This window comes from Dermacentor andersoni, chromosome 2 (assembly GCF_023375885.2).
Source record: "Dermacentor andersoni chromosome 2, qqDerAnde1_hic_scaffold, whole genome shotgun sequence".
Taxonomy (NCBI): domain Eukaryota; kingdom Metazoa; phylum Arthropoda; class Arachnida; order Ixodida; family Ixodidae; genus Dermacentor; species Dermacentor andersoni.
In genome coordinates, this window is record NC_092815.1 from 131,258,526 (window position 1) to 131,329,747 (window position 71,222).

A 71,222-nucleotide genomic window follows, 5' to 3' on the forward strand; every position below is an offset into this window, starting at 1 on the left:
TATTATTTATATGGTTTAGAGGGTATGTGAGCCCTCATTTAACAAAAGAAATAAACAAATAAAAAATTTAACGAAGAAAAGATGACTCGTCGCTTATTGTCAATTTTTGTGCTGATGGAAGGTATAAAAAAACCTCCTGAATATAGAAAAATGGCGGCATCAGAGCGCCTGAAGTAATTTGCTGTTGTATGTGCCACATCATCGTATTACACTGGCTAACTTCGTTCTTACAATTGCTGCAGCTGATACACGAGAGCGTAGTCGGAAGAAATGCATGCAGCACTATTTTGCTTATTGTTTATGAACAACATAATCGTAGTTAGATTTACTGCCATGCAAAGTCCGAAAATGTTGCTCTTTGTCATGATGTGACTGCCGATGATACCAGGTCCAGCATTTAAAGACCAACCTTTAGGATTGCTGCCTGGCCAGTTTTCCACTGGCGCAGCCAGTTTTTCTCAGTGTCTGCTGCTGGTTCAGCCTCCACACCAACATGTCATTTGCCAGTTTTTCCATTTTTTTCTTCTAAACGCTCTCTTGGACATTCATACATGCCAGAAAATTGCAATTGAATGCAATTGCAATTGAATGTTGCAAGGTAACCTTCAGTCCTCTTGCTTTATTTCTTCTGAGGTTTCTCCCATAAGTCCAAGCGCATCCTCTGCTGTTGGCGCTTATAGCATCAGCTGGCATCATCAGTTTGGGCCGCATAAGTGAAACGAACGCAAACTGTTCCTTCTCATGCCCCCACACAAGCCGGTTCTACATGATCGACGAGTTTACCAAATTTTATATAAAGCTTTCCAATAAATTTCAATCCTGCAAGCTTTGTACTCCACAGTTTTCTATTTGCATTTTTGTGTAATTTTCTTGCTGCTCAGAAGAAACACATTCCCCCTACTCCTTTGGTTCCTTTATTTTTTCACGCTGCAAAGTTCACAAACTTACCAGCTTTATTATCAAATAAAAATTTATTATATTTCTGAACTTTCATACTTCCTAGGGTCATCCTTTTTATGTGCAGGATGCATGTGTAAGTTTTTACAATTTCAAAGACGTGTTATTCGACTGTTCTTTTATTTAACTCTCTAAAATCCTTGTTGCTACATTTGCTATGCACTTGTAAACACAATGGCCGTCGGACAGGCTTTGTTATGTCATGGCTACAGTGCCTATCGCCGAACAAAGAACATACATTAGGCAGAAACAGAAACAGGAAACCACGAAAGCCTTCGAAACAGTAGGGTGAAGTGTGCCATATGCTCTCCTTGACTTGTCACCCTGAACGGCCCAGGAATGCCTGGGGAACTGTATACAATGCTCATTATTGGGACGACAGATGGAAGAGGTGGACCTTTAATTGGTGATAAGGTGGCGATACTACCTGCATGGTGGTGAAACTACTGCCACCCCACCAACATTGCAGTTATCGACCACTGCGAGCACAACAGAAAGCACAGACAGATGGAGAGTCGCGTCACCAATGACCAAACCATATGTGGACAAACATTTTTCTGCGCATTGAGTAGTATATGGGCCTGCCTGGGCAGAGCTAGCATCGAGGTACAGACTTTCGAGCGCAGTAGAAATGGCTAAAACGAAAGAAAGGTAGTGAGGCACGGCAGGGGCAGCACTTTCTGAAGATTCTCCTTATTCGGTCGGAGAAGCACGATAACCACAACGAGACGGCATACGCAGTGGCGCGAGCGCTAACCAACTGCGCCGCTGCAACCGACCGTCCAACGTGGTGTAGTGCCAAGGACCGCATGACGACGTTCAACGAGCTTACACAGTTCCACCGCCTGGCTCGAAGGACTTTCCCACCCCCGCACCCGGGGCTGAGCAGAGCGGAGGCAGTGCTGTTCAGACAATTGCAAACTGGTTGCTTAACCACCCCAGTGTTAATGACTCATCTATACCCGCAATTATATGTGAGTGATGTGTGCCGCGTGTGCCAGCGGGAGAGGGCCACCCTGATGCACATCCTATGGGATTGCACCAAGTTCCCCGACGAAGCTTCAACAAGTACAACGATTCCGCCGCGACTCGCGGCTGCGGCGGAATGCTACGACCACGAAAGCCAAACCTGGGCCATCCAGCAGGTCTCGGTGGCTCTTGAAAGACAAAGGCCGAGTGAAACCGACGGAACGTTGCCCCTCAGGCCAACCGACCGCGGGAGTAACACGTGCTGGAGTTGAGTAGAGACCACCCGCTGAGAAGACGTCAGGGCCCGCGTCACGGCACCATTTAGTCATGGTGTCGTTCTGCAGGCGACTACATGAAGTTGTTTCTCTCTCTCTCTCCCTTATTCGGTGCACTCAAAAAGATTCTGCGTGAGGCTACGTACCACAGTATTCATGAAAGGTGTCTGACTTCACCAGCATGCATGATAGCTGTTCCAAATTCCTTGTATTTCATAGTCAACAGAGAGTTCTACATCCTTTCAAAATCGTTCTACAAGTTGGGCAAGAGAGTGAGTGAGAAGGAGAAAGGCAAGGTAAATAGACCTTGTCCAGTTTGTTACCCTGCATAGGAGAGGATAGGGGAGTGAAAGAGATAGAAACGTGAAGCAAATCTGTGCACTCTCTAGTAGCCTTTAGCCAGGTTAATACCGCCCATGCTAGAGAGAGAAATTTGCGGTTGCATAAAGGAAAGAGGCACTATTTCTGCTTTCCTGCAGGAAGTATGGCTTGGTGCCTTTAAGGAAGAGGGAAAGGGGAGAGAATAGAAGGAATGACAATTGGCAACACCGTCTGCAAGCAGTACAGTAGCAAGGCAGGCTCCTAGTTGTAGCTAGACAGCCTGGTTGCCTTGAGAAACTCTAGGAGAGCCCTGAAGAGTAGGCTGCGATTCCAGCACTTGCAGGTGGCACGGCAGTTCAACATGGTAGGGACAGAGCTGATGGAGGAGTCAAGGAAGCATACACATATTGAGAAGCAGCCGGGTCATTAGTGTTGCTCAACAGAATCTTTGGCCTTTGGAAAGAGACTCAAAGGTGTCTCAGGGAATGCGAGACTGCATATAATGCCAGTTACATTATATGGGATGAAATTAAGGAGACCATGCACGAGCACTGTAGTTTGTGCTAAGCTACTTATTTGCAATTAACAAGCACTGTAAAAAGCTAACAGCATATAATAAAGGTTGAAGTTTGTAACGGAACCAATGCTGTAAATGTCCATGTGATTTTGTCATGTTTTCTGACATCTCTGTAATGTGCAAGAGTAGATACCCGGCAGTCAGTCAAATTCTGGGCACGCAACCACTTCGGAATGAAAGAAGCTTGCATAGGAGGTGACGCTGCTACCTAAAACATATGTTGCATTCATTCACGATGAGAGGGCATGCCTGATGGCATATCACTTTAGTTGCACAATGCATTTTTTTAGAATAGTAAAATTACAAGGAAACAGTCTTAATTTACAAAGCTTTTGAGTTGTAAGGGCTAGTTACTGTTGGGCGGCAGCCTTTGCTAGTAATCTATGTTCGATATCATGACTGTCTAGCATCTGCATTCCGGTAGGAACACTCGCTTCGATAAATAACACCAGACTCTCCAGTGTGCCTTGAATAGACTGAACAATCTGCCATTTGCAGAAGCAAATCTCTTAATTGGGAGCCTGGCCTTGCAGCTCATCAGCCGAGAAAGCCACTTGAGCTCTTCTACAATACCTGAAGGTGACAGACTGGAGTGTACGATGCAACAGAACTGCTTGTTGGCCTAGTTGCTAAAATACATGTTTTTTGTCGCAAGTTAAAACACGCACAAAAAGAAGGCGCATAAGGACAACACGGGCGGCCCGTGTTGTATTTATATGTCTTCCTTTTGCGTGTATTTTAACTTGTGGCAAAAAACGTGTTATGGAGTATACGACTTTAGATACACTGCGTCTGGCTTAGTGCATGTGAAAGTGTGAGCAAGACTTGTCTAATTCTCTCCTTTATTTCTCTCCCCACGTGTATGGTAGCAAACTGGAAAAAATTCTAGTTAGCCTCCCTGCATTCCCTTCCTCCCATCTATCTCTCTTGGCTAAACTGTATCTGAAAGAACAGCACTCCTATTCAGCCACATTAACCAGGAATTTGAAGTCTTTTTCAACAGTGAATCAAAATAAACTCCGAAAACAAAAGCAGCTCACATTTGCTTTTCTCACAGCTTTTTCACCCAGTTCTTTCATTTCTTGGCCTTCAGAAAATGCTGCAGGCTTATATATTATCTTCACCGATATTCCATGACTTCTACATTGTGGCACAATCGGCATTCGGTTATCGTTCACCAGTAGATCGTTTGTGGTCATTCCGAAAAGCGCTGAAAGCTGCAGACGCCACATAAGCTAGGAACCGATCATCGCTCTGCGGCTTCGAAAAAAATGAGCGTGGGGCCGACAGCGTATCTGGAAGGTGCGAATGGCCTGTGCCAATGAAAAAAAAATCACCGCCCAAGCACTCCGTACAAATGGTTAACCAGCGAAGCTAAAGCGTGCAGCCCCGTTGTTTATCACTGGGTTAATGCCGGCGGTTCATTAAACAACGGCTTGGTGCATGGGCTGCCTGATCCGTGGTACGCAATTGCTACTTGCGCTCGGCTGCACGAGCCTCTTGAGCCCGGGCTGCAGCATCGGCACGGCGTAGACAAGCTCGTTCCCGGTTCTGCTCGCGGCGTTGCTGATCGAAAGCTGCCTGTACGTATGACGCGTGGCAGCTACCCATTTTGAAGCCGGAGCGAACCGCTGCGCGCGCGCCCGGTACGTTGCGACGGAGTTAAACCACAGAACACCTATGGCGGCATGTCATGCATCGGAGTTGACAAGCCTTGTGCTATCTAGGTGGTGTTGACTAATCGCGCATCCCTCTCTCTCGCTTTCTCTTTTCGCGCATGCGCATGGGGTTGCGCCGGAGTATTTTTCGGCAATTTTCAGCGCACAGGCCGAGGCAACGTTTGCCGACCTGGCCGACCTCATAGAAAAGGCCGGCCTAACCCTTCTCAACGAGCCGGCCTCACACACCAGAGTGGGTGCGGGCCCCCATAGGGACACCACACCAGACCTAACGCTATGCAGGAGAGCCGGGAGAATCACCTGGGAGAACACCTTCGAGGACCTGGGGAGCGATCACAGGATACTCAGCATAGCCCTAGGAGAGGCCCGCGTCACGAAGGGAATAAAACATAAGTTCCGGCTAGTAGACTGGGAGAAATTCCGCAAAATCAGAGACGAAAAAGAACAGGGACCCATAAGAAACATAGAGGAATGGAACGGAGAGCTGCTACGAGACGTAGAAAAGGCCACGACCGAGATGGAGTGGGACGACTGGGAGGCTCGACGCGAACATGAAGACGACGACAACGATGGTGGTCACTCTCCGCAGATGGACAGCAGGCTCGCGCACCTCGTACAAGCCAAAAAATCCATCCAGAAACGGCTGCAAGGGCAAAAACACAATAGAAATCTAAGGCGCAAAATCGCGGAACTAAACAAGACCATCGAAGCACACTGCGCCCAGTTATGCAATCATGATTGGGACGAGGTATGCGACGCCATGGACGGCAACATCAACACGGGCAAGGCGTGGAAGATCCTCAAGCACCTGCTCGACCCGTCGGGAACGAAGACAGCGGCGAAAGCGGAAATGACCAAGCTCAGACACAAGTACAAAGGAAACATCCGTGAAATGGGTGATGAAATCGTCAAGCTCTACCTTGAGACACCTCCAGCCGTTGAACACCGGAACTACTCGGGCTCTCCCAACGAAGACCTCGATAGAGATTTCTCCCAGCAAGAAATCAAGGCGGTCCTGCAGACCATGAAGACCAAAGTCGGCTCCGGGCCCCGACAAAATGACCAACAAGATGCTCCGGAATCTGGACGACCAGGCAACGAGCCGCGGCGCTTGACAGACTACATCAACGAGTGCTGGCGGAACGGCGGGATACCCGACGAATGGAAGAGGTCCGACGTGATCCTCATCCCGAAGCCGGGTAAACCCTTAGAAATACAGAACATGCGGCCGATCTCTCTCACTTCCTGCGTTGGTAAAGTGATGGAGCACGCTTGCCTGAGTAGAGTTAACGGCTACCTGGAGTCAAACGACCTGTACCACAGCAACACGATTGGCTTCAGAAGAGGGCTCTCTACACAAGACGCCATGATACAACTAAAGGAGCAAGTCAAAGATACCACGGGGCGGGGCTTGAGGGCAATACTTGGACTTGATCTAAAGAAGGCCTTCGACAGGGTCAAGCACACGGCCATACTCGACAGAATCGTGCAACTCGGCCTGGGCGAACGAACCTATAATTTTATCCGAAATTTCCTTACGGCAAGAACAGCCAGAATCAGACTGGACGAGGAGGAGAGTATCCAGGTGGACATTGGCAGCGCTGGCACGCCGCAAGGGTCCGTCGTGTCACCGATGCTCTTCAACCTCGTCATGATCGGACTATCGGAAAAACTGGACCGAATAGAAGGCGTTAATCACACCGTTTATGCAGACGACATTACGATTTGGACCACGAAAGACGCAAGCGAGGGCGATATGGAGAACAGGCTTCAAGGGGCGGTGGAGGCAATCGAAAATCATCTAGAGGGCACCGGACTTGAATGCTCGCCGGAAAAATCGGAATTGCTGCTCTACCGCCCCAGGAGGTTCGGCAAACCGTCCAGAGACGTAGCGGAACTACACAAAAGGGGAATCAGATTAACCACGAGGAAAGGCACGGAGATACCCATGGTCCAAAAGATTAGAGTCCTGGGTCTCTGGATCGAAGCCAGGGGAACAAACACGGAAACTATAACACGCCTGGAAAAGAAAGTCACGGCGGCCATTCGGCTAATACAGAGAGTCTCCAACAACAGGAGGGGCATTAAAGAAAGAAACGTCGTACGGCTCGTTCAGGCCTTCGCGATCAGCCACGTCACGTACGTGGCGGCATTCGTCCACTGGAACAAGGCCGAGAAAGACAGGATCGACGCGCTCATTAGAAAAGCGTACAGAACAGCACTGGGTCTCCCCCAATACACAAGAAACGAAATGTTACTACAACTCGGGGTGCATAACACGCTGGAGGAGATCGCAGAAGCACAGAGAATAGCGCAACTCGAAAGACTCTCCGGAACCAAGGCGGGCAGAGAAATCATGGAAAAGATCGGCATAAACTACCACGGAATGAACGTCCCCAAGATGCAGATTCACCCAGACGTCCGAGCCGCAATTAACACGGAAAATATCCCGAAGAACATGCACCCCGTGCACAATGTCGAGAGAAGGAAATGCCGCACGAAAACAATTCTCAAAAACCACGGCGCGCGGGAGGGGGTGCTCTTCGTAGACGCCGCGCGGTACCCCCGAAACAGGGACGACAATGGTGGTGTCGGCGCTGACAAAGGTAACTCCCTCTTCGCAATGGCGGTCGTATGCACGAAAGGAAAGACCGTGACTGCGGGCTCCGTAAGGACTAGATCGTCGGAGGCAGCGGAAGAAACGGCAATCGCATTGGCTATAATCAGCGGTCGGCAACAATACAGAACAATAATCAGCGACTCCAAGACGGCTATTAGGAATTTCACAAAGGGCTGGGTCTCCACCGAGGCGGCCAAAATCCTGAACCACAGAGCAGAAGACTTTAGGAACGGCACAATTACACCCAAATACCTCAAATGGATCTCGGCACATATGGGAGAAGTTACCATGAGTGCCCCTCCCAACCTCAACGAGAAGGCCCACCGAGTCGCGCGAAAACTAACCCACCGCGGCACGGCCAGTGACCGCCCAACACCCCGCAACCCCCGGGGAAGGGGGAAGGACTGCGGCGGAGGCGATGGAGAAGACGGAAGAGGCGATGGAGAAGACGGAGGAGGCGACGACGACGAAGAAGCGATAAAAGACGACAGGGACAGACTGGTCACGTACCACGACATAGTGACACACTACACGAAACAAAGAGAAGCATACCCACAACCCCACAAACAACTCGACAGGTCTCAAGAAACAGATTGGAGAAGATTGCAAACCAGAACGTTCCGAAACCCAGTACACTTAAACAGAATAAATTCAACACAATATCCAGACGCAAGCTGCAAGCTCTGCAAACACGAACACGCAGACATGGCACACATCTTGTGGAAGTGCACACAGATCAGTTCAGTATACGTAGAGGACAACATAGAACCGGACCTTCTCGAGGAGCGATGGCTAAGCGCTCTGACTAGCTCAGAACTACACGACCAATTATGGGCTATCCAGCGGGCCCGGGCAGCGGTGGAAAGGCTATGCCTCACCGCACACAATGCCCGGGTGGCCTGAGCCCGGGCTGGCAACCTCGCAGGTCCTTTTTCCATTAAAGTTTTTTCCGTCCGTCCGACTACGAAAAATAACGCCTTCAAACTTCCCGCTCGCGTAAGGGCGCCCGATTCATGTCCGATTCACCCAGCCTTGGCTAGGCTTGGCCAGGAGGCAATGGCTTGACCAGCGGTTTGGGTCTTTGTGTCATGTGACACAACAACACCGAAACGGCCGAAGCATCTTGTATGTAGTGGGTGTGTTAAAGAGCCGCTGCTTTACAGAGTTTTGATTGGATCTGCACATTGAGACTACGTACGGTTAGAATATTGGGGACATTGCCCGCTTAACTCGCCCCTGTATTGAAAGCATGGAAGCTCCGCTGGCTAAGTGCTTGGAAGAGGTGTAAGTTGTATGTCGTGTTTACTATTATCGCGTACGACGACGAGGTCCAAAATTAAGATATGTTATTGTGAACCATACCCGAGTCCTCATTCAATGCCGCGAGTCCTGCAATCTGCATTTAACATAGTTTAATTTCTGTTCTCGTACTCACAGATAAGATTGCAGGATTGGTTTCGTTTTATTATTATTATCATTCTTTTCAGCGTGGACAGTGGAGCAGTTGGTGTAATTTGCGCTGATAGACATGGCTTGGCTCTGCACAGTAAGTGTTAACTCTGCAATTGTTCCGTGTCAGTCGGTGTACATGTATAGATAAGTGTATTACTTTCCACTTCACACCTTATAGCATGATAGGGCGTATGGTCACCGTTGAGAGCACCTTTTACCATTGTTTAAAATTTTGAATTCTGTGGCACTTTCAGGTTCGGGTCCAGTGCAGCTTAAATCTGCCGGAGTGATTGCAACGTTAGCTAGTTTGGCCAAGGAAATCGACCCATCGTGTGATACGACTCCCACCATACACCTCGAATCTGATTCACTGTAAGTGCCATCCGAGTGCATCTTGCCAAGCTTATTTGCTGTCGAGATTTGCACAAGTGCAGCTGTTGTACCGAAAGGTAAACGTCTCGAACAGAGCAATTCGCGAGCACAGGGCAGACCACATGACACAGAAAGTGCGCAGACATGAACACTGTACTTTTGAGTGCACAACATTCTATCAGAATTTGCTTTCGTAGCTCAGCACTACAGTGACCCACACTGTACAGCTTGTAAGTGCCACCAGTGAGACACTGCAGCTGTGCTGACTACAACACAGCTATTATATGGTGTCCTCACTTGGGAAACATGTTTTCAAAAGAAACGAAGGGCCTTGCTATCACCTGTCCAATTTGCACGTTTTACACTTTCTTCTTACTTTTGGTTTACTTTTATTTTATGTTATTTTGCACTCAAGACAAGTATTACAGAGGGGAGTGGGTAAAAAACGTATACATAAGTAAATAACAAAGCAGCAAAAGGTGGTTAGTTACTACAGCAAAATTGGTTAGTTAATTGTATCCTGGAGTGATTATGTCTGATAAGGTCGAACAAAACTTTGAGTTGTCCTTGATTGCGACAACTGCGCTGGGAAAGTGGTTCCATTCTTGAGAGGTCCTAGGAATAAATGGTTCATGACAGGTTCTGGTGTGGCATTGAATTATTGGAACGTTATGGCTATGATCAAGGCAAGAGGAAATGTAAGTAGGAGATGATAGAAGGTTATCACGCAGGTAGGAATTGTGGAAATATAGTTTATGAAATAAAGCAACGTGAAAACACTTATGTCGGGCTGAGAGAGGAGCAGCAAGTGGCAAAGAGTTTTTCGTGGAAGTTACGCTTGATGTGCGGCTATAATTGCTATAAATGAAACACGTGACATTGTTTTGGATTAGTTCAAGTGATTGAATAAGGGTTTCAAGGTGCGGGTCCCAGCTGGATGAGGCGTACTCCATTTTACTCTGAATAAGCGTTTTGTATAAGATTAATTTTAATGCTGTAGGAGCAGAAGAAGAAATTCGGTGAAGATAACCTAGCATGCGGTTAGTATTGTTAATTACCTTGTCAATGTGCCACGACCAGGAAAGTGACGGGGTTATGTGGACGCCTAGATATTCATACAAGGTTATGACTTCTAGGGCAGTATCATTAAGGTGATAGTTTGGCGAGGAAATATTGCTGCGAGTTACACGCATACATTTACATTTAGTTATGTTAAGTTGCATTAACCATACATCACACCAGTTAGAGATAGAGTTTATATCGTCTTGTAAGAATTTGTTATCAGATTTGTCTGAGATTTCACAGAGGATAAGTCATCTGCGAGAAGGTACATATTAGAAAAAAACATCATTAGGTAAATCGTTAATGTAAATTAAGAAAAGAACAGGGCCTATAACTGATCCCAGTGGCACACCAGAGTCTACAGGATTAAATGAGGACATATGATTGTTTGGCACAACATACTGTGACTGATTAAGGAGCAAATGTTCAAGCTATGCAAACAGGTTAGGATCAAGATTAAGTTTACTAAGTTTAAATAGAAGCAATTTATGACATACTTTGTCAAAGGCCTTGGCGAAATCAAAGAAAATAGAATTTGCGAATGAACCTCTGTCGAGAATAAGATGAAGGCTGTGAATAAAAGAAAGAAGTTGAGTTTCACAAGAGAAGTTTTTTGGAAACGATGTTGTGCTTTTGATAAAAATGAATTATTGTCTAGGTGCTTTCCTAAATGTGAGTACAAAATATGTTCAATAACTTTGCGAGGAATGTTGGTGAGGGAAATGGGGCAGTAGTTGAGGGGCGAATTTTTGCTACCGGATTTGTGAAGTGGGACCACCTTTTCAACCTTCCAATCAGCAGGCAGCTGATGGGTATCTAAATATTGCTGAAAAATTTTTGAAAGCAGAACAGATGAATTAACAACAGTATTTCTCAGAAACTTCGTGTTAACCAAATCATACTCAGCACGTCAATCAATCGTTTGCTTTAACCAATCATTTGCTCAGCACTTCAGCCAGTGAGGTAGGCACTGTCCCGTATAATGTTACCTGACAAATATTTTTCAAGCACAAACGAGACACGGAACAAAAGGAAGGTCATACACAGGACAGGCGCTACTTTCAACTGTTTATTCGTCAACGCCAGCATGCAATATATATGAAACAGGCACATGTGCAGATGTGTTTATAGAAAAAATACAAGGACAATATATCAACAAGAAATCCCTAATTTATGTGCACGTCAAGGAATGCGAACTCTTTTGTGTACACAAATTCAGTAGAGAACAGAGGCGGGCACCAGCATGTGTGTATGGGTAATACAGGTGGGGCTACGTATGGGTCCCTTCGTTATACGAGTAATGTTGCATCAGCTATTTGGCAAGACAGCAGCAGCAATTATGGTCAGCAAAGCCCAGGAGGGTTTGCAAAGAAAGCTTCACTTAAAAAAAGCAAGGGGGATGGCTTTGTGGAAAGGTGGCTTGCAAAGCTGCGAGGTAATGCTCCCTCCTAGTTTCTTTCCTTGCTCTACGAGTAAAACACTGGCATAGAGGAGCATTCTGGTGCTGCTTATTTCAGTCACTGTTCCTGTTGCAATGCAGTTCTAGGCCTATTACTGACAAGGTTGAAGTGTTGCTGACACCATGGACAATTACAGGGAGTCATAACCTGAAAAAAATTTGCAATTTTTGACTTTGAGCAATGTAGTGACAGTAGCATCTTGTGCAGAATTATTGTGTGCGGTTTGGCTTGCAGTAAATACTTTCAGTGTGCACAAGTTTGGCTTTGTGTGTAGCTGGTCAATTCGTTGAAGGGACACAAAAGGAAAATATTTAGTCAAGCTAAAGCGATAGATTACTGCTTGAGAATGTCTAAGGCATCAATATCATCGCAAACAAAGTTTTAGTAATAGAGAAATTGAGGTAAATGCAGGAAATGATTTGAGACTCACCCGGGACATTCAAGTACTAGCCCGATGACGTAATTATAGTTCATTATAGTTCTGTCACTAGTGCTCAACCTCTCGTAATAAAAATATCATTGCAATATAAAATGGAAGACAATGCTAATTGTTCAGTTCTGTTCAATATTTAGAGAAAAACTCATTTGCGTTACCTTTGAGAACAATGCGGGTGGTTGAAAAGTTTTGTTTTCGTAGGACTCTGTGCTGCCCACGCATTCACGTTTCAGTATCGTTATCGCGTAATGCTGTGCTGTTTTTTCTGGCTCCTGAAACTCGCACAAACCGCAAGTAGCAGAGAATTCCACATCCATGGGACGTCATGGGATGCCTGAATGGTTCACGTCACTTCACCAAAAGCAGCTGTAGTGGCGAATCCTATGCACTATCTATGTTCAGTTTCTCCATGGCGACACACCGTGGTGGCTTAGTGGCTGTGGTGTTGCACTGCTAAGCACAAAGTCGTGGGATCAAATCCAGGCCATGGGGGCCGCTTTTCGATGGTGGCGAAATGCAAAAATGCCCGTGGGGGTCTCATGCATTGGTGTCACGTTAAAGAATCCCTAGTGGTCAAAATTTAAGGGTGTCTACCAAGTTGGCACTTAAAAATTCGCTGAGTTTGCCAGGGTTTCCCTGAGTGTCTGCGAAATTCCCCAAGTGACACAGAAAAAGAAAGAAAATAAACTTTAATGAAAAGTGACACAAAACTTTGTTTTATGTCAAGTTGGCCTAACACCATGTCGCCCGATGCTGTCACTCTCTAGTAAGCATGTTTAAATAAAAAAAAAAAAAAAACTTAATCCAGTTTGAATAGTAAGGAGTATTGCTTATTTTATTCAAAAAGCAAACAGAATGCAGGGGTTAGTAAAATGCACAGCGAAAAAAGTATATTTGTAAAAGATGGTACAACTCATTGTTGAACATTCCCAAATATGAATAAAAAGGAGATGCATGTAGGATGGATCAGGATCGCCAGTCAGCCTCTAGTGTTTGTGAAGGAGTACGTTTACCTAGGTCCATTAATCACAGGGAACCCTGATCATGAGCTCCTCACTGTCAGCTCCTCACTGTCATTGTCAGCTCCTCACTGGAAGCTTACCACTATCATTGACAAGGAAGGTGTACAATCAGTGCATTTTGCCAGTGCTGACATGTGGGAGAGAGACTTGCGGACCGACAAAGAAGCTTGAGAACAAGTTAAGGGCCGCGCAAAGAGCGGTGGAACAAAGATTGCTAGGCATAATGTTAAGAGACGGAAAGAGAGCGGTTTAGATCCGAGAGCAGACAGGTATAGACGATATTGTAATTGACATCAAGAGAAAAAAATGGAGCTGCTGGGCAGGTCATGTAATGCACCGGTTAGATAACCGTTGGACCATTAGGGTGACCATTAGGGTTAGAAAATGGGTACCAACAGAAGGGAAGCGCAGTCGAGGATGGCAGAAGACTAGTCAGAGCGATGAAGTGAGGAAATTCGCGGGCGCTAGTTGGAATCGGTTGGCGCAGGACAGGGGAGATCGCAGGGAGAGCACTTCATCTTGCAGTGGACATAAAACAGGCTCGTGATGATGATGATAGGAGCAAATATTTTCGAAGACGAGCTATTTCTATCAACTGATAGCAAGCTCATTGGTGTGAGGCCAGAACTTTGGCAGAAGTGAGATTCTCTCTCAACAGCTGGTAATCTCAACTGTCCTGACATACTCTCAGCCCGCGCACAACGCCTCAGTGTTACGTTTGACTGCTTTAAAGAGTTTATTTTGGTTTGTGTTAGAGACACCTGCATCTCGGCATCAGCCAACACTTTGTTTTTTTGAGCTCAAGTTCCTTGAAAGAAGCGATGGCACGCTTACTTTTCCGTTCATTCCTCAATGCATAGGGCCTTTCTCTTCTCGTCTGCCTTCCGCCTTGCGTTCGCCCAATGTACCATTTGAAGCATCATCTTGGTTAGCTCTACAGTCCTTAGATTTTAACGCGACAGCGTTTAGGGCCTTGTGTCATAGAAAATCCGGCGTCGGATGTCGCTTAGGCAAAAATAATATCGAACCAAATTCCGATACATGCAAACCCAATCACTCTTAATCCCACCAAAGTTGCTCATACCGTGTCTCATTGCTTACAAAGTCATTCTTTGGAATTTTGAGAACGGCAGCCCGCAAGCAAATGTAATGAAAAAGAAAAAAAAAAACACCGACAGCACATATATTTTGTTATCTCTTCTCATACTGAAATATTAAAAGTGCAAATCAATAACAGGAGGTTGACCCACGCAAGAGGCTGTGTTTCTACCAGAAAGCTTGCCTTCATGCATAGCATTCGCTGCCAATGTTTACCCGTAAACATTATGGTTACGTAAGTTGCAGTTACCGGAAAGTGTGAAAAGCAGTCAGGGGTCTTTGAATGCTATTACGTTCAACTCTTAAAGCTGAAGCTTAAGCGTCCTCCAAATTATTTCGGACTCCCTAGGGGCCGCAAAAACGTCCTAAAACTCAGGCATTCAAAAAATATGAACTCGCTGTAGGCACATCCGTAAAAGCTATGAAGACCTGCCAGTGCACTTATTAGGCATATCAGTGGTCGTACTGTGACAGGAGATGGCGGATGCACACGTGTATGATAACGGAATACATACCACGCTTGTTATGCTTCACCACTATTCGCAAATTTCACGGCCTATAGGGGGCGCCACCTTAAATCCAACATGGCTGTCTGAGAGATTGAGAACTAGAGCAGTCGGTGCAGTGCTGCAGTCATGTTGCTCAGCGACATGTTGTTTCGCGTCGTCATGTTTAAATGTCTCTTCAATTTACACGCCTGCTGTCGTTAGCCTGCATAATGGCTCACATTGGGCGAGCAGAACGCTGGATTCGAAGCCTGCTTGAAGGCGAGGAAGTCCTAAACGCTGGTCATCTTGTGTGCTGCGGCATAAAAGCGTGCATGTCAACGTCCGTGACTGTTGAAGGCCTTTGCATACAAACTTCACGGCTTCGGAGCAAACCACACGACGGTGTTATTAAGAGAAGTGACCGTGCTTTCTATTTGCTATTCTATTAATTTGACCTCTTTGAACGGGTACCATGAGCTTTTATACGGTGTGGTGCTCTCTGCAAGTTGTTACTTAGACCGCTTGAATAAGCCGCCGTGGCGAGAAAAAAAACCTTCCTGGTGTTGCGCGACCGAAGTCCTTTACATAGACGGTGTGAAAAGCAGCCCTAAAGCAGCATTTTGTGTGTGAAAATTTCTTGTCTAGTTATCCCTGCCTGTGTTCACAAAGCTGTATGTTGAATACGAGAAGTAAACAAAAAACCATATCTGACCGTTCTTGCGAGCTAATACGATAACCGTTCACCCTTGTAATTTAGTTATTGCGCTTTATGCGTGCTGTGCAAGCTACAGTCTTACGGTAGTTTTACAGCCTGCGTGAGTCCTACCGCGTCTTACCGGTCCGCGGCAATGCTCGCTTCATTCTTCCAGTTATCTTTATAAAATAATGTACACGCAGATCAGCTGAGGGTTCACTACGCGAACACTGCACAGTAGTTTAACGTTTGTTGGACCAGGATTTGTTACCTTACGAGTGCAGTCATGCGTGCCTATGCACACGGTGCAGCCACGCATCAAAATGGCAGACGAGGTACGAATTCCAGGTCCCTCTAAGCCTGCGTCACTTTGCTTCGATGCACAAATGAGAAACTCATCTCTCTGTTCGAAAATGGTGGAATGTCAAGGTGGCGTTGCAGAGCAGGATTGCATGAATGAGAACAAGAAATTTTGAAGCAGGTACAAGGCTGCACGGAGAATGATTGCACTCCAACGTAGTCGCAAAGGCAAGAGTGGCAAGAACGCAAGCATCAATCATCCCACAACACATTTGAGTTAAGATTGCACATTATTTCTTTCCCTGCACGTAATATAGTGCTATGCCTGCGTCTTTATGGAGGTGCGTCTATTCACAATTTTAAGTGCTCGGAATCGTCACTCATCTGTCGTACTCCAAAAAAAGTCCTCTGGCATGAAGTGCGCACTGCAAACCTTCATCGCTGTTGTGACAGCTTTGCCGATCCGCAGTTTATAATCAATTTCTTTCTTATGGACGCAGCCGGTGGGAATGAGTGAAGGATCACATCACATACCGCATAACTACCGCGCGGCACCCATTGTGGCACGCAGCAAATACGGTTACTTCTATGTTTGCTTATTCTGAGCATGTTAAGTGTCCTTCAGGATCCAGCGGGAGCTTTGAACGCGTTAAAACATCAACCAAAAGTGAAGGAAAAGCACAGACAACACCAATACATTACGCAAACAGGCAGCAGCCAGTGGCGAGCATAATCTTCCGACTGTTTCCGGCCGCCGCCGCACGACGGCCCCACCGTACGTGAAAGTTGCGAATACTTTTGTGCATGCTTCACCGCGTAACATTTCTGTACTGAGGCGAAGCTGACATTCGGGAACCGGCATTATGCAAAGCGTTGGCTTTCCGAGCTTCGAAGCCAATCGCGAGGACCACAAAGGCAAAGTCGGTGCCATTGCTGAAAGCGGCGAATTCTTTCAATGAAAAACATGGCACAGAACGGCCAGAAGCTTAATAGCGAACATTGAAGTAGCTTGGCCTAACGTTGCCGCGGTAGTGGCTACGGCTGCCAGCGGATCTGCGTGCGAGAGCGCCTGCTCGAGGCGGCAAGGTAATCAAAACGGCGGAAGTGGTGGCTTTGATTAATGCTGTTTCAGACCTCCGGTCGTGGCAAAAAGTCTGGAAGATCGTACGGCAAAGGATTCTTGCGTTTAAAATTTCAGGCATTGACTCTGTGGGTTACGTGACGGTGCCGCGAAGCCGTCCGGAAAGTCGGTCGTTGACTGTACACTGGCAACTCCTCTAGCCGACGATACAGCGTCAAAAGATGATTCGTTACGATCTCTCTCTGTTACTCGAGCCAGCGTCACCATGACTTTTGTTCCCTTTCAATGAAATTACAGCCAATTTTCACTGTTAGAAGCACAAATTTCCTGAGTATTTCCAGACTATTCAGAATCCCTGAGAATTCCCGGTTGGTAGATACCCTGAAATTTATCTGGAGTCCCCCACTATTGTGTTCCTCATAATCAGATGGTGGTTTTGGCATGTAAAACCTCAAAATTTAAACATTTTCTTCATGGTCGTGCATTTGCGTTTTGTGCGAGAAACCATAGTGCCATCTGTTGGGCGTCGTTTTACTCACTGACGGCAGTAAAGGGCGGTGATGGCATATGCAACGTCATCACTCCCCGCTCAGGGGCGGGAGGTTTGAATTTCATTAAAGGTATGTGGACGCTTCAAACCCAAGTTTCTCTTAAACTTAAGTCTTTTCGCACGAAACAAGTGCTGCAAGGTTTCTTGAATGGCATTGTAACAGTCCATGTTGACTTATTATTTGTCTTTAGTGCCCTTTTAAGATGGTACTGTTGTTTGGGTCACGAAACAGAAAAATCGAAATATCCTGTGGGTTCTTATAGTGATTTGAAGTTGCTGCTTGAGGGTGTTATTCCTGCTGGGTTTAGGCATTTGATTTTTGCATGTCATGTGAAATTAACATATTTTAGCAAGGCTTGGAAGGGGCTAGTGGGTAAACCATGAATAGAGTTGAAAAACAAGATTGACAAAGGGTACAGGAACCAGACACAGACAAGCGCTAACAGCAGTTAATCACTGCTGTTGTTGAGGTGCTGTACAGAAAATTCAAGAAGGAAATCAGTGGTGAAGCTGAAGGGCAGGAGGTTGTGGAAATTAGAAGAAAGAATGTTGCAGTTACAATCTACATACAAATTATCTCGCCACCTAAAAGACTTGGCAAAAAAGTGAGTGTGAATGTAGTGCTTTCTGCTCCCAGAAAACTGTTCGAGGATCTAGGCATTAACAAATCCGGTCAAAAAGGAGACAAAACAGTGCACAATGAAGCACCTACAGCAGTACGTGCCATGTGCAACCACTGTAGTTTTCTCCATTCCACTTTTGTGCTGGAAGTCAAGTTGTACTTAGGCCAGGCAGGTCAATGCCTAAATGTGCGCCTGTGTGAACATGCTAACACTAAAATAAAATAACGGCATCTGATGGCCACCTGAGTAGGCCACTGACACTCATGCAGGTGCAAACTCGACTTTCAAAAATGCTCGGTAATGTACAGGTCTCCAAGTGCACACACACGAGAAATCATGCGCAGAATAAATTCAAAGCGCACAGGGTTTATATGTGTCTCATCATTCCATTTGCCCCCCAAAAGAATCGACTTTCCCAAATACATGTGCTGTACAGCAGTGTTGAGTCATACACACTTCTCATTGTTTCTTCTTGCTTCTTATGTTTTTATTAGTTTGGTCATGGAACCAGTGTATATAAACATGTTCTCTGAATAAAATACAAAGCACTTGTCTGTGTCTGGTTCCGTGTGTCAATTTCATGCCACAACTCATGTCACTAATTTATTTTCTCTCCTCTGGCAAACTAAAGTATGTTTGTTGGAACGTAGTTTTACTTTTGCCAAACTTTTACTACGTTAGTTGAAGTGTTCCGATTTTGCCTAATTTTATTTTCGGAAACATGTCAGATTCCATTTTTCCTGCTATTTACCATTTGCCTGCATGTTATTGTTATCGCTACGGTTATTGTCATTGAGGTACAAGCAAAAAAAGGATTTGAAGAAATCCATTTTACTACCTGGTCTCACTAACACTTGTGTTTACTACTGGTGTCTCCGTTTTACTGGCACTTTCTTTATTTGAATTTAGTCACTTGCCACTGTCAAGTGTGCCCAAATTTCATTAGTAATGTTGAATTTGTGAACAAGAAGCAGTAAGCAAAAACAAATGTTTGTAACATGATGGGAGCATCGAACATGTAGAGCTTAAGGGGAAACAAGTGTTCGTTTAATTTATTTGTGCTTTGTTCTTGTGCAGGGACATCATGATACAACAGAAGGAGCTGGTCACAGTGGGTGTCTACTCTGCAGCGAAGAAATAGTGTGCTTTGTGAAATGTCAGTGAAGCTGTTTTTGTTAACTTCTTAACCTGTGTGGCCCATCATATTTAATGTGTGGAAATAAACTGTTTTTAGTGCTCTAGCTGTCACATTATTCATAGTTTTGACAGGTGTACAATGCTGATATTACTGTCAATATTACCTTCTCGCGATCCGAAGAGATGCCATGCATCGTGCTTCAATTAATACTTCGAAGGGTCAGTTTGTTCTACCAAGTGCCACAAAGACACTTTTGATCGTGATCTAAAGTGCAGTGTGACACCCGTATTAAGCAGGTTACAGTGACGCCAGGCTTGCTAGCGAAACAGAGGAGAAATTTTATTAACTTGTCGCTTTTAAAACACTTGTTTCAAGCACTCCTAACACCAGGAATAAGGCTGTAAACCTCCACCGTTCGCCTGGCTCGAGTATCGCGTTCCAGCTCTTGCGCTTTCTGAGAGGCTTACTCGGGCCCCCATTTTGTACTTCCAAAAGTTGAGCACGACATAGACGGTGACAAGGCCATTTCTGTTAAGAAGGCAGCGTTCGGCACGAGTCTATGTACTTGTTTTGCCGCCAGTTGTTTTCAGGTACTCGTCCCGAACCTGCCTGAAGTCGTGTATAAAATTATACTGCTTCACTGTCTGTATGGCGCGCGTGCCCCGCAGTTCCTGTACTTTGCGAACAGCGTGCTCGGGCGTCATGCTATCGTCCAAGTTGAGCAGAAGGCAGGCGGCGACGACGCCCGTGCGGCCAAGGCCCCCGAAGCAGTGAACGAGCGCTCGTTTTCCTTGCTGAATGGCTTCACCGATTTCGCGCAGAATGTCCAGCATTTGGCCGATGGCGGGCGCCATGCCATCCAGCACGGGGAAGTGGTGCACGGTCATTCCGTGGCTCTCGTACTCGGCGAGCAGAGTCGGGACCCTGTAAAGCGACAGTTCCCCGCGCGTGCACAGCACGAACACGTCGCTGACGTCCTCCAGCTTGAGGTACTCGACGTCGCGCACGACGTCCCTCCATGTCTCCTTGAATCTGCAGCCGGGAAGGGCGCTAAGGCCGAGCGAGTCGGGGTAGCCGAACGACGAAAGGTCTAGCCAGTCAATCTTGATGGGACTGACTACCGGCTGCAGGCAGTCGCCGGACACGTCCTCGTCAGAAGCCATTTAATTAGAAAGCGCAGTCGCTCGATCGAAGCGTCTTTTTTTTTTTATGCGCGCGTCTGAAAAGCGTTGAGCTCAACGAAGACAGCCCGCACAAGTGCCATCAAAACGAAGTTCGCCGCAGGAACGCCAGGCGATGCGCTTCTTCGAAGAGTGTGTTCTTGAATGCGCGCGCGCTCCGGCGTCCTTACGCGTCTTCGCGCCACATTGTGAGACTGCAGACCTTGCAAGCCAAATGCAGCCATATGCAGCAATATGTATTATGAAACAAAAAAACCACATTAAATAATTTTAGTGGCAATATTATTACATTAAATGTCTTTTAAATAATTGTATTTGACAATTAACTTTCATGCGCAGTTTGTATTAGATAGTTTAATAGTGATCTTACCCTACAATGGGCGGACAACAAAGGTAGGGAAGGGAGGGGGTCAGGACAGGGGAGAGAGCATGGGAGAGAGAAAGAAAAGAAATTGTTTACCATGGCGGACAGCGTGGACATGGTAGGTGCGGACTCAATTCGTAACATGAAGGTAAGTTTGTCCAAATTTCACTCTTCTTTCTATGCCTTTAATGTTAGCCGAAGGTACGATTAGCGCTTCTTCTATGCGATAGGCGTAGCATGTAACTCCTATACACAGCGCGCCATGCGAACACTGAACTATTATCTCTGACGTTATTTTCGCAGGGTTAGCCGTTGCTTTTTTAAATACAACAAGGGCACGTTAGCAGTGAAAGCTGTACGTTCTCCTTCGTTATTATTGCAGGTTGCTGACCTGAAGAAAGAACTCAAGGCCAGGGGCCTTTCCACGGCGGGAAACAAAAGTGAACTGGCAGAGCGCCTTGAAGCCGCTCTTGGATTGCCCAAAGGTAACTACTGCATAGCACTGCATGGAAGTTGCTCTAGATTCTGACCCGGTTGCTAACTGCCGTATTTCTTCCTTGTTTCCAGCAGACATGAGCGACGTGCAGATTGATGGTAAGTTTGCGATGCGATTCACCCTCTTCATATTCGTAACATAGAGTTGCGCGGTTTTCTGCGGCTCGGAATGCGACTGTTTTTCATTATGTGGTCCCTTCTTGTGTCATACGCCAAGGCGAACGGCACCTTTTCACGCATGGTGTTAACATCTGTCTCTACTATCTTTGACCTCGCGTCACAATTGCGGGCTTAAATTTGCGCCTTTGGGACGCAATGACGCGGAATGAGGTTTTGTGACCGACTTAGCTATATGTTCACAATTCTACGAACTAGAGCTACATACATACACGGTAGACATACTCGGCTTACCGAACCTAAATTCTGTATAGTTATGGATGAGAAACTGCACTACAAATGAGACATTCATGCTTTCAATTGGAAAGGCTGTGGTACGTGGTTAACTTAGTGTCAAGTTGGGTGGTAGTGAAATCGGTACTGCATTGCTTAGCAAGTTATACCCGTGGCACACGGGCAAATATAGTATTACTTCGAGCAAATGCACTTCAGCGCACTGAGTGCCACCTTGGCGGCGAGTTGCTACACGAGAAAGAAAGGTGTACTTTGCAATTAGTGACACTCTCAATGGGTGAATCAGTAGGCACAACAAATATTAGTTATATTGGTTTTCAACATAAAAGTGTGTTATTGTTAAAAATAAACACATTTAGATAAAATTTCATGCCAATGAAGTAGTTCATTGCAAGCATAGTAATATTAGGTGATTAATAATATTATTAATCATCACGAGCCATGTCAAAAGAGCGTCACATCCAAGGCGAGCAGAGAAAAAAATGTCAGATTTCGTTGGCACAAGAACAGATGCGAGCATTTGGAGCATATAATTGGAGTGCTTATTAAGTGCTTGCGGATCACTCCGAGACTCCACTCGCCTTCCATGCGCTACGACAATACAGAGAATTGTGTCAGTTTTGCATATTTGCGGGCACATCGGCTGAAGATGCAAACTATGTACAGTCAGCTTGGCTGTAAAACAACAAAAGGTAATAGACACACTGTCATGCTCCGCTCGATTTATTTGTCAGCTGAGCTAGGGCAGCATTCCACCTTTGCCCGCTCGACGAAAGGTTGTGCTGTTTGGGTGTCTGTAGGGCATTTGTACCACAATGATGGCCGTGTCGCCATCCTAAGCAGCGAGAAATACTATCAAGGCACCTCACATATGAGCGCATTGGTCTCTTCATCTGACCATGTCATCATGGATGCACTACTTCCGTCCTATAAACTCGGAACGAACGACAGCGGCTGCACAGTTAGGGTGGCTAGCACTGGCATACACAGGCATAAACAATTGCACAGCCATTACACATAAACACCCTGAGATCGAGCATAGTACAGTAGCTATTTTTTTTTTTTTTTATAGTATACCACATTTTATTATTTTATAACATTTCCAATCCCGAAAAAGGTGGTTTAAGATCACTACCGAATCTACTTTCCATGTCAGTTTATGTATCTTCTAGCATTGCTACCAAGGCTACACCCTTCAACACAGCAAAGTGAGTTTGTCGAACACGCTCACTGCCGAGTGCGTTCTGCAGCAAGTGTTGCTAAGTATTCCCGTGTGAGTGCCTGCGAATGAGACTAGCGGCAAAGTGCACTAGCTCAAGATGAGGTTTCCCATGCGACAATGGTATTAATAAGAAGCTTCTACTTTGGAGCACAATTGCGGTCTGTGTAAGGTTGCTGTAAAACTGCCTTAACAATGTGATTTTACCTCGAGCCTGGCAGCCTTGTTATATGATTAGATTGAGAAGCTCTTGCTTCATTTTGTGTCGAATGTGTGTTATAGCAGGTTAAGGATAATAATAGTTGTATGTTAACATGATAGTGGCTTCAACTGCAATAGTTACTTTTGACATCCAGAAGTTCAAGCTACACTTTTAATATAATTTAGGAGTGAGTATGCAAATTCAAGAAGCATAGGAAGGCTAGTGGAGCTTGAGCTAATGCTTATTTGAATAATTAAATACTTTATCCCCATAAATTGCTGAGGTTTTTCACACTTGGGATGAGTTTGCACACAGGGTTGGAGTTGTCTGTCAATCTTACTTTGGAAATCGGCGGTTTCAGGGGGCAGAGGGCACAGCACATTTGTCTAGTGTCCCTGTGAAGAGCATCTGCATCTTCCCGTGACTGCAGGCTGTCCTGGGCAGGCATGTTGCATCCCTTTAGCTTCCCCTACAAATCAAATGTGTTTACATGCCATACACTTTCAGCTTCTTCATGTATTGCAAGAGACGGCCTGTTTTATTATTTTATGCATTTTTCATCATCCAGCCATGGTTTCCTACTGCAGTAGCACTGTAGACGGCCTAGATTGATGCATTTAATGCCATGTGGGCGAACTACGTAGACGGTAAAAGGCTACAAGTGCATCTGAACAACTTGTCTCGAATAGCATGGCAGAAACAATGAAATTCATTGCCAATATGGCACTAATTTTGCAATGCTCAGTACTTCTGGGTTGGCACAGAAATAGGGTGACAGGGCTCAGCACAACTAAGGCAGTATCATCTCCCTAGCATAGAGCACAATTGGATTATAGTTCAAATCTGTCCGAAAAGGGCTTCACGATAAAGCAATCATCATGCAGTGATGCGACTGTACACTAAAGCAGTAAAGTCCTGTCCCACATTGTAGAGTGTAAAAATAGGTTTGTTAGTCAATTCTGCATATTATGAACCATTTACCAACATTGGTGTTAAAATTTTCAAAAAGAAATGCTGGCAGGACGAAAATAAAATAGAGCTTGCTTGCTTTTTCTTTAGGTCTCATAAGCTTTTTTTTTTCTAAGCTTAAAACGCCTGTAATTAGTGTTAATGCATTTCAGCTATCAAGTTAGTGTGCTGCAAGGCAAAGTCTTCTTGTGGGCTGGTGTATAATGTGAATGTGCATTAGCATGAAGCAAGCAACTTGGAAAATCAATCAGTTCAAAGCACTCGCAGACAATTTGGATGCTGTGCCGTGTGAAAGTGCTGCCGTTGGTGGTGACTGTCTCAGTTTCTTTCTGATGACTCCTGGCTATTTATTTAGAGTTTCAATTACCCCATACTTGGTTGCCAACATTTCTGACCTCTTCCTCCATTCTGTGTCCGTGCTTTTCAAGTACAGATACTTGTGCGCTTTAGCCACCCATTCATTTTGATCCATGCTCCTGAGTTTTCAAAACTAATTTTGCTCCTCATTTCTCATACTTGAAAAATAATACTTAAGAAAAAAGGAGGCCTAGCTGATGTCACCCTGCACTGCCTCATTTGTGGTTTTACCATGGGCTCCCAAATCTAGCTGGCTACTGATCTTTGGTTAACTTCAACCCCGGCAAGATATCCCATTTCGAGTATAGAATGGCATTTGCAGACGTTAGCACTGGAACTACTACTCCATTCCAGATTCCACACACCACCTCACATTTATTGTGGTCCCAAAGTGCTGTATGTTTAATTATTGTTGCATACACTCCGCTTCCCCATTATTTTCAGATTATCTTGGTGGGTACTTGAGTAAGTCTCCTTCGTTTATGTATACACTGAGGTATTTCAATCGACTGGAAAGAGCTTAGCCAAGGAAGGGGGGGGGGGGGCGCTGATGCCTCGCTCTCCACATTGTGGTGCTCGCAGCCAAGGGTTGTCGCGTAGCAAGTGGTGGTGTGGAGAGGCTGAGGAAAGTTGCACTCACTGAGAAAATGTCTCGTGCCGCACGTAAACCGTTCAAGAAACAATTGCATTATCACATTTAGCAGCATTTGACGACTTGACCGTGGATCGGCCTTTGACAAGAATTGATTTACAAGCGCCTGTGTTCAATTTATGTAATTTCTTTTGTTTACTGAGCTTTCACTACAATTTTCAAGCTAGAAAGTTTAATGAGAACTCAGCACTGAAATGATCTGTTCCTTCTGGGTGAGTGTGTAAAGGCTATAAGTGTGTGTGCACACACTTGCACACAGAAAATGCAGAAGGGAACACAGCTGAATAAAATTTTTGGTGGGGATATTACTTTTATGGGGGAGTGGGGGGACATATTATGGCTTTCTGAAAAGTTAAAACGAAATTAAGCAAACCCGTCGGCTTCATGTCTGTCACCATAAATGAAGCGTCTAGCTGTCATTCACTAGGTAAAACGGTTGTTTCGGTGCTTGCCATTTCTAAAAAAAAAGCACATAAATGAGTGTGTGATATGAATTAAAATGAAATGAAGCTTTTATGCAAATTAAAAAATTCAAATTCACTCAACATTGTAAGGGGAAGGCGCATTAAAACATATATATACTAAAACATTTGCACTAGTGTACATCGTAACACAGTATGGCTACAAAAAAGAAATATAATAGCTCCATTGTGATTAATTAAATTTTGCAATGGAAGGACTACCTCTATTGCACTAGATATTATTGTGCATCAATCTATCAATTTAGCTTGACTTAACATTTGCCTTTAGTGTCCCCTTAAAACACAATGTTGAAAGTAATTTTTTTAATGCATGCCTCACATTTAATCCATTCCAAGTTGTAACTTTCATTGCTAGACAAAGTACGCATTCATCTGACATCCTTGACCTGATATTTAAATCCCATCCTGATAACATACCCCCTCTCACTTGACGAAATGAGTGACCGTGTAATCATTTACCAATTCTTTCTATGGAAACGTAAATGTTCCCCTAAAGCTAGAAAAATAACACTTTACGAAAGGGGTGATTGCGAGAGTGTTGCCAGTTTTGGTATTGCTTATCAGTAGACTTCTCTTTCTGCTCCGTTGAAACAAGCTGGTTGCTTTTTAAATCAGAAATGCATAGGCTCATCAATAAATACATTCCTGCAGCTTCCATGAAGGAATGAGCTACTTCACCGTGGTTTGATTGGAAGTTAAAAAGGCCTCAAAATAAGAAAAATAAGCATTTCAGGCCATCTAAATCTACCAGTGACTCGGGCGCGTGGGAGAGATATCGCACTGCCGCTAAGGTGTTTGACTCTGCTTTGGCTCAGACTAAACACTCATTTATCAAATTTATATTGCTTAAAGTGCAACTCTGGCGATTTCTTTGACCATGTCAAGGTAATAGATTCAGGTTCCCGAGACCCCCCTGTCACCCGTCTGATAGTAGAATTGTTTCGCAGATTCAAAAATAATTTTAAATAAGCAATAGAAAGCACAAAAACGAAACCTAAGCAGCCGAGCGAACCTCTTCGTGCGACGACATGGGTGTCTCCACTGGGGAAGGGCGCGTAAGGCATGCTGGTCTCGCCCACTGACAGTGAAGAGCAGACGCTCGGCTGAATCGTGACCGCGCCTGATCTTTGAGTGACGATGTCAGCTGCACCAGCTCTTCGGATCTGTCAAATATTGACAGTCATGATTCTGACGAATTCGACAGCCACGAATCGCCGTTCGCTTTCTACCCGCCAGACGAGAGCCAGCGCTCATGCGCTACATATCGTGCCGCAACACGGAAGACCAAGGGTAGCCCAAACAACTGATTTTATACATGCTGTTTGCTATATTAGGTGCTATATCCCTTCTCAGGGAAACGCTTCGCATGCTCACTGTAAGATGTGGAGCACGACTTTCCGCGTTGTACTATCTCGCAAAAACGCCGCTGGCAGTCCAAAGCACCAAGCGGTGCATTTGTTTACATCGATTGGCAGGTGCAACGACCACTCGTTCGCTTGGGATATAATACTAGCCACTCATCGTCGATGTCAAATAATGTCAGAACATATCAAAACAGGCAGATTTCGTGCATGTAAGCACCGTTGCATCACTCTGAATCGCGCTGATATGAGCGACCACGCACCTTCGAAAACACAGAGTGGGAGACTGTAGTACAGGAGCGTTATGCTGCCTACTTATTCTTCGTATTCTCTTCATGCACACAATATGTTCCATAAAGTGGACATAGATGAGGACCTTGCGCATGTGATCATTCATTTAGAGAACGCGTAGTTTTTTTTCGTAAATGCCGATGCCAGTATAGGCACCGTTGGCAGCTGAATGAGGTGGTTGTTTACGCTGTTGTATCGAAGAGGCCTACGCTCGCTGCCCATTTAGGATACGAGGCAAGCAGTGCACCTCGGAAGCTAAATAATGAGTCTGCATGACAATACGTAAAAATACACCCATCTTCATAGTCTCATTCAACTTAGGGAGTGCCGATGAGTGCGGCGGGCAGCTTTCCATCGATAACGGCAACATACCGATGTTGATATTGCTCCATGTCATCGCTTCTCGCTTTTTGTGTGTGCACTGTACGAAATGAGGAATGGTTTATTTCAAATCCATATGGGCGAAACTGAACCACAGAAGTAGTTTTCTTCATCCCAATGGCATAATTAGCTTCAGGTCAGTCGCTCAGGTCCGCCAGCAACAACCAGACGCATGAACTACGCAGCTGTGACATATAGGCTTAACCTCGGCTGAATGCGATCGGCATCAACTCAAACTGTGTGTGTGGATGGCGAGGGCTGAAGTTTGTGCAGCCAACAACGCAACTCCACTTGCCACCCCTCATCACTTGCTCGTCCACAGGGAACGCAAATTCTCATGACGGCAACTTCTCACGCGAAGCACCAGTTCACGATCGTCGACTCCTACGCAATTTCGTCACTGTCGTCTGCATGATCCTGGCATGCTTTGAGTGTGGGATTTCCCTGACGTCATACACAATGTTGCCTGTAACTGAGGAGTAGGTAACGTAGGGTGTTCCAGGTAATTTATTAAATTAATTTCTGAAAGATATGTGCAACTCTCAAACCTGCTTTTCTGAGGACATGACGGGAGCGTGCAGAGGAACGTACCCAGCGAATTTCATCGACATCCGTTGACATAGAAAAATAGCTGGAGTTGCCCTTTAACATTTTGCTTACTAACCGTCAACAATCTTGGAAAATTATCAATCCAAAACAACCTAAAACATCTATTTATCTTGAAGACTACACTGGTAAACCCGTCACAATATTGCAATAGCAGAAACACTCAATTCTATGTTTTGTTCGGTTTTCACTATAGAACTTGATAATGAGCTCCCACATTTCCTGCCCTTTGATCACCCCATTATGTCAGACATCGCATTTTCCCCTGAAGGTATTTCCAAGATAATAGATTCATTAAAGTTGTCTTCATCAGCTGCCCCTAGCAGTATTAACTCTAAAGTGCTTAATAATACTAAGTATATGACAAGTGTTATCTTGTCTCACATTTTTCAAGAGTATTTGTCATTTAGCAGTGCCTTGGGATTTGAAGTTGGGTAAGATTGTTCCAGTTCCTAAGAAAGGCTCCTCTAACTACCGCCCAATTTCCTTAACTTGTGTTTGTTTGAAAATCATGGAGCATATCATTTATTTCCATACTTGCTGTATTTTTGTGTAACTTTTTCAATCCAGGTAAACATGAATTTCAAACATGTTTTTCATGTAACACCCAAATTGCACTTTTACTTCACGACGTTCATACTAACATTTATCAAAACATACCGTACCATTGACGCCTGCTTCATTGATCTTGAAAAAGCATTTGACAATGTCCCACATAAGCACTTGCTATTAATGTTTTCACAACTTGACCTACACTTCCTTGTCGTAGACTAGAATAATGATTTTCTCACTAATCAACAGCAATTTGTGCATGTTAACAATACCTCAAGTCCATCTTCTTTTTTATCTGGCATGCCACAAGACGCTGTATTGGGTTCACTCCTTTTTTTAATTTACATTAACGACATACCTGCTAATATTGCTTCAAAGGTACGCTTGTTCACAGATGACTGCGTCATTTATCACCGAATCAACTTGTCTCTCCAGAACAATTTACTAAAATTAGATAAATGTGTGACTGGTTAATGCTTGTGAATACTAGAAAAACATCTTGGTTTCTTCTTATAGACTGCTTTAATATCCAACATAGAAATATTCTTAATGGCAAAGATATGCACAAAGTACTTTACTAAGCAATTATATCTCCCACAAACTAACTTGGACGATGCACATAACCAAGATTACTAACGATGCTAACCAAACTTTAGGGTTACCTCAGGCGGAATATAGCACAGGGCTCTCCTTCTCTAAAGCTACTAGCTTACAAAACTCTAGCCCGACCCAAATTAGAATATGCTAGCTCTATTTGGGATCCTGCGGAACATCTTCTAACTGATCTTATTGAAGAGATACAAAACTGTGCCATTAGATTCATATATTCTGATTACTCTCACATTACTAGCATAACTAACCTAAATGATAAAGCATGTCTACCAAGTCTTCAAATACTCTGCAAAACCGCTAGGCTTTCTCTGTCATCATTTCTTTTCATGCCTTATCCAACGGTTCTCCCATCAATCCAGCTCATCGCATTTCTCAATATATCAGCCATGTTAAAACTGTATACCCTCTCTGTCCCCACAATGCCATGCACCTTCAGTTGCTTTTTATTAAGACACTCATTGACTGGAACAATTTCCCCTCGAAAGCTGTCCTCGTCAGCCCGGATTACTTCAGAGGCACCACTGAGTCACTTTTTGTCAGCATCAACAAAGTTGTTTTTTCACCCACTCCTCATTTAAAACCCTGTGTACAGGGTCATTGAGTCATTGTCAATAAATACATTCAAGACTAACTTGTCTAATATTATTACACATTCAGGTAACGAATTGCTCCTAATTAGTCGCATTCTTTTCGGCGACTAGTATGGAGGTGCAAATCGTATTGTCTTTGGCACTCACCTTTCCATTAGCAGAAAATATGGTAGTGCGCTTCCTCACACGGCATCATATTTTTCAGCCGTGTTCTCTAGCCAAAGTTGTCTTTTGACTGACAGTTTTATTTTGGCGGCAGCAGCCTTGGAGTAAAGGCACACATAGTAGTTTGCCACGGCACCTGCACATGTGGGCAAGTGCAGCTGCCAAAAAAAAAACGGGGTCGCAATTTTGCCTGAAAGGTAAAGCATTGATTGCAATAGCAAATTAGTAGACAGCTATACAAAGTAAGGAGAGTAGTTTAATTGGCTGTACAAACTTCAAAACATTTGTTTGCTAACTGAATTAACAAGCACAGTGTCGGCATGCACAAGCAAACATTAACGCATCACACTTGATGGGTGCGGACACTTGCTGTCAAAACTGTGGGGCGAGCAAGTGGGGCAGCAGCACCGAGCGAAGTGGCTTACGTGCGGTGTATCGCTTCAACGCAAGAGTGGCGAGATCACAGTGTGCACAAAGGTGCGAGCCGTCTGTGAATCCCTTTCGAGATACGTCGCACGTTGTCGTGCAAAGTACGCACTTGTTGGCGGAGTCGAAAGGAGGGGGTCCTTTCCGTGCTGCCTGCCCGCTTTCCTCTATATATGGCGCGCCAGATTAAGCCGCGATCGTCAGTTCCCCTTGTGCCCAATTACGAAGTGCGCAGTTGCTGGTGGAGCGCAACGCCGCACCCCCTCCCTCCTTCCCTCCCACCCCCCACGGCCTTTCGCGCGACGGGGGATGGTGAATTTGCTCTCCGCTTTCTTCCTTCGCACGTGCCAGATTGAGCCACAATCGTCGGCCTCCCTCGCGGCCTTTCGCTTGCACGTACAGCATACGACGCATGGCATGACGCTGTTGTCTTTGGACTTTATATGGAACGTCACGGTGATGCTGAATTCCTCTGGAGTGTCCATATAATTGCAATAAAATTTCGAGTATTGTATACCCGTCTATATAAACCGGTATTATCTGCAGAGCACATAACTGGCAAATGAAGGGCACTTGCTTTTTAGAAAATAATTTGTAACAGTAATTTACTGTGCTTTGATGTTTAGTGATTACAGTCAGTTTGTTTTCTCTAGCACCAAGTGCTAGTCTGCTGTTAATTAGCTAAAGAATGCCATATAGCATGTTGCCATGCTCTAAGTGTGCATTACATTTCTCCACTTATTTGCAGAGGGTCTGGACCAAGGTGTGGATGTGAATGAAGATGAGGCCCTCCTCGAAGAGAGCCTGCTGCTTCCCGCAGAGGGCAAGGCCAACAACGGCGACGTTTTTGCTGGTGAAGAAGAGCTGCTGGCAACACCTGTCACGAAGGAACCACCAGCGGCTGCAAAGTTGAGCCTGGAAGCTAGCAACCTCACGGCGTCATCCATAGCTGCTGCTGCTCCTGCTGCTATACCTCAAAAGATTGTCGTCGCACCTACGCCCATTGAGCCAGCCTCGAACGAAAGCGAGGCCAAGAAGGTTCGGCTGAAAGTGACAGCCCTATCCGGAGGTGATGCGACTGCTGCGACGACTGGTGCTCCCAAGGGGCCCACAAAGGGACTTTCTGTGGAAGAGGTGCACAACAACATAACCATTTGTTACAATGCTCCATTTCATGCATAGCAGGCAACGCTGTGAAGACTTGGAGGAAATTCTCTCACTGCTTGCATATGCAACCAAAAAATAGTGCGTCACATGTGAAAGAAAGGTCTATTGTCTAACATTGTCTAGTACTATAATGTAGCAGAATATGACTTTCTTAACAGATAAAATGCATCGCACATCTGAACCTGTTTACCACAAAAACAAGTTGTTGACACGCTTATACTGTGGCCAGTGGCTACAACGCACAGCTTCCACTCAGGACCAAGACATAGTATGTCATGTGCTAGAAGCACGAAAGGGCACAGATAAGTAATTCGATGTAACCTTACGTTCACAAGCTGTTGTTGCAGTATATGTATTTACTCTGCAGAAAGTGCTTGCTTTGCTGCATCTTATGCCAAGCAAGGTTAATTAAGAATATTTTGTGTGTTCCTTTTTCTTTTCCAGAGGATAAGCCTTCGTTCCAAGAAGTTCAACATGCCACTTTCAGACACTGCACGGCTCAAAGTACGGATGGAGAGGTGAGGGCAATATTTCGTTTGTTTCTTTCCTTTTCAGGAGAATAAGGCTTCGTTCCAAGAAGTTCAACATGCCACTTTTAGGCACTGTATGGCTCAGGTATGAATGGAAAGGTGAGGGCAGAAACATTTTTTCTGCAGGGAGCACAGTTGACCAGTTAGGATTGATTCTTTAAGGCAGGGTGTTTCTTTTCCAGGAAATTTTAATTCATGTATTGAAAGTAATGGAGGTAAGGGGCGGGGGTGAAAATTTTACTGCTGTTTCACAGTTGAGCCAAATTATATAGCATCAAATACTTTGAATTATTGTCTACATTGTCTACATTTTTGTCTCCTTGCAAATACCATGTAAGGATAATGGTTGTGCATTTACAGTAAACGATTTTTCACTCTCTAGGGTCCGTGAAAATGTCCAAAATATTCTGCTGTATGCAGGAAATGCCATTTATAGTTATTTCTCTGGTGGAAGCGTAAAGGACAGGGTAGCAGATCTCTTCAACTCTGGTATGCAACTGTGGTATCCTGAAAAGAGCTGCTGATGAACACCTAAGGGGAAAGAAATGCTGACAGTTGGTGTTGTCGAAGTGCTAGTGCCATCTTCAATTAGGGTTTTCAGCGCCAGTCAAAACACTACCTTTTACTGCCCTGGTGACTTGCCAAATTGGTCGATTCGCTTGTGTACAGCATTCCGCTGGAGTCATGCCATCACTGTACACTGATGACAGCGTCATTGCATGCATGAATTCACTCTGTCAGCAGCTCCTGGTACCCCCAGTTTACTTAAATGACTAATTAGTTTGTATTTTGCATGTTGTGGTGCGTTTTGCATATGTTTGTGCCTGTGACGCGCATTATGCATCATTTCGTTTCTCATCATTCCCGTCTGAAGTAGCATGCTAGGCGTCCCGCCAGGTAAACCTCTTCCAGATACAATAAAATGATTTTCTCTTTCTAGTCCATATAAAGTACTCTTTTATTTTGTACATTACTTTCTGAAACATGTGTGGTCTGCCTGGAAATAATACCGTATTTACTCGCATAATGATCGCACTTTTTTTGTCAGAAAAATTGACGCAAATTCAAGGGTGCGATCATTACGCGGGTTAAATTTCCCGCGGAAAAAAAAAAAATTTTTTTTCGCCTCGCGTTTGCTGCGGGATGCGAGATTGCAGGTGCGGGACACCAAAACAAAAATGGCAGCCGGCGGAGCAAGCCGAACGCGCCGAACGCGATTTTTTTTTTCTTCTCGTGAGTACATTACGTGTATTGAAACAGTTTCTTCCGTATCAGTGATGAATAATGTCGTTAATATCGGCAAGTTTGCGGCAGTAACGTAGCCATGTCCACTTGGAGGGGACAGAAACAGGTGGGCGCGCTTAGCTGCCAGTGACAGAAATGCATGGCCGACGTGCTGCGGAAACTGCGGCATCTGTCTTCAGTACTATCCCAATACGGCACGTTTCCGCTAAGGGTGGGCGAATATCTTAGCTGTGTTACAAGCGTCGGCGTATGAATAGGGTACACTTTTAACGTATCACAGTAAACGTGACTACTATCATTGCCGCGCGCGATTTGTTGCGTGCTCACGAGTGCAAAAGCAGATGAAAAGAATCGAAATGCGCCTTTATTGTTTTTGTTGACATCAACCATTATAAAGCCAACCCATAATAAAGGCGATTTTGGTTGTACCTCATTTTGTCATGGAAGTGCGGAAAGTGATGAAAGTAATGAAATGAGGCATCTATTTAAGAATGTTTGGCTGCTTGGCTTGTCTTGAAGAGTCGTTCGCGTAGCATTCGATAGATGGTAAGCGCGATCATTATTAGCTAGACTTCGCACACGAGATATCGCTGCGGCAAGTTCGGGGTGCGATCATTACGCGGGAAATAAAAAAAATCGAATTTTGACGACAAAATTTAGGGGTGCGATCATTATGCGAGTAAATACGGTATGCTGTGCTTAATAATTATGTAAGGTCAGACCAGAAACATTAGATGTCTTGGTATACCCTTTCTTCCCCAGATTTGGTGCTGCAGCCCAGAACAGCCCAGCTGCATCTAAGGACACCACCAAGACAAGCTCAGTGAAACTGTCCCGGACTTCCATTTCTGCGAACCCACCCGTGAGTACTGGCTTTACACTTGCTGCACCGTGTAGATCAGTGTCACCAGATGACTAAGCAGTAACTTGTCTCAAATGTTACAGCACACTGGAGAGGACAGTTTCATTTGTTGTAGACCTTCAGACAAATTTATAAGCAGCATGTGTTCAATGGTGTCTTCAAATGAAACGTTTCTTCGTGGTTTTCAATCAAACGCAAATAAAATGTGCATTTGATGACTCCGAAGTAGAAATAATTGTCAACAATTGTCCTTAGTGAAAGACTGGGATCTGTCCACTCGAGCAGTGGTTATGGGCACTTCATACAGCAAGTGAAAGTGCTAGCTCCTGACTATGCTGTGTATAAAAAACATGCGAGCACACCTCCTTTGGCACTGCACCCCAGGCATACCGTAGGCTAAAGTGCCCTACTGCTTCTGCACATGGAGTAGCAGCAGCAGCTTCTATGCCATTGTGGCTACATTCCAACGAAGGCAAAGGCGCCAGTGCTCTCAGACTTTGGGGCACATTAAATAATCCTGCAGAGTCCCAAAATTTTGGCAAGCAAGCAAGCAATCTATGTTCTGTAAAGATAGCATGATTTGTTTTATTGCACTAGTATGATGCTAATTACTCCTGTGGCTCATATAACTTGAGCATAGATGGTAAAGTGTCAATGCAGTTGGTGCACGTCTGAATACTTTTTGCAGCTCTTGATTACTTGCTTTTGCATTTCAGCCTGTTGACTTGGCAAAGTTGAAGAAGAGAGCCGAGCGGTTTGGCCAGAGCGTGTCTACTGTGGCAAAAGATGCAAGTCCTTTTCTAGCATTTTATCTGTATTGCGTGTCCTGAATCTTTTGTTACGGTTTCAAGGGTTAAGGGATTCGAAGAGAAAGCACTCCATTTGAAGATGCTCCTAAATGCTTGTGAAAACAAGTATCAACTGAGTTGAAGTTTTACCAAGGTTCTAAAAGAGTTCAGAAGTGCTGAATCAATCAAAATTTTAAAGCTTGTAGAAGCTGAAAGTGACTGTGTGCAGTTAGAACAAGGCTGGGCAACTTGGAAATGGTGAACACTAAACAGAAAATAACATCTGGGATCCCATGAAGTGCACGCTGGCCTGTCTTAGCTTTAGAGGAGGGATAGCCATGTTGTTAGCAAAAACATCATTAAGAGGGCCCGCTTTTGTGTCAATGGTGGTAGAACTTGCCGCCTGGCACGATAAAGGGTACGAGGACTTCTCCATCTAAGGTAACGAAAGAGTTACAAACTTAGCTGCAGAAGTTTTCGTTGAAGGTGTCTACCTTTAAAGCGACACTAATGAGAAAAAACTAAATTGGTTTAGTCTAGCAAAGTGTTCTTTCTAATAGCATTTCCACTTTGGCACGAAAAAAATTAAATACTAAAGGAAGCAATAAATGCCAAAACTTTCCTTTCTTGAATTTTGCACCCAAACTGTAGGTCAGTGTGATGTTGCAGATTTTGAAGTATTTTCTCATGTCACACATCTCGTGAACGAGGTGCCAGCGTTGGGCCAAATTCCAAAGCCAACTTAGCAGCCTCAGAAAATAACCTCACGAAATGACAGACAGTTGACAAAGATAGAGTGAGAGCCCAGACTTGTAAAAACTTAACAAAATATATTCTTCAAATAAGGCAGTAATGTTCACACATGCGCACTTCGGCTAGGTACATCACAATACAATTCAAAGGGGTATTAACAAAACTCTTGAAAATCATTAACGACAAGCTCTAAGAGTTCAACATGTACACTTCAGAATGAATAGGGGCACCAGGTGTCCACTCGTATTCACCCGTGTTAGTCTTGAGCCAGACGTCCTTGGCGTTGCTCGTGGTAAGTCTTGAAGAAGCAACTTCTTCCAGAAATGCAGACGCTCAAGAAACTCGTTGACCAGCTTGTCGCTGAATCCCCTTCTGCAGAAGGTTGGTCTGCGTGTCACATCTCTTCACTTGCGCGGTCTGATCTGATCCCCTTTCTGATCCCAGTATGGCGCTTTTATAGCTTTTGCTGGTGTTTCTTGAACTTTCTGACGAAGTCATGCTCCCATAGCATGAACAAAGCCTGGAAACCTTCTAGACATTTCTCTTTTTCAGCCGTGGCCACAGTGACTCATACATCGGCGCATGCTTAGGCTGTCCCCCCTCTCTCTCTCTCGCTCTCCTCGCCGTGTGTCGAAATCTAAGAAGGTGTTTAGGCACGTGCCCTCTCTCTCTTCGAAACTTCTAGTCGCCGTAGATCGCGTCAGTTGTTTGTGGTGTAGGCACTCTCTTCCTCCATCGAAGCTGTTGGGGGGCCAAGCTGCTGCTTTGCTCGCTTGGGTGATACGCGGCACGTGCTTTGATTACGTGCACTTTTGTGACACATGTTTAGGCTGCTTTGATGCAGGAAAAGTTGTCAATTTCTTTGGGTCGGTGTTCAGTTGATTTAGGATACAATGTAATCTTCCCTTAGTGATAAACAATTAACTAAACCGAGTGATATGCTTTCGAAATCAATGGCGTCAAAAGGTGGTGCGGGAGCATTAAGGGAATGTTGCCATCTGTACAATTCACACCCATTACAAAGAAGAGGCATACAACATACTTTCAGATATAAGAGACTATTCTTCTCATTTAGTTCTGTCTATAACAGCCTACAAAACTTTAGGTAAATTTTGTCTAGGTGCTGATGTATTTTGCTGCGGTGATGCATGCGTAGGGCAGCACACTGCATGGAACTACAGTATTTACACGATTTTAACGTGCTCTCGATTGTAACGTGCACCCGTTTGCCGTGACCTAAAAAAGAAAGAAAGGGCCTTTACAATACCACGCACCTCACCCTTTCATGCAGAAATACAACTTTTTCTCATTTGGAAAAAACAAGATTTACTCCCGATGCGCTAAAGTTGCGATAAATAAAAAAAACTCGCAGTTTTGCCTGAAAGGCGAAGCATCGATTACAATAGCAAATTAGTATACAGCTATACGAAAAATAAGGATAGTAGTTTTATTAACCGTATAAACCTTTAAACATTTGCTTAGTAACTAAATTAACAAGCATGGTGTCACGTGCACACAAGCAAACATGAACATGTCTCACTCAGTGACTGCAGAAACACTGGAGTGAGGAAGTGTGGTAGCAGGAGCAAGGGAATTGACCGATTGACCTTTGTGTGCCCTCTTGCTTCGACGTGAACTAAGTGACGAGAGCACAGTGCGGTGTGCCTAGATGCGTAGACTTTTGTCTCCGTTGTAGATCGCTTTCAAGATAGGGTCCGCAAGGCCGCCCCGTACGTAGCAGCCGCCGGTGTAGTATACCTCTCCTGTCTGCGCCAGTCCTGCACGCAGGGTTCAGGAACTCCAAACGCCCGTGATGCGGCCCGATTTCTGTCCGTCTCCGCACACGTGATCGCTTTCCTTTTAATTGCGGCATTGTGATGAACTTGGCATGTCTTTGCAGTCGGCACTCCATGCTGATAAAGCAAATGCAAAAAACAGGAAGACAGACAGGGCACTAACCTAAGCCGAAGGAAGCATTGCCTAAACAAACGTACTACAGCACAGTGGAGAGAGCTACGGCAGCTAGCCTTGAACAGCGTACGAGGTGGCCATTTTGAAATGCCGATGGCGATACGGTAATGCAGATTTAGGGTCGTACTCGATCCTAACATGCACGCAATTTTCAGACCGATTTTATTGGAAAAAAGTGCATGTTACATTCGAATAAATACGGTATTTAAGGTCACTTCTGTGAAAATAATTTTTTTTTCTTAAGCAACAAACGCGCTATACAGTAAAAGCTCGTAAATTCGCACCTCGTTAATTCGAATTTTCGAATAATTTGAACTAATTGGCACGGTCCGGCCATGCTCCATAGAGCCCCATGTATTGAAAAGCTCGTTAATTCGAATGCTAATCCGGTCCGCCACGGATAATTCGAACTGCGTGCCGCCGTAGCCAGCTTGCAGTCTCTGCTGTTAAGCGACAGATGGCGCGACATACACTATCATCATCGCGTGCTTTTAGGGGGCAGCACTTGCGTTTATTCGCAAATGCTCTGCCGCATCGTCATGGACAGCAGGATACGCAGTGCGTTCGTTGGCAACCGCGAGACCGGCCATTCTCTCCATCGCCTATGCGATCAGAACGTCGATGCGCCGTTGCTCGCTTTTGTTCTGTACGCGTCCGCCGCAGACTGACACTGCTCGCGTGCCGCGATGTCGTCACGTGGAAAGTATCGTGCCAAAACGTTGAAGGATAAATTAGAAATTCTGGGGGAAGTTGATGCAGGGAAACTGAGCAAGAACGAAATTGCAAAGAAGCACGATATACCGAAAAGCACGCTGTCGACATATATCCGGAATAAGAGGACGATTGAGGACTCCTACGAGGCTGAAACTTTCGGCAAGGATCGGAAAAGGCTTCGGACAGCTAAGCACCCGGACCTGGAGGCAGCGTTGCTCACATGGATCAAGGAAAAACGGAGGATATACCATTGAGTGGCCCCATCATCGTAGCGAAGGCGGCTGATGTCGCGCAACGTCTGAACATCTCCGACTTCGCCGCTTCGGACGGATGGTTTCACCGCTTCAGAGACAGGCATGACCTCGTTTTCCGCAGTGTGTGCGGCGAAGCCAAAGCTGTAGACGCAGAAACCTGCACCGTGTGGCGGAATGGTGCGCTACTAGACCACCTGAACAGGTACGCACCATCCGCTATTTTCATTGCCGACGAGACCGCCTTGTTTTTTAAACTCTTACCGGACAAAACGATCACGTACAAGGGGGACGTGTGCGCAGGCGGCAAGCGCAGCAAAGAGCGCGTGACGGTGTTGCTCGGGGCGAACATGACTGGAACAGAGAAGGTCCCCCTGTTTGTGATAGGGAAGTCACAGAAACCTCGATGTTTTAAGAACATCCGCACGCTGCCGGCCGACTGCGCAGCAAATAAGAAGGCCTGGATGACGGGCGAGCTTTTCAAGCAGTGGCTGAGGAAACTCGACCGAAAATTTGAGCTTGCCAAGAGGCAGATTCTCCTCCTCGTCGACAACTGCTCGGCGCACAAGGTGGAAATAGAATTGAGAGCCAGTGAGCTGGTTTTTCTTCCGGCTAACACCACCGCGGCTCTTCAGCCTATGGATCAGGGCGTTATAAAGAATTTGAAAAGTTTTTATAGACGTCACATTCTTGAGAAGTTGCTCCTGTGCTCCGATAATGAGAAAAGCTATACCGTGGCACTGCTCACAGCCCTGCACATGCTTGTGCGTGCCTGGAATCAGGTAACCACAGAAACCATTGCAAATTGTTTCCGCCACTGTGGTTTCGGAGCCCTTAACGCAGACGCTAATGAAGTTGAAGAGGACGTCCGCGCTCCGCTTCATGTACGGGAGGTGCTCTGCGATACGGACTTCAGTGACTACGTGAATGTCGACAGCTGCACCGCGGTCTGCGGTGCCGTGACCGATGATGAAATCATCGCCCAAGTCATCGGCAAAGACGATGAACCGGCCGTGGATGATGACGACGCGAATGATGAAGATGATGATGTTGGTGAAACACCGGTACGACCTTCATTGGCACAGGTGATGGACGGACTGAATCACGCCCGGCTTTTCTTATGTTTCGAAGAAGGCGAAGACGATGCTTTTCGGCTCATTCGAGCTCTGGAAGATAAAGCGACAGCGATCTCTTTCAGAGGAAAACAGCAAAAAACCATTACGGACTTTTTTTCCAAATAAAAGTACCCAAAGTTGCTGTACTTTTTTTTTGTCATCAGATGTGGCCTTTTCTTAATCACTTTCGTTAGTTCGAATTTCGGTTAATTCGAACTCGTTAAGTGTCCCCGTGAAATTCGAATTAACGAGCTTTTACTGTAGTAGGATACAACTTAGAAAAACAGCTGTTGGCAACCAAGGCACACAAACCGCGAAGGGTTGTGTTTGTCTGCCAGCCAATCACAGAAGCAAACAAAATCATCGTCATGCGACATTTTCAAAATAGCGTCGTATTTGATGCCTCCGGAGCATCTGCTGTGCTTGAAGAGTCTTTTTTATCGGCGGAAGTGATGAGGTGTGCAACAGACATGCACAAAGTGTATGGAGTCTGAGCATGTCACTCTTCAAAAGTCCGTGGTACAGTTCATTGCTGAGCCCATTTTACTTGTGAAACTTCACTGCCAGCTGAAGTTAAACTTGACAATAAATAGTTGTAGCGAAGCAAACGTTTTATTCCAATTCAATAAAGAATAAGGCTTTCACCTTCCCACTATAACATGCAAGTGAAAAACATATGAAATTCCCCGCTAATAATTTTATTTTTCTGGTTACCGCCTTATTTAGGTAACAAGGAAAGCTTCAAGTACGAACTATTTGCAGCCTCGCAGAGGAGCTGGCAGTTATGAGGGCGTGGGCAGGGCTTCATTGCAGACTTGAGTTGTATCCAACTATAGTGGCAAGATCCTCACAATGGTATGCCACGTGGCACCCCACTGGCTGGCAGAGAGTATTTAGAAGGACCATGCAAGTGGCTTATTGCCTCCCACTGGAGTCAGCTTGATGCTGAGGGTGCTGCTAGGCTAAACCCGCATGGCTTCAACACCGTGTCATACAGCATTTCAAAAACTACCACCGGCAAATCTACAAATGTATTGTTAGGAGAATGCTTTATTTCTCAACGCATTAGTTCACACAAAAAAGATGTGCAGCTATTCGAGGTGTCCAGACTGCAAAGCATGTGACGGAGTCAAGCCATCTTGTATGCAATGCAGTGGCAGCAGGACATGGGCTCCGAGTTGAACTTGCTTCGTATTGCAGTTCTCGTTCGTACAGTGATTGACAATGGTTGTCAGTTGTCATGAAAGATAATGTTAGGACTTCTGTTTATTCTATCGAACATTCTTTTGCGTGATAAACAAACTGTTGTTCGTGCTTGTGTCAACGGCCAAGTGTTCAGTTTGGGTGGCCAACATGGTGAGGAGCTGGCCACAATTGCAGAAATATTGCTTGACCCTATTTTTAATGAAACCAAGGAAAGCATAATTTAAACTACTTTCTTTATTTGCAATTTAGGAATTATATATTGAAGGGAAATTAATTTGGACAAAAGAACAAACATCGCTAAGAGCATAGTCCACATACAGCGAGTGTCCGAGTTTTCGACTTCGTAGGGTCCGAAAACTTAAAGAAATCGGGCAGTTCGAAAAAAAAAAAAAATGAATGCATGCCTTTTACTGCCCCCAAGAGCTCAGATTGCCACAGGCACGTCCAAAATAGCTCTGAGAGCCTGCCATTACACTTAATAGGCATACCAATTCTCATACTGTGACAGGAGACGGCAGGTGCACTCGTGTATAATTACGGAATACATACTTTCTCCTGCGACTGGCCACTGTCCGCTCTTGGTATGCCACAATACTTCGTGAATGCTTTAAGCATGAGACACATGGTGTGATCTTGTGCGTCATCCGTCATGCGAGCATTTACACCAACAGCCACACTTGACAGACGGCCGACAGGTTCCGGCAGCATGCAGTGTTAGGTTGCATGCAGCACGCGTGATCAACTCACTGGATATGGTCACGTTGTGTCACACAGCTGCAGCCAATGACAGCTCTGCTAGTGGTTATGTTATGACCACATGGCAGATCCGGCAGGGCTAGCCAGTGAGCAAATTCGTTGCTTCTCCAATCACCCCATTTTTTTGTCCCATCCACCCCCCGGTCTATGTGCTTGCCTCTTTCACCACTAAAGGTGGCACAAAAATGGGCTGCAATTTGTTTCTGATGAAAATTAATACGTAAAGTGGCCTTGAAAGTGTGCCTGTTATGAAAGGTGCGAAATAGTAAATTGTTGGTGTGATTCTGACTCGCAAGCGGTTAGCGCAACCACCACAGTAATTGTCTATGCAGAGCAGCTTGCCTGGCCACCGTGTTTTTTCATTGCTACCAACAGTGTCGGGAATTGCGGAGCCAGACTCATTCGGGCTGCAAGGGCACCGCTGGTGCTATTTGACGCAGACTGTCAATAACTTCACAAGAACTTCTTGGAGCCAGCGGAGTGCTGTCTGGAACGATGCTAAACAAGCAAACACAGAATGACAGAACACTGTCAGGAAAGCAAATTCAAGAAAGAGCGGGCCACATGCAGTAGTGCCAGAATGATGTGATGATCGTGATGTTGATTTGAACTCACAATTCAGGCAAAGCCTCCAAGATTGGCATTTGCATTTAAATCTCTGAGGCACAGTGCTGCAACCAAGGCATCATCATCTAGCGTGTAATCTCTCAGGCCGTACTTGACGTCTCGTCGAGGTTGTGAGAGTAGATAATGGCAGCAGAGTCGGCGTATGCTACAGTTATGAACGGAGTCCAGATAATCGAATATAGAGCTGGCAGCTGTCTGAAATATTGGTTGTCCTTACACGTTAAGCCTGTGGGGCCATTGGCGGTGCCACGACACTGTCGGAATCACCGAGCATGTCTGGTTTATTGGTGTCCGATTTATCGATCAGCAACTGTAATCAAAATGACAGTGGTGGCGACTTCTATTAATGATGTTTCGGACCTGTGGTCACAACAAAGCCGCGAAAAGTTCAGAAAATCTGATGGCGAGCCATTTCAGCTTCCAAAGTTTTAGACATTTTTATACGTTGGCTCTTTAGGATATGTGGCAGTGCTGTGAAGGCGTCTGGATTATCGTGCATTTGAAAAATCGGTTGTTGACTGTAATGCGAAGATATGGTTTCGGATGTCATCTGAGGCAAGTTGTTTTTCCAGCTGCCACATGCTTCTGTTGGTTTCATTGTCTGTTGCCTTCATATCAGAAGAAGTAGTGTATGATGGGTAGGCGTTCCTGGTTCTCATTTGCAGGGGTGGGAGTACTGTGCCAATTGTGCCATTTTGATACAAATGCCAATTCCCGCGCCAAACACAGAAAATTGTCTGAACTTGTGCCACGATGCATCAGAATGGCTTCGACATGTGTGCTCAGGCAGCGAACAGTGAGCGGATTCATTCTCCGAAAAAGAGTGCAGCAGTTGCCATTGCGCACACCGTGCGACAGAGCCTCCTACACAACACTGGACCTTTCGGTGCTTCCGGCAAGTGGCTGGCGCACGTGCGACCACTTCCGGCTGTTGTTGCTGCCGTCAGTACTGCCAGGGCGGCTGTATTTAGAGTGTACTAGAATATGGTTGAGTGGGCCGAGTGGTGCGGCGCCACCTAGCTGAGGCGCACAACCACGAAATGTAAACTTAGGGTGCTGTGAGCGAACTAGAACCTTTTTTAACTGTTTTTTCCTCATGTCCAGTGCTTCATTATCTTGTTGCCATTGTGACCTCTGGTTTTGCTCTAGTACCGTTGGCATGAATATAAGCGTGTGCCTTAACAAATGCCTTTGATGTGTACCGTAAAAACCCGCGTGTAATACGAACCCGCATATAGATCAAGGTGAAATTTTCGGGACACGAAATGGAAAAAACGTTTTATATGGTATAATACAAATTAGTAAAACTCGAGGAAAACATTTAAATTGCACTCCAGACTTCAATTGCTGTCTTCCTCAGCTGCGCTCTCTTCAGATAGTTCCTTGTAGGACATGTCTTACCAGAGGTACTCATCCTCTGTGCCATCGAGTGCATTCGAGATGCTGCATTTCTTGAATGTGCGACGCACAAGGTTTTCTGGTATGCTGGCCCATGCGTCCACAGTCCATTTGCATAGCGTGACTGGCGAAGCCCGCTTCAGCAGCCTGGTCGGCGTTACTGCAAGCTCACCTGAGCACATCCAATCTGTGTAACACCGCTTGACGGTGTCCTTGAACGGCTTGTTCATGCAAGCATCTAAAGGCTACAGCTGAAACATCATCCCATCCGGGATAACGACGAGTTCAGTGCCGGATTCGTGCAACAGCCTCTTTACTGAGTTGGCCAAATGGCAACGAAATGCGTCCAGCACGAGGATGGACGGGAACGACAACAGTGTGCCGGGCTGCCTACACCAGACGGACTTTATCCAGTCGAGCACAAGATTCTCGTTCATCCAGCCTTTCTCATGGCATCTCATGACCACATTTTTTCGCAGCTCCTCACCTTTAGGCACTGACTTGCGCTTGATGACGACATAGGGTGGGAGCTTGTGTCCGTCTGCCGTGCACGACGGCATGACGGTAACTCACATATTCTCATTGCCAGTGAACCGGACATAAACTTGCTTAGAGCCCTTTTCGTGCACCGTGAGGGGCGATGGCACGTCCAGATAAACCGGCGTTTGGTCAGCATTGCCGATCTGCCCTAGCTGGAAGTTCTTGGACTTGCGCAGCAAAATAACATGGTGCTGGAAAGCCACAAGCAGCTCTGCGAACGATTCGAGCAGCTTTTGCAAAATCGAAGTTCAGCAGCGTAAGGAAAGTCCAGCATGGCACTTGTAGCAATAAATCTAGCGCTTGCTCGCTTTGAAGGTGGAGCTCGGTAGTCCTTTTTCTCTAGCAAGCTCCTTAGCTATTGCCTGCATAAGCTCCATGCTCACAGCTAGATGCACAGCTTGCTGTTGGCGTAGAAACTCTGTCAGGGCAAGTTCGATTTCCAGGAATGTCCAACTCTTTGAGCCGCGAAAGCTTCTTCGCATTCCACTGCACGTGAAAAGGGCCTCCTTCTGTCGACGCCATCCGTGAATGCTTGCCTCCTTGACACCAAACTCCTCCCGGCTGCACTGTTGCCGATGTCCTGTGCGGTTAAAATAACCTTTCTCTTGAAAGCAGCTGAGTACTGTGGTCTGGACATCTTGGTACTTCAATGCGGAATAAAAAAAAGACGGCCGTGGCTTAGCTTGGTTAAGCCTGGTGATTGCGAAGCAATAGTGTGTCCTTCGGGTTGAGTCGGGCTAGCCTTGGTGAGAGATTTCTCCTGTCTTTTCTTCGAACGCTCTTGTCTCTGCTGGGGTGTTTCTTCTGCACGCTGTTTTCTTCGCTTTTCGTTTTCCTTCTCTCCAAACGCACGTTCCTTCTCAAGCCGCTGCTGCCGCTGTTCCGGGGTTTCTTGGACACGCCTCTGCCGTTTAGTCGCTATCCAGCGTTCTGAACTAGTAGAAGGAGACTCACTGTCGGGCCAACTCATAATTTCTTCCTTTGCTTCTGCTGTTTCCACAGAGGAGGTTGCACGTTCTTGCTGAGCTGCATACTGGGCACGCTGCTTAGAAAGTCGTTCTTCTCGTTCTTCCGTCTCCGTAGCTCGCTGATGCTTCCTCTTTGCATTCTGCCGAGCTGCCTTGTTCGTAGGCACCATCGTAACATCTGGCTGTATGACTGCCTTGGCGAGAGGAGCGGAGCTGTTTTATACAGCTGGTGTGGCGTCACTCTGACCGTAGCGCCCCTGGTGAGAGGAGCGGCAGTTAGGCCGCCATCTCACGCCGCCTCGCGACGGCGTGAGATGGGGCCCCGTTTTTACACAGCTGGTGTGACGTCACTCTAGGTCACGTGGTGTGACGTCACGCAGCGAGGTCACGCTAAAAGGTCAATGGTGCCTACCACCGCCTCGCCACGAAACGGGCTGAAGTGCGACCTAAAGTAGTATTGCTTCGCAATAAAAGATGCACTTTGTGAAGCATGGTTTGTGCATGTGCTGCCCAGGTGTGCACTCAACAATAAAGAAACGCTGCTGTAGTCACGGAGCAATAATGAAACCAAGCCGTAGTCATGCAGCAATAATGAAGTCAAGCCATAGCCACGTAGCAATAACGAAACCAGAACTAGCCCAAATTTCAGACTGACATTTTTGTTCGTATCCGCATACAGTACGAAGCGAAAATTTGGGAGACTAATAATGGAAAAAAACCTTGTAATATATGCGGGTTTTTACGGTAATTACGGTCAACAACCGATCTTTTGACCATGCCTGATAATTCAAACGCCTTTGCGGAACCGCCACGTACCCCATAGATTCAAATGTTTAAGAACGTCTGGAATTTCAAACACGAAACTTTGCACCGTCTGATTTTCCCGACTTTTTCGCCGTGACTGCAGGTCTGAAACAGCATTAATCGAAGCCACTGCCATTTTGATTATTATATCACAGCTTCGAACTGGCACTCTTGCACGCTGATTCGCTGGCAGACAACCCTGCGGGAACGCTAGGCCTAGCTGCTTCAGACTTTTGCTGCCAACCTTCTCGCTGTTCGGTGCCGTTATTTTCATTGAAAGAATCTGTCGCTGTCAGCCATGGAGCTGAATCTACCTTTGTAATCCTGACTGATGGCTTCGAAGCACTGAAAGCCTGCCACGTTGCATAATGCTGATTCTTGAAAGTTAGCTTTGCTGCAATATAGTATTGTTACGTGGTCAAGCATATGGAGTGTATTGTGCTGAAGCATACCGACAGTGTAAAGGAATAGCTGTCACGGGACATGGTACATATTCCTTAATTATACACGCAGGCACCTGCCATCTCCTGTTGAAGTACGCGCTACGATACGCCTAATAACCGTACTGGTAGGCCTTCAGAGCTATTTCACGTGCCTGTGATGATTTGAGCTTTTGGGGTAGTAAAGCACATGTATTCATTTTTTCGGATGTTTTCGCGGCCCTGGGGGAGTCTGATACCCGTGTCACACGGGCGTTTGGAAGGCCTTCCAACCGATAGTCAGTTGACTCAAAGGTCAAGTTCGAGCTGCTACACGGGCGGTTTCGAAGGCCGCCGAGTCAATAGTCTATCGACTCAACGGAGCACCCTACAACTCTATCGAAATCTCAATGGCCTTTGAGCAACGGAAGCGGAAACAGCGCGAACATGCCCGCTCGTTCACAATGTGCTCGTACTCACGGTTAGAAAGAACAAATCAAACCAAATGCTCTAAAAATACTATATATGAGTGTTATTCATTATTCAATAAAGTGTTTTTGCCACTTTTGGTGAACACACACCAAAACGGCAGCCGCATCGAGAGGCGCAAACGTTGCCGCAGTTTCGCTACTCAACAACTTAAAAACTAAACATATATGTATGGCAATGTATAAACAAATTTTTTAATGTAAAAACAAACATAAGAGAAATTATAGTGTTTTTAAATGGTTTTAATGTTGTTTAACTTTTCGTGACATGAAAACGAAAATAAAGATCCGCAGCGCCACACAATTTTGCGAGAAACGCCTGAACCACTCAACGGCCTTTCAAAAGTGCCGTGTAGCAGCGCGACAACTGCTTTGAGTCGATAGAGTTGTGGCGTTTCAAAGGCCGTTGACTGGAAGGCCTTCCAAATGTGCCCGTGTGACACAGGTATGAAAAGTGGGACATTGACTGGTAGCTAGTTTCTAAGCACGGAGTAGTGTCATGTGTACATTTCAAAATCTGAATTACAGGTGTTCTCAGTTTCACCTAAACTGGAAATGAAATAACATTGTAGTAGTCTCTGAATGGCTTGCGTCTGAATATGCTGATACTAGTGCCTTCATGTGATTATTTCCTGCATAGAATGAAACCACCTCATAAACACATACCTAGAAAGAAAGTATGTGGCTACATGGTAGTTGAATAAGTTGGGCCTAACTAGAACGAATTTTTTTCTCTAGCTGTTCTCGCCAATATTAATGTCGACATAATTTTAGCTTCAAGCTTAGTGTGAGCCCTATGCCACCTTTGTGAACCAGATAATTAGTGGTGTGAGATCATGCTAGTGCATTATTGAGAAAGGTGTTCAACTTTGTAATTTCTTATTCCCATTTAGTTTGTTTGTGATGGTACATCTGCTTACATACAAAGGTGTAGCGGTAATTACATTATGTAAATGGAAGTGCTGGTCAAAGCTTTGATTTCGTGGAATGCGAAAGAATCCTGCAATAGCGAGGCGTGGGGTCAGCAGGTAAGCGTCTCTGTCCTCAGGGCCGGTATAACAAAACTATTCCAATTTGTTTTGGGGCTCATATGAGAGAGGCCTCAGCCATTTTGACCTGTCACGAAGGGCTAATGGTGCATTTGTAATGAAAACACATTGGAATAGTTTTACGTTATACTGGCCCAGGGTTGATTGCGGCTCTCTGGGTCTGCGGTGACATATGGTGACCCAGAAATTATGTTACCGCGTCAACTGGACTGCATAATTTGAGAAAATTTTTCGCTGTCATCATGAGCATCGGCGCAGGAATTATATATTCTTCCTGATACAGTCTATTGTAGTGCCATTGATGTTTTCGGCTGTGCAGGAAAGCATGTGCCATGCCGCCGCTCGACCCACTCTTCCATATTCTGGTACACTACAGCTACAAAGCACGCTTCCCCCACCCCGTGTTCCATTTGGCCTGTGGCAAGGCAAAACTATTTCTATTATGTAAAAACGGCTTTCAGTAAACCACAGCAGTTCATAACCCTGATTTCTCCTTACGGTCTGTTAGTGAAGCGCATTTCCAGGCACTTCACCCACACTGTCGAGCCATTAAATAAAAATTTATAAGAAATGTCTTGGGGTTGCTTTTAGAAATTTCGAACTCATTATTTCAATATGATTGCTACCACTAATTAAAAATCTACAAGCACCACATTACCAAAATTTTCGTGCACTAGAAGGTTTAAGTATCGGGGTAATCTGCTTCAAAACTCAGTTTATGACGTTGGTTAATACAGTTGCAGTACAGCACTCGTGTTGGCTTATTCTGTGTTCCGTCGTGGTTTCAAAGTGCACTGCCGTGTTCTATATTCCGTTATTGCACCAAAATTCAGATTGGCCTGCTCTAAACTGCTTGAGTGTAAAATTTTATCTGCTCTTAGTTGCTCCAAAATTAGTCTCCTCCAAGCTGCTCCAAAATGCAATTTTCTCTGCTGCAAACTGCTCCAAAACGGTACTTGCTCTAAAAATTGGTCCAAAATTACTTTGGGCAGTCCCACCTCTGTTTTTTGTGGCTGGCTGATGGTACCAAAAACATTTGTATTACTGTGTATAAAGGCTGTTAGAACCTCAGGTTTTTCTTTTTCTTTTTTAGTGATGCTTTTAATTTTCCATTCTTTTCGTCCTGTGGTTGTGGCATTGTTGTGCCACGGTACTGCACGCAACCGTCAGAAGAGTGCTCCTACTAACAGATCTGATTCATTACCATAGCTATGCCCCAGGATTGAATTTAGACTGAGCCATACGAGACAGTTCTGTGTGCCCAGGGACTGAAACTAAACTAAACCATACTAGGCAGTTCTATGCAATTGATCCCTTTGACCACTGTTCAGGGAATGTGTGGTAATTGTGGCATAATTAATACCATTAACTCTGATGAGGCAATGTTGATTGGACGCCTGTTCCATTAATCTGTTTTGTCGACTCTCTTTGGTTCTAACAGTTGGAAGAGAAGGAGCGACTTCTAAAGAGGAAGCAACGGTTCAACTCCACACCAGCAGCAGATGTGAGTGGAGTACTGCAGTTCCAGAGCTTTCTTTCTTTCTTTCTTTTTTTTTTTTTTTGCCAGAGTGATTTCAGATGGGTTCTGTTTGCAAAGTGCAAGCACAGTAGTGGCTTTCGGAAATTTTAAGAGAAGCATTTGCATGAAGTTCTAATTTTCTTATTGCACAGGGCAAGAAGCTGCACTTACCATATAAATTGGAATGTAGGTCACACCATTTTCCCGTGGTTAAAAAAATATGGAAGAGTCTGCAAAACAGTTACTACAAGACACATTTTGTTTGTTCATTCATTTGTTGTTGGACAAACACTGTGTATGCGACTCGTCTAAAATGTTGGGATTCTCATTCGAGGACTACTGCCAGTCGTGATTGTTACACATCATTGGTAATGCCCAAAGCATTTGTCATGTAGCACTTAACCCTGTCATCGGGCAGTGAAATGACATGCACTGGGCAACTAGGGTGCAGGCTTGGTGATCACTGCAGCGTAGGCATCCTTGGGTTTGCTCCCGGCAAACTCATTGCATTGCTCACAAGCCCAGTCCTTAAAGTGATTATCTCCCGTCAATAGCAGCTTCAGGTCTTTACACCTTGTTTACAGGCTGCGGTGGCTGGTGAGAGGTCTGTTCCATGTTGCCTATTTGTCCCAATAGGTAGTTGTTCTTCGATAGTCGTTCACCCACTGCAGTCTAATTACAAAGCACTAAATGCTCACCTGCTTTTTGTGAGTAACTCTTCCACTGAAGAAAGAAACCCTTCTGTTTCTTCAAGAGATGCACTTTGAGCGAGCTTGACGGCCTTTGCGATCAGCATGATCTGCTGCCACTGGAAGAACTCTATGATGTTCGCAAAAAAATTCCACTACTGTATCTTCTCATTCACTATGACTAGCATAATAGTATGAACAGTGAACAGCATATGAACAGCCTGCGGAATGAACTTTTCAGCGAAAGTTGACCATATCACATTCTGTTTTCGGAAGGCACTAAAATGGGACAGTGCTGCCATGCTCCCATTCGCTTCCATGTATTCTCTCACATAGTTTTTGAATAGTACTGAAGTGGAGCAGAGGTTTTTATCTTGTGCCCTGGTACAGTTGTCAAGCACATTTGCATAATGTTTGTGTGTTTGAAATGGCAACAAAAGAATGGTGACACTGTGTGTGCTTTTTAAATTTTTAAAAATTATTTTAAAAAATTTTTTTTCTGGTCCAAAGTGGCCATACGGCAATTGAAGTTGTGCGATAGACCACTGTGTAAAACAAGAGGGGAGTTTCCCATAAAATATTTTGAAAGCAAAACCACCTATACTCCTGTTTAGACAGTAGGTGCGCTCAAAGTATAGTACCATAGAACCCCATTAATATGTTCCTCAATGTCACATTCTTGCGGTCCCGATCTAAATCCCAATCCATGTACAGTGGAACTTTGACTATACTTTCTTCGTACCACACGAAAACGTAGTTTGAGCATCGTATAATCTGATAAAAAGATGTCTATAATACACATTTGTGTATGAAAGGGTTCAAAAGAACAACAGTTTAAGCCACAGTCTCACTGCAGGACTGAAACCAAAGCCTGCCAAAGAAATGCAAATATAATGCTGTATTGCAAGTGCCACTCACACTTTATAGGAAAGATTTAGCATACCGTGTAACGCGATTCGCACTCTCCAGCATGCTAGAACATTCTTTTCTCATATACAGTCTGTAAGGAACTGTCAATTTCTTGTAAACTTTTGAGCCATCCAGCAAAGGCTCTTCTTCAAGAGCAGCAACTTCTGCAAGCAGGTCACCTACAGTGGCCAGCAGCTGCACAGATGAATCTCCAAATGTTGTCGGTATTATGCAGCACATCCGCTAACGTATAGGCACAAGCACTGTACTGTTATGTTCCCATTTGATACGTCGCCATTCTGTAATGTTGCCGCAGGGTGTCGTCAGGTAAATTTAGTGGTGCAAAGCGAAATTTGCTGTCGCACGTTGCTACGGATACAGTCAATGTCTACGTTGCAACAAGTACCAGTACATTGAAATAAGCGACCAAGGTTGCATAAGCCAGGCACTGCAGAAGCATGTTGGGATAAAACATGCTCAGAGCAGTTGCCGAAGCACCCGAAGAAGTGCGCATTGGTTGAAACCTCAGCCTTCCTCCATGGCCAAATCTGCTGAGTGCAGGGCTACATTTACTATGGGGCCAGCAAGGGTCTTTAAGTGCGTTGCATAATCGCTGGTCCTCTTTAATCCGCATCACCACAATAGAGCAGTGTTAAGCACACAAAGAGTAGAAAGCTGCCACTGTCGCATAACATCGTACGTATGCCCTAATTATGCATCCACGCACATGTTCTCCACAGTCAGAATATGAGTGCCAACAGGTAAGTTTACTGGCAGCAATTCAGAGCTGTTTCTGACGTCGCTGCGCCGATTTACAGCCCTCCTTGCTGTTATGCTTTCCTGGCTGTTGCATTCCTTTTACAATCCCTTGAAGAATGTACCAGCAGTGTTCTGCTGTATAACGTTTTAAGTATATTCTCATTTCATAAGATCTCCTGGTTTATGCATCCAACATTCAAAGTTGAAAACACATCATTTAAGTTATGAAGTTTGATTTATATATTCTTGCAGAGGCATTTATCATATTTTTTTCCCCAAAAGAAGAAAGTTCTGTTGCACTTTATAGCAATGCTTATTTTGCTGATTTTGATGCCACCTGGCAGCAAAAAAAATTACTCGTGACACAATAGGTAATGTACGGCCACCTTATAGCTACATATTACTCTCATTTCCATTGTCTGCTTTTCTGCACTATTCAGAAGTTACTGATACAATATCGTTAAATGTGTATAGCAGTTCATTTAAAGGAAGAGTCATGCTTGAACCACACATCCTTATTATTTCAGTTAAAGTGACATAAATGTCAGACATTATGTATTTCTATTGAAAATTGTTTTTATGCACATTTACCATTTCATTTTTATTTGAAGTTTGTCATTAAATTTTTGGAAATGTTCTTAAAAGAGTTGCTTAAAAGTTTCATTGGCGATTCTACAAACATGTATGAGTGCAATAGAGGGAATTTTATGCTTCAATATTTTTCTACAAGCTATGCTATGGGCTTGTGAAGTTGGACATTTGGAACAATCTTTTGACAATTTCATTCCTAAAATTTTTACTTAAATAGGATGTTATTACAGTCCGCTATTGCATTTGTGTGACAACTATTGCGATTTGTCTAACATGATTTATGCATACATTTGATATGTGAATGAAGCCTCATGATGTTTTGTTAGTCTTGTGATGCTTATGGAGAATATTCTGATCTTTGTCTCCTCCAGGTTTCAAAGAAGGCTAAGACAATCACCACCTAGACTCAACATTTTTGCTGCTTCAGAGAGCTGACGCAGGCACAAAATGGATGACTGCTCTCCAGGAGCTGCTGGAGGTTTAATTCAATGTTCACCAACCCTCATCAACATCATTGTGTTCTTTGTTACAAAGTTAATAAATTATTCATATCATTTAGTAAAAATTCTGCTTGTATATTTGTCGTTGGAGACTGCTGTCCAACCAACCTTTGGAGGCTTTCTTTGCAAAGGTGTATGTTAAGGTCCAACATAGTGAATAATCCCGTTGAAAACACAATGGTCTGTCTCGCCAGAGTTTGTTTGCCGTCGACGATGTTGACGTCGACGTCGCTGCTCTGCCTCACGGGCCCTAAACGCCGCGTCGTTGGTCTTATGCGCGAGGTAGCTAGCCCAAGTCAGATTTAAATCCGTCATTTGTGCGCACCCAGTATAGGATTTACTCTGTTCACTTCGTGTCGAAACATGCGTTGAGGAGTACGCGTGTAGCAAAGGTGGAATATTCGTTGCCTAAGAACCGGTTCACTTAAGTCAGCTTCGCCGTAGTACAGCAGTGTTATGCGGCGAGGCATAGTAAAAGTGCAAATGGGCCACTGTGACAGGACATATATGGTACGCATTCCTTAATTATACACGTGCGCACACACCGTCTCCCGCCACGGTAAGATCGCCAAGACGTCCTATAACTACTGACAGCCATTAAGAGTTTTTCGGACGTTGCTGTAACCCGGAAGAAAGCGCTTTCTTTTTCTTTTTTTGTCGTCGGAAATTCTTTCACCGCTTGGCAAATCTCACGAATTTCGAGGTCCCCGGGTTGACAGGCATGCACATGGTGACCCAGAAATTACGTTACCACGTAGACTGGACCGCATAATTTGAGAACATTTGCTGCTATCATGAGCGTCGGTGCAGGAATATACAGGATGTCCCAGCTAACCATAGCCAGAGTTAAAAAATTTGCGAATGTCACGTAGCTGGGCAGAACCAAGGTAATGTTTGCTGTTGCTTGGAGATACTCGGATAATTTTTTTCATACTACCTAATTACGTAATTAGTCGTAATTAATCAACTTCTCAAATATAATTAAATGAAAATGTCAATGAGGAAATTGTAGAGAAACATGAAAAACTCCCGATACAGCTTTCTGTTGCTCAATACGTGCTACATAAACGTTTTTCCGAGCGTGAAAGAAGCCCGCGAATACACGCAAAGTGCCTCGAGCGGCCTGTCGCGCGGCAATTGTGACGAATTTAGGTGAACAATTGAGTCGGCCGCATGTGGCTGGCATTGAAAAAAAATGGAGGCGCTGACTGAACGAACTAGAAAGCGCCGATGGCAGTGGCCCACTGCCGGTCGGTGCGGTGATTTCTGTGAATTCTGTTGTGCGTTGTGATGGACAATCCTTCGACAGAGATGGTATAAAAAGTCACGTGGCCACAGAGACAGACCGCGCTGGTGGCCGGTGTATACTTCTCAGCCGAACTTCCAGGATGATGGAGGTTACATACTGCGAAAGTAACTACTCAAACACGTGCATGCGTAATTAGAAAGTACAGATTTACTACCATAGTGTTGCATGGGTAAGTCAAAAAGTTTGCCGACGTAAAAACAGCATTGCGTTTCGTAAATCCAGTCGTCATTGGGAAAACGTCGCAATGCTTTCTCGTTCATCCATGAATGGATACCTAAGTGCCCTTAAATTTTTTCCTTCTTTTCCTTTTTAGTTTTCGATCAGGGGAATAGGTTACAAAGCGCGCCATTTCTAAAGGGCCTCGCAATACCTACCTACCTGTCTAGGTCGTGAAAGGTGCTGGTGAAACGCAGTGAGAGGCGACGAGGCGCGTTGCGCCACTACCGAAGTGCCACCCCAGGCAGTCGCCTGTTTCGTCTACAGAACGCAACGCCCTTGGTCCAATTAGGTTATATACTTAAACTATAACCTCCTCGCCCTGGCTGTGCGGCTCTTATCGCGACGCTCCGTTTCGTCTTGCCGGCTCACCAAAGCGGCCCTGACGGTCTGATTCCCGCAATGCGCGGGATCTGAAACATTTTCTTTAAGTTCAGTGCTGCCACGCACAATTTAACTCTCCGTACCGCGCCCATTGGGCGTCGTTAGCCCGCTAACGATGTTTTGAAACACCGCTTTCGAGACCTTCCGCGCCGCTCACGGGCACACTGCACTATCGGACGTGAAGGAAGAAAACTATATTTTTGTTTTCTAAGCAGTTCGTTAATTCCCCCCAGTCTGTGATTTTTCAATGCGCTCCGAAGTTTTCACGATCGTTAAAGTAGAAAGCAAGAATGGCCGCCTGCTATCCATGGTTTGAAATGCCGCTTTCGAGACCTTCCGCGCCGCTCACGGGCACACTGCACTATCGGACGTGAAGGAAGAAAACTATATTTTTGTTTTCTAAGCAGTTCGTTAATTCCCCCCAGTCTGTGATTTTTCAATGCGCTCCGAAGTTTTCACGATCGTTAAAGTAGAAAGCAAGAATGGCCGCCTGCTATCCATGGTTTGAAACACCGCTTTCGAGACCTTCCGCGCCGCTCACGGGCACACTGCACTATCGGACGTGAAGGAAGAAAACTATATTTTTGTTTTCTAAGCAGTTCGTTAATTCCCCCCAGTCTGTGATTTTTCAATGCGCTCCGAAGTTTTCACGATCTTTAAAGTAGAAAGCAAGAATGGCCGCCTGCTATCCATGGTTTGAAATGCCGCTTTCGAGACCTTCCGCACCGCTCACGGGCACACTGCACTATCGGACGTGAAGGAAGAAAACTATATTTTTGTTTTCTAAGCAGTTCGTTAATTCCCCCCAGTCTGTGATTTTTCAATGCGCTCCGAAGTTTTCACGATCGTTAAAGTAGAAAGCAAGAATGGCCGCCTGCTATCCATGGTTTGAAATGCCGCTTTCGAGACCTTCCGCGCCGCTCACGGGCACACTGCACTATCGGACGTGAAGGAAGAAAACTATATTTTTGTTTTCTAAGCAGTTCGTTAATTCCCCCCAGTCTGTGATTTTTCAATGCGCTCCGAAGTTTTCACGATCGTTAAAGTAGAAAGCAAGAATGGCCGCCTGCTATCCATGGTTTGAAACACCGCTTTCGAGACCTTCCGCGCCGCTCACGGGCACACTGCACTATCGGACGTGAAGGAAGAAAACTATATTTTTGTTTTCTAAGCAGTTCGTTAATTCCCCCCAGTCTGTGATTTTTCAATGCGCTCCGAAGTTTTCACGATCGTTAAAGTAGAAAGCAAGAATGGCCGCCTGCTATCCATGGTTTGAAACACCGCTTTCGAGACCTTCCGCGCCGCTCACGGGCACACTGCACTATCGGACGTGAAGGAAGAAAACTATATTTTTGTTTTCTAAGCAGTTCGTTAATTCCCCCCAGTCTGTGATTTTTCAATGCGCTCCGAAGTTTTCACGATCGTTAAAGTAGAAAGCAAGAATGGCCGCCTGCTATCCATGGTTTGAAACACCGCTTTCGAGACCTTCCGCGCCGCTCACGGGCACACTGCACTATCGGACGTGAAGGAAGAAAACTATATTTTTGTTTTCTAAGCAGTTCGTTAATTCCCCCCAGTCTGTGATTTTTCAATGCGCTCCGAAGTTTTCACGATCGTTAAAGTAGAAAGCAAGAATGGCCGCCTGCTATCCATGGTTTGAAATGCCGCTTTCGAGACCTTCCGCGCCGCTCACGGATACTCTGCCATAGCACGAAAAGGAGAACTATAGTTTTGTTTTCTAAGCAGTTCTTTTTCCCAGCTGCGTTAATTTTTTAACGCACTTTGTTGAAGTTTCACGATCGTCAAAGTAGAAAGCGGAAATGGCCGCCTCCGGCAGCGGCGCGCGCTCTTCGAAAGATCGCAGATGTCGCGATTACGCTGCGTCTGTGGCTTATATTATCGGTGGATCGAGCAGCAGCGAATCTAAGGATGCTGCCTTTCGTCGGACTTTGAGAGCGACGACAACGCAAGTCAGCCCGGAACATCAGCAGCCGCAGACCGGCATGCTAAACTGTAGTGCTTGCACTTAAATTTTTGTAGTGCAATACCTGTTTAATGAAAAATTCTGATTTTTTTTTTCGGAGATAGTGCCTATTAGACGACAGCACATCTTGTGTATCTCACAATTTTTCTTACATTTTTCTCTTAGTAGATACAAGCGTAGCTTTACAAACTTTGTTCAATTTTATCACATAATCTTGATTCTATCAATTTATATCTTTATGACATACATCTCGTCAATAAGACTTTAATGCGTGAAAAGTGCATTCATTCTGCTTTTTGTTGATGTATCACATAAAATATGGAGAGCTGTAGTTCCTTCAGAAAAAGATTTGGTGTACCCTACAAAAAAACACCTATTTTCCCCGGGGTAGAGAAAGTTAATTTACAGGTCGATGGAAATTTCTTTTGCTTGACTAAATGGCACAAGCTAGTAAGCCAAAGGTGATGCAATGACACACGTACGGCTGTCTGCAAAGCAGGTTGCCGAAATGGCAAGCCAACAAAATCATCTGACGTAAGGGGTAACGACCGCTAGTTACAAGAGGGTACAGCATATCTTGAGGGAGATAAAAGCTTGAATTAGTACATAATGTATTTTAGTATGCAATATCCCAGTGAAAACGCTTAGTCCGTAGGACGTTTGAGTCGGGTCCCAATGTACGTGCACCCTTCCGGATACAAATATATGACATCCGCCAGGCGTTCAGATTTAGATATCCTACCACGGACGTCTCGAGGATATCGCACATGGACCTTTTTTCAGCGTGCACGTGAATAATTTTTCTTCCAAGAGGCTTTGCCTGCGTTGCCTCCTAACCGAATTATGTTTTCTCGCATGTTCGAAAAGCAATTTGAAGCTACCATGTCTGCAGCTCGTGTGCACGTCGTACCTTGCGGATGTTCTGGCGCAATTTACTTTGAAAAGTTCAGTTAGTTAAACGGGCCATTTGCGCGTAGCGGAAGGTCAAGAACGATGACGAGTATACTGCACTTACACTCGCGCGCGTGCGTGCGCACTTTATGTATCTGTTCATTATGCGTGGGTGCTCTGGCCGTTGCATCTGTCACACAGCGTGTGCTGTGCACGTAACACACATTATAGCAAACACTGTGCAAAGGCCCTGGCATTATGTCCGTAAATGTACGCAGCATGTCCCCATGATGTCCCTCGTGGAACATGCAAGGGATGTCCTCAGGTAGTGACTCCGACACGGATTCAGCGCCGGACGCTGGCGTAAAAATAAAAGTTTTTTCTCTCTCTCTCCTACCCAGTCTGTAGTGGCTCAGGATATCGGCGTATCTTTTCGGGACGCTATCTTGTTGGTCTACCGGTGCTCGTGAACCCGGTGGGATAGCCCGGAGAATGTGATCTCGGGCAGCGGCATTAGCCGCTACATTACCCCCCAGGGACTCGTGTCCCGGGGCCCAGACAATATACAGTTCTGGAAAATTGTCTCCTTTTTCGAGGATGCTCAGGGCTTGTTTGGAAATGCGGCCCTTTTGGTAATTTCTACATGCTGTTTGTGAGTCGGTGATGATTGTGATTTGATCTTCCTCTCGCCAGCCCGTAGTGGCCGCCAGGGCTATCGCCGTTTCTTCCGCGCAGTCGATGTCTGAAGTGCTTACCGAGGCCGCTGCTAGCTCTTGTCCTTGGCCGTTGATCACGCTGATAGCGTGGGCCGCTCTGTTCTTGTACTTTGCTGCGTCGGTGTATCGGACTTCTCCTTGTTTTCGTCCTTCGTAGGCCTTACGTAGAGCTTTCACTCTCGCTCGCCTCCTTTCTCTGAGGTATTCAGGGTGCATGTTTATCGGGATGCTGGACACCGTGATCTTCTCGAGTCCACGATTTTTTAAGTCATAACGTATTGAGTTCAAACGCTCGATTCCGTAAATGTGAGTGAGCCTGCACGAGTCTCACGTTGGTGAGACTGAGTAAGGCACTATAGCTGTGTCTGGTAATAGTGAGTATGAGTACTAGGGAGTCCAGATGAGTGACTTTCACGAGTCTGAGTGAGCCTTAATCTTAATATTGTGAGAATGACTCCGAGACAGTTCAGATTATGCTGCCATATATCTACGCGTATATATGCCTACGCAGTATATGCATTTGTTTGCCACGTCAGGCCAAATGGTGTATATATATATATATTTATACAAATTTGGATATGACTTATAAAAATCGGGTGCTCGGTTTTCTTTCTACCCACACACACACACACACACACACACACACACACACACACACATTATATATATATATATATATATATATATATATATATATAGCTCCGCGGCACGACGCTGCTGTCATTTGTTGAAGATGGCGGTTGTGCTTCACACGTCTACGGCGCACGAGCAACGAAGTGAGATTCGTTTTTTATGGAGCAAGGAAACGACGCCCATCGAAATACACAGGTAAATGCAGCTCACGTATGGGGAAAAGTGTCTTGCTTTGACAAGTGTGAGGTGTGGGTGATTTTGTGAGGTCGCAAAAGGCCGCGAAGTCCAATGGTGGTTCCACAGCCAGCCGAATGAATTCTGCCACAGGAACATTTCAAATTTAGTGCTGCGATGGAATACATGTCTGAGCCGGTGTGGGGACTATGTGGAAACATAGTTGTGTGTGTGTGCGTGGCGGAGGGGGGGGTGCGTGCGTGCGTGCGTGCGTGCGTGCGCGCGCGTGAGTGTGTGTATCCAAAGCAGCATTCAGTGCTTTGGACTCTCTTTTTTATCAGTCACTCAATTCGCGGCAGAGACTTATCGTTCGTCTGTTCGGACATGAAAGGTGCATACACTTGTTTGTAAAATAACCCGCTATTTTCTTTCGGATTGTATTTTATTTGACTTCATTAAATCCACACTTATGGTCATTCAAGCTACCTAGCACCTGTGGTATCCGGGAGCTTTAATTAACACGAGTCGAATGTAATGAACAATTTCAATACTACCGGCATACACTCAACGTTTCGTCACCTCCGGAAAAGGATTTCAGGTATTGCACTCATACTTTAGCCAATGAAATATTCCGCGCTGTTGACAATACCAACCTCTTCCTACCAATGGCTTTTTTGCACAGCCAGTTTATGCGTTATATGTTTATCAGCGTTACAGAAAGTGCAAGTGTAACCATTGACAATCATAACGCTGAGCAATTAGTGTATTATCGTTGCATAATATATATTTCACGTGCAAGCTATTCAAAAACTAAACGCGTGTTCTTACACTCTTGCTCTACATTGCTAGGAACGCAAAGCTTAATTACATCCGATAAATGCCTTTCAATTTCACTTAAATTCCCGAGCCCTTTAGCATTGCGTAGAGTAGAGTAATTTAACGTTAACTTACACTTGTTTCTAGAATATGTGTATTGTTGGCTCGTAATTGTCCGCTGTGCACTGTGTTAATTTTACTCGCGAAACTCCCGAGACATTCGGTCACGCATACAAAGAAAACGTCGTTTCTGCGTTTGTAACTGTATTAACTGGCGTTACCTGCAAGTGCCATCAAGTGGGCTCCACCCTTTGACCATGGGCTGTTAAGCGTGAAAGTGTTGCTGCCTTGCTGCGCTAACCTTAACCTATAGTTGGGCTAAGATTCGGTTACGGCATTCCAAATGCGCTTTCTTACGACCGTGCAACATGTGATGGATCGTGAAAAATTAATCCCGTGCTCTCTCCCATGTACGTACAGCGATCTATCGCGGTTACCAGTCGGCGCGTATACGTGCAGTCGAGAACAGCAGCGCACCAAAGCATTGTTGCATATAGTAATTTCATTGCCAATAAAGAATAGCAAATAAAAACGAGAATCTCCCAGCGCATGCGTAACGTCAGCGAAAAGTCGAAGTGGGTGATGTTCATATGTAGGTGAGCACCGCTATGTTCCTGTACTGGAGGAACGGCTCCCGCCGGTTGAAGACGAGCATCCACGGCTGGAAGCCGCTGGTGTCCAGGTGCCGAAGGAGCGCGGCCGACGCGTGGCTGCGCGCGTACAGCGCCATCCAGGCGCCGCGCTGGCGGAACGTGAACGAGCCGGCCAGCAGGTTGTGCAGGAGGCGCACCGCCACGCCCTCGTCGGCGGCCACCAACCAGCGCACGACGGGCACGCCGCGCGTGTCGTTCTGGAGGCCCGCGTAGCCGCACACTCGCCCGCCGCCGCCGACCCCGCCACCTCGGAGCGCCACGCGGAACGAGATGGGGCCCTCGCGCAGCGTCATCCTCCAGAACCGCTTGCGGCCGAAGCCGAGCGTGCTTTTGTCGAAGCTCAGCAGCGACGCGTACATCTGCTTCTTGAACTTGACGATCTGCGAGAAGGCGCGTTGTTGCGCGTTAATGCGCGTTCAAATTGGGCTGGCGACACTTCTTGTCGCGGCGGACTTTTTTTTTTCAGTTTCAGTTTATTGATGCGATTGAAATTTTGTACAGAAAAAGTAACTCCAGGAAGTCCCGTAGTCAAAGACTGGGGAGCGACCTCCAACAATAAATACATAGAAAAAGTTCACTTGATGCGGTTACCAGCAGTAGCAATCCTATGAAAACAAAAAAGCATTAACACACAAAACAAGTCAGGTTACGGTAATGACAATAAAGTATAAACACAAAAGGCAGATCTACACAGAGAACATAATAGACATATAATGCACATAACAGACATAATATACATAGAGAACATACTATTCCACATAGAGAAGCGCAATATAAACAAAACAATCATTTTCCGAACAAGTGGTGACGAAGTTTCCTCTTAAATAAATGAATAGAAGGAGATGATTTAATGGAGGGCCGCAGTGAATTCCATATTGATGTTGCCAAAAAGTTGCAAAAAAATTAATTATCTACTGGAATGTTGTACGTGGTCAAAGCCGCGATCTGATTATTGGTTCTCTGAAGCTGTTTAGTATACTGTGAGACGTCAGTGCAAGGAGGTCACGTGTACGAAGGAGATATTTGACGTTTGTCGAGGGAAGAACGGCGAGGTGAGGCGGGTGCAGCAACAAGTAGGACGCGAAAGACAGTGGCAAACGCTTTACTGTTATTCGCGCGTTTCCTTCCTGCGTCTGTGGTCTGACGAAAATTGGCGCGCGGGCTCGCGTGTTTTCGTGCACGTGCTATACGCGACGTGACGCACGCGCCAATCGCCCTAAAGAGCTATAGTTGGCATGAGCACGAGAGAAGTATGCGTGCGAAAAGACTGTGGCCTGATGGCTAGAGCGCTGCGAGAGGACACCGCCGCCGCAGCAGCAGCAGCTGGCACGGTCAGCTAATGCAGCGTTGCGGTTCATGATTTAGAGCGGGAAAAGATGGGGTGTCCTCCTGTGAGAGACAGTTACGGCACTGCACTTATCTATTCTATTTCTCTTTAAAAATCACTTCACACACACACACACACACACACACACACACACACACACACACGCACACGCACACGCACGCACACACACACACACACACACACACACACACACACACACACACACACACACACACACACACACACACACACACACACACACACACACACACAAAGATGGGTCGAGACGTAGAAGAAGAAAAGTACGGACGACACGAGCGATGCTTTCCACATTTGTTGAACGTCTGTAGAAAACATGTGCCGAATAAAGAAATTTACAATTCTTTTTTTTTTAGAAATTTAAAGTTGTTCCGTCAGTACCTTGCAAGACGATGATGTATTGAGCCCCTTAATAATAGCGCGGACGCCCTCCGATCTAACGACTATGTAGTTCATTGGCACAAAGGTGAGAATGAGGATGCGAACGGAGGTGACCATTTTTACTTGATAGATCAGATAATATTTTCATAAATGTTTAGTTTATTGTAGCGCACAGCTGATCAGGAACCAAATTCGCAACTGCTAAAAGTGATTTTGCTTTATATTTGTCGTTTCGCACAGTGTTCTAAAATTGCTTTCAGTTATTTTTCAGCACGTCCGGTAGCGCGTGGTTAAAAAATTTGAACTTTGCTTTAATTCGGCATGATAAGTAGAATTGGCAGTTTTGTAGTTAAGCCAACTTGCAGCTGACCGATATGTGCGAGCACCATAAAAAAAGCCTTTTCTTGTTCCTAAAAAGACGGTTCAAATGTCTATTATATCACGGGGCATTTTTGCTCGAGTAAAGTTTTATAATGGGGAATGTGTTTGAGCGTTAATTCTAAACCATTCTTTTCGAACAGGATCCAGTTCTCTTCGACTGTTCGGTTAATGTATTCAAGTACAAAGTAACATGAAAAATGACAACCATTCCACTCTGTGAAGATGGAATGGCAGCAAAAGCTGGCGACAGTCAAAGCTCTCAAACGAAAAGCAAAGTGCTTTCTCTATCATTCCATCTTCACAAAGTGAAATGGTTGTCATATTTTGCGTTGCGAGTCTGGCGTCGTTGCTCGTTCGGAGGTGCCCGGGCTCGCGCTTGTCGTTTTCGTTCAGCGTCGCGGGAACGTTCTTCATTGGTGGTCGTTTCGCGCCGGCATCGTTTACATTCTCGTTACTGTTCTCTCCGGCGATCCTCGTACGCATGTTATTCTTCGGGTGTACAAACTATACGTGTCCACCCCATCGATAACGCAGCTGTTTCTAGCGCCGATACCTCTCCTGCTTATAAACTGCGATAACCTTGACGTCACGCTATTGTTCACAGCGAGCGTTCTAGTCTCTTTCGCATTTAGACATCTGCACCGCCGCACTACACCCGTATGGGTTTGTTTGAAATCGCTAAGTCCGTTGCAGTTGCCGGACGCTTAAAAAACTACGGCAGGGGCGCTATAACGTAAAACTATTCCAAAATGTTCTATTCCAATTCTGCAATCAGCCCACCGCGATTGGTCAAAAACTTTTTTGGACCACCCCCACTTCACCTGTCTGTCACGCGACGTCACGAAAACGGCGATAGGGCCCCATCTGATATGACGTGTACAGACTGATTATGCATAATTTGACCGAACAAAAGAAAAATTGTTATTTCTAATTCGACGCCTTTTCGCCATTAGCCCTCGGCTATTGGTCAAAAGTTTTCGGGCTGCACCCACTTCACCTGCCTCTCACGCGACGTCACAAAACCGCAAAAACTTTCCGCGTCAAAGTGACGCTTACGCGTTAAAGATGCATTAATATGTCGAACAAAACTGAATTTTCTTCTGAATAGCCGTTCCCCGTTCCCCGTTCCGAAAGGAATAAAAGATTGCTGCCGCCGAATGCTCCGGCCCTGGCTACTCGCTCTTGCCGGAGAGTATGGGTTTATATGCATGCAATAAAACTTTGTGCGTGGCAGTGTAACGTTTTCGAGAACTTTCGGCACGTTTACGACCTCGTTCTGCCAACTCTTCTTTGCTGAGGATCCGTTTTAGCGTCATTCTTAAGCTTCCGTTGCATGCCGCTGCGATTGTCGACGAGCCACCGCAAGCTAAGTAAGAGAAAGCGGACCAATCGCAGACGCCGGCACCACCCTCTTCATTCAGTTATCGATATTCAATGCAGTGGCTCGGCCCCATCGAACCCTCGCCACTTGAGCATGCTCCTCGCCTCTTGTGAGCCAATTAGGTAAGACAAGCCGCTCAGTACAGGCAATGTTATTCGTTTTTCAACCAAACAAAAGTAACCTCCTACGAATGAGGGGAGCATTTGATTGGTTTGTTCAGACAACCCTGCGGGTGACCGCCCGATGCTTGAGTCGGCGGTTACGCAAATTTGACGTCAGGAGATTGGAATAAAAACATATTGGAATAGTTTTACGTTATACGGCCCCAGGTTAGTCATATATAGCTTCCGTTGTAAAACGAGGACAGGTTGGTGTTAATGGCATCGAAGTCGGCCTTGCTGTAATCTGAAATTGTTTTTGAATCGTTTACGTACCCTAGAAACTGCCGGCGAGAGTACAGCGTAAACTACCGTGTGATCGTTAAGGCCTGCAATGGGAGTAATCGAAGAAGTAATATCGGGGGGCGTAGTTAAGATAAGGTAAGGGCGTAGTTAAGGGCGTAGATAAGATAAGGGCGTAGTTAAGATAAAGCAAATCCCTAGTCCTGTCGACGGCAAACTTGGCTGTGTTATAGGCACAGTTTGTTCGCTGAAAACCGACCAATTCTGTGACCACGAGCAATGCTTTCAGCAGACGAGAAAAGGGACAATATAATGGAGGAACGCTGGATCAGTTTACACCGGTAACGTACACTTTGACAATAGTGTTTTAAGTCGAGAAACAGTTGATTATTTCAGAAGGTGATAAGTCTAAACTTCCTTTCCTTTTCGTATTTTGCTCCGAAAGCTCAGCGCCCGTGCTTTAATGTCACGTCACAAATTTCAAAGTACTATAGCGTACTTGGGCTATTTTGTAGCAGGAAATGTTTTCAAAACTTGCTAGGATGAATCTTCTGTTACGTAAAAATACAATGCAGTCGTTCCTTGCGGTAGACAATTAATCAACTATATAGGCACAAGTACATGCTGTAAAAATATATGACGTCATTGCGAGCTGGTGCAGCGTCGCCAACCGTGTTTAGTTTTTGTCTTTTCTGCCTTACCAATTGGTGTCCTCCTCAAGGTAACAGTGGTGCAGTTTTACTATTTCTGAAGCGTCATTTAGAAATGCAGCTTAACATTGCTCTCCCTTTAAGATCTGTACAATCTTCGCTCAGAGTATCGTTACGTGAATTAGATATGCAGGGACTCGACATAATTGCTGCCGCATCAGTATGACAATGACACATCACGTTGCTGAGAATCGGCCTGGGGCTGCATGACTGGCTATGCTTAACACCACAGTTCTGAGCAGTCCGCGACCGCAGACAGAACGTACTGAGCAGAAGTATAACAAACATCCGCGGAATGTAATCCATCGCTGTTTCTCACATCGTGCGCGTAGTGGTATACGCGTTCATAAGTGGCGCCCCCGTTGCTTCCGAATTAGTATACTCGAGTTACCATAACGAATCGGCTCACCTCGACACCGTCCGGCAGCGGGAATTGACCGAGCGGCGCGAGGTCCGTGTCTGACGCCAGCTTTCCGTGGAGGATGAGGCCCCTGGCCGACGTGTAGAATCCCAGATGGCGGTAGTAGGCGCCCACCTGCTCGGCCGGCACCACGGTGAACAAGTTCTTGCCGTGCTGCACGCTCAGCAGTGCGTCCCACAGTTGCCGCTTGACACCGCTCGCCAGGAAGTCGCACTTGACGCTGTTGGCCGCGCAGAAGGTCTGCTCGTCCTCGAACACGATGGCGCTGATGATGCCGCAGTGCGTGCCTGCGCGCAGGCGAGCGCGCATCTTTTGTGAGACGGTGCCGAATCAGCGGGTGCGCGTTCGCAAACTGCGAAGTTTAAAAACACGCGCGTACGTCGGTGCCATCCGACTTGTCGAACCAAAAGTCGCTCGGGCTGTTGAAGTCTGCTGGAGAGGGTTGAAAATCGTTGGAAACTTGTTGGGTGCAGTTGTTTTGTACGACCGGCCTTTTTGCGCGTCGGTTGGCGTGGCTTCAAGAAACATGTGCTTTAGTTTCAAGGAACATGCGCTTTCCAGGAAACATGTGCCTAAAGGGACACTAAAAAACGGTAAATCAGTTTATACTATAATAGACTATTTCTTCAAGGCATTAATTTCGTTAATTTTACGGTCAGAGAGTGATTACTAGAACATGAAATGAAGTGAAAACTTCCAAACTTCAATTTCGTGAATTTCGCGCGAGAACTGCAGTGTCAGTAAGTCTGTTTATTGTCACGGTTATCAAAGTATTTTTGTCTGTCTCTGTGTGTTTGGGCCGTTGTCGCAGTGAAGGTTTTCTTTTTAAACTTGCACTCACCAAGTTCACTCTCTGGCTCCTTTAGGAATGCAGTCTGTAGTCCATCTTTAGCAATAAAAAGATTAACTGAGCCCGAGCAAACAAAGTAAAAATGCACGACGTCGCATCGAGCCAGTGCGGGAATTTCAAGGCGGCGTCACCAGGCACCCGTCTTTCGTTTCGGCGTCTCTTCAAGCCTTCTGTATGGGTAAGAGCGTCACTTTTCGGATTGTTGGGGAGCAATTTACTAATACAACTCAAATTGTGTTTTTTTTCTTCTCTTTTGTGTCCCTCTAAACTTAACGATCTAGTTGCTAATACGTTTCTGTTCACGCGTGTTATTCGATGTTCATAGTTACATTCTTCGGCCGACTTATGCTCGGAGTGAACGAACCATGACAGCCTTGCCTTCAGCGAACATATTGGCAAACATGCCACAAACATGCAGCTGCAAAGAGTAAGTTAACCGCGCGTAACCGCGTGGCCAGGACGTTGCCAGGTACGTCGTCCGACGATTCGAGGAGCATGCGCTCGCACGTGCCTAATCGAACTTCTCCACATAACCTGCTGTTTGCTTGAGCAAGTGGAGATAACTTGGAATGATTTATGCAACCTAAAGCGACAGCGGGATGGCGCTGAGGTGTTATCCTGTGCTTGCGAAAACACTGCGCGTGATTGGGCCGGTAGTATATGGACAGCTGTGACTTTCTCGAATATGCTGGCGGCTCAACGACCACGCACGATAGCGTAACGAAATTCGATTTACTGCAGCACGTGAAAAATCCAGCGAGAAGGCTCTAGTTGAAATACTATACGTCCTTTCTCTCTTCGGAGTGCTCGTGCTGTACAAGCAACGGGAAAGGGACACGTGCACGTGCTCTGCCTTTCTCACCCAATAGCAGGTGCAGCCTCTCCTCTTTCCCACCTCTGGCCTCCGCCCAACGTTGCTGCCGGAGTTAGAGCGCTCGCGCGCGAAATCTCGCATGCGAGTGCTCCAGCCAGTGTCGAAATTACGGTAAATATTGTGCTAATATACTAACAGAGATGCGTTTTCATTCGACATGTAAAAGAGAAAAATACAGCTACTGCATGAGAGCGAGAGTGCAGTGCTAGGAAAACGGGCTTCTTAAATAAACAAGAATAAAAACAAAAAAAGAACGTGGTGTTCTGTTACTGAAATTTCGCGCGTGAGTTTTAACTTATATCGCTTCGGCGTTTGTCGCTTAGGGTGCTATTATCAAAAACGAAGCGCTGAATTTCATGCATTGGTTTCGTTTCACAAGGGAACCATTACTAAAAGGTAAAAGAAATGAAAAGAAAAATACGTACCGTTCTCGTCGACGGACATCAAGAAGCTTTGTGGGCTGTAGGTCCAAAATGTCTTGATCGTTGGAGCCACGCTGGCAGCATCTTCGTTCCAGCGGTCGTACATGATGGACGGTAAATCATAGTCGTCCACGACGCGCACTTTGAATGCAGTATCATAATAAAAGTTACCGAGCATGTCGCTGATTTTGCCAATAGCGGGAACGAACGACTCGTACACGATATTTGCCTCGCTTCGCGTCGACAGATCCGCCATGTGTTCCACAACCGTCCTAAAATTCTCGAATCGCAGCTCTTCGCAGTGCGAAACAAGCTTTGGACTCTCGTCGTCAGCGTCTGGCACTTCGTCACTGATGTCGTCGTCCTTTCTGTCCTCGCCTGCCGTCTTCAAGAGGCGCTCCATACGCCCTCCTTCATCGTCACTCGTGGGCGACTCGCTCCCCCCACGTTGGGAAGGTTCCAGCTGAATCGGGGCTGCTCGTGCCGTCATACCCGCATCGGGCTGTTCTTCGCCATGTCGCGTGGGGCCTTCTTCGGCGTTTAACACATTTCCGAATGCGGGCGACAATGCACTTTCCGATTTCGTAGTTTCCTTTCCTGCCTTGGGAACCTCGTATTCGCTGGCGTTGGCTACGTCTGCCGCACCCTCAGCCACTGCCGAGCCCAGCAAGCTCATTTGGTAGGCGTCGTCTCTTAGTATGATCGCGGGGGCGTATCCGGTCTCTGAATCAACGCTGCGCGTGTGCTCCCACGGAAACGGTGCGTCCGTAGCCACAATGTGGGAAGCGCTGAGCGTTGATGTGGGCTCACTTTTCCTAATCACGTCGTCGGGAATGTCTCCTGTGACCTGGGAGCGGCGTCTCGTTGCGAAGAGGCGCACCTTCAGGCTTTCCAAGTCATCCGAGGCGTCTACACTGTAAGATGAAACATTGCCGTCATTTGGGTGCGATTCCTGGGTGTACCCTACACTGACGCTGCTTAGCGAACCCTTTCGCTCGCTTGAGGGGACACCTCCTGCGCCCAGAGGATCGCTCGTGGCAGCGCCTGTTGGGACATTGGACTCAAAGTCTCTGGTCGAGGTTTCCCAGGTATTGTCTCCTACTTCCGTGGCGATCGCGCGACGGTCGCCAAGCGCCGTTTCGTCACCGCGAGTATTTTCTACGTTCTCGCTGCTGTAGTCGGCGCTACCAGTGCGCAGGGATAGCCAGGACTTGTTCACTAGGCGCCTTGCATCCTCGAAACCCGTCTTGACGTTCACAGGACGCTGCAAGTCGTCGTCTCTGTTCTCTGCCGTCCACGTGGCATTCGTCGCTGCGGTGACGTCTTTGGGAGCGGATTGCATAAATGTACTTGCCGAAAATTCACCGTGTTGGAACGCGCTACCTGCGCTGTGCTCGTCATTGTTCCACTCGTCATCTGGTACACTTTGCCTCGCATTGTAGGGCCGCTTTAATTCCTCGTCCCCCGCCTTGGCTGATGTGTCACTGTCCAGCGCAGCTGACAGCTCGTGTTTGTCCCTGGAACATTCTTCTTCCGGAATCGTGGCGCCGGCAAGGTAAATGTACGTTGCTTGGTTTCTTGAAGGACGAGCAACATTTTCCGAGGGCAATGCGTCTGCTCTGGAACCGACGTCAGAGTAACCAACCAGTAGCTTATTTTTTTCACGAAAAGCTGCGTCGTTACTGGCAGTGACTTCGTCGCTGAACGAGAGCTTTCGCTTTTGTATCTTTGTCTTGCCCGCTCCATCTATTTCGGCGGCGATTGCTAAACCGCTTTTTTGAGGTTCAGCATGAGCCGGGATATTGTTGAGGGAAGCCGCGACTGCACCTTGGTCTATTCCGCTGACGCTGCCCGTGTGGATACATTCTCGCGTGTTCTCGACACCATTGTCTTTTTCGGTCGGATCACATACAAATCTTCCTTCCAGTTCTTGTAACAAGGACGGAACTGCCAAGTTTTTTTTCGCGCGTTCTTTGTCCGGCGCAGCTGCTGGCAAGTCAACAGCATGAAAGGCCTTTTCTGGTTCGGTCTCTGAGTGACTGGGCCACGGAGGAAATTCGATCCCAGATGAATCTTCAGTCGACTCAGGTTGTACGCTGATAGGGTATTCGGCCGTCGCGGTGTCTTCAGTACGGAACCACTTGTGCAAGTCGGCAGCAAATCCTAGCGCATTCGAATCCTTTCTAGCTACGCTGAAAGGCTGTTTGACTTCTGTGAAAGAAAACGGTGGTTGCTGGTGACGCGCTTGCCCGGAGTAATTGGTAGCTTCACATTTGGTCACGCCAGTTTCGTATGGTACCGGGACACTTGGAGTGGTCTTGTCTGCGGAGTAACAAGGCTCGCGACCCGTAGAACGTGCTTGGCCGATGTATTCTGCGGCACAGACTGGTTTCGTATGATCTTCAGACGGCTCTTGACCAGTCACAGTTTTGAAGGGAGTTGTGTACTCGTAATGCAGTTCGTTAACCTCTGATGCTGAGCTAGCATACTGCCCGTCGCTGGTCGCTGGCGGTTCAGACATCGATGTTCCGGTGATAGGCGTTAGAGCGGGTGATGTTTCGACGGGCGGCGTTGCGAGAGGCGGCGTTCCAAGAGGCGGAGTTCCAATCTTAAGTGGCGCGAAAGCCGCCTGGAGGGACATGTTAGCAGAGCGTAACTTGGCCTGCTCATCAGACAGCGCTTGCAAGTTTTCAGTGCAAAACAGAGACACGAAATCCGCCAGCGGCTGACCGTCGTCATCATGCACTTTTATCTCGTCGAAAGGCAGGGAAACTGGTTCTAAGTCCGTGCGTTGCGTTGATAACGCTGTCTCACTGTGGCCATATTGGTCCTGAGCTTCAATGAGTGCAATGTCTTCAACTTCCGGAAGTGCTTGTTGATAAGCAGCAGCGTCCAGCTGAAAGCCTGTTTCTTTTTTGTTTAAGATGGCGTCGCAATTAGGCATTTCTTCGCCTTCATCGGCTAAAGGCGAGGTATTGACATTGTTTTCTGTTAGACTGACATACGTCGCATCAGCCTGCATTTCACCGGTTGGTTTGGCTGAACGCGCGCCGGAAGGATTTTCTGGAATCTCTCTCATATTCTGGCAACC

General features: G+C 45.8%; 4 protein-coding genes across 5 annotated transcripts in view; 2 read left to right on the plus strand and 2 right to left on the minus strand.

The window, feature by feature from the left end:
- Positions 1-8,496: 8,496 nt before the first annotated feature.
- LOC126540736 (ragulator complex protein LAMTOR5 homolog) lies at positions 8,497-19,275 on the plus strand. The gene is made up of 4 exons (XM_050187583.3): positions 8,497-8,682; positions 8,886-8,944; positions 9,105-9,222; positions 19,114-19,275. The coding sequence occupies exons 1-4, from the start codon at positions 8,648-8,650 to the stop codon at positions 19,175-19,177; spliced, it is 276 nt and encodes a 91-aa protein (XP_050043540.1). The 5' UTR covers positions 8,497-8,647; the 3' UTR covers positions 19,178-19,275.
- A 213-nt stretch (positions 19,276-19,488) lies between these two features.
- Positions 19,489-20,541, minus strand: LOC126540735 (cyclin-dependent kinase inhibitor 3-like). The gene has a single exon (XM_050187582.3). It carries the CDS (start codon positions 20,335-20,337, stop codon positions 19,732-19,734), a length of 606 nt encoding a protein of 201 aa, XP_050043539.1. The 5' UTR covers positions 20,338-20,541; the 3' UTR covers positions 19,489-19,731.
- Positions 20,542-20,761: 220 nt separating this feature from the next.
- LOC126540730 (uncharacterized) lies at positions 20,762-53,173 on the plus strand. Of its 2 annotated transcripts, none has more exons than XM_050187575.2 (9): positions 20,762-20,867; positions 21,102-21,204; positions 21,287-21,313; positions 31,239-31,624; positions 32,102-32,175; positions 34,195-34,294; positions 35,011-35,082; positions 49,583-49,645; positions 52,980-53,173. In XM_050187575.2, the coding sequence occupies exons 1-9, from the start codon at positions 20,817-20,819 to the stop codon at positions 53,010-53,012; spliced, it is 909 nt and encodes a 302-aa protein (XP_050043532.2). In that variant the 5' UTR covers positions 20,762-20,816; the 3' UTR covers positions 53,013-53,173. The 2 variants fall into 2 exon arrangements, with proteins under 2 accessions (XP_050043532.2, XP_050043533.2); XM_050187576.2 differs by having other exon boundaries at positions 21,290-21,313.
- Positions 53,174-59,838: 6,665 nt separating this feature from the next.
- LOC126540719 (uncharacterized) overlaps positions 59,839-71,222 on the minus strand; it is a 13,223-nt gene continuing 1,839 nt past the window's right edge. The window contains exons 1-3 of the mRNA XM_050187563.3: positions 68,135-71,222; positions 65,974-66,272; positions 59,839-61,324 (exon numbers count right to left, since the gene is read on the minus strand). The exon at positions 68,135-71,222 is cut by the window's right edge and continues 1,839 nt beyond it. Of these exons, the coding sequence (XP_050043520.3) occupies positions 60,878-61,324; positions 65,974-66,272; positions 68,135-71,222 (3,834 nt within the window). The 3' untranslated portion in view covers positions 59,839-60,877. The remainder of the gene's footprint in view (positions 61,325-65,973; positions 66,273-68,134) is intronic.

Excerpts from the sequence above, each read along its gene's own strand:
- LOC126540736 (XM_050187583.3), top strand. The coding sequence starts at position 8,648 with ATGGAAGCTCCGCTGGCTAAGTGCTTGGAAGAGGT. Across the intron at positions 8,945-9,104 it reads ACATGGCTTGGCTCTGCACA|GTTCGGGTCCAGTGCAGCTT; the intron begins GTAAGTGTTAAC and ends TGGCACTTTCAG. Across the intron at positions 9,223-19,113 it reads CACCTCGAATCTGATTCACT|GGACATCATGATACAACAGA; the intron begins GTAAGTGCCATC and ends GTTCTTGTGCAG.
- LOC126540730 (XM_050187575.2), top strand. The coding sequence starts at position 20,817 with ATGGCGGACAGCGTGGACATGGTAGGTGCGGACTCAATTCGTAACATG. Across the intron at positions 20,868-21,101 it reads ACTCAATTCGTAACATGAAG|GTTGCTGACCTGAAGAAAGA; the intron begins GTAAGTTTGTCC and ends TTATTATTGCAG. Across the intron at positions 32,176-34,194 it reads CTCAAAGTACGGATGGAGAG|ATTTGGTGCTGCAGCCCAGA; the intron begins GTGAGGGCAATA and ends TTTCTTCCCCAG.
- LOC126540735 (XM_050187582.3), bottom strand. The coding sequence starts at position 20,337 with ATGGCTTCTGACGAGGACGTGTCCGGCGACTGCCTGCAGCCGGTAGTC.